This window comes from Bos taurus, chromosome 7, assembly GCF_002263795.3.
Source record: "Bos taurus isolate L1 Dominette 01449 registration number 42190680 breed Hereford chromosome 7, ARS-UCD2.0, whole genome shotgun sequence".
Classification (NCBI taxonomy): domain Eukaryota; kingdom Metazoa; phylum Chordata; class Mammalia; order Artiodactyla; family Bovidae; genus Bos; species Bos taurus.
In genome coordinates, this window is record NC_037334.1 from 12987124 (window position 1) to 13059212 (window position 72089).

Below are 72089 nucleotides of genomic sequence, written 5' to 3' on the forward strand. Positions count from 1 at the left end.
GAAGGAACCTCAAAAGTACATCAGTAAATGAAAGACGCCAATCTGACAAGGCAACATAAGATTCCAAGTAGATGATATTTTGGAAAAGACATTATTATGAGCCATAAAAATATCTTTGGTTCTGAAGGATTTGGGGTTTGGAGGAAGAGATGAATGAAAAGGTGAAGCATAAGGGATTTTGAGGGTAAAGAAATGATGGATACGTGTCATTAAACATTTACCAAAACCTATAGATCTTATAACCCCAAAAGATATCAATAATGAAAACTGTGGACTTTAATACATTAATACTGGCTTAGTAATTGTTATAATGTAATGCAGCAATACAAAATTTAAAAAAATAGTGCAAATAGAAGGGTTATATAGGAACTACTAAGGAAAAAAATTACAGAACCACCATATTCAACAGATAAAGGAATCCAAAGGGAAGAAAAGAAAATATTTGAATCAGCTGAGATAAGCAGACTGCTCCCCTACAGTTGAAAAGGAAAACCCACATTCAGAAAGTTAAATACGTTCTTAAAATCTGGTCTACAAACTTCCCTGGTGGTCTAGTGGTTAAGATTCTGCCTGCCAATGTAGGGGACATGAGTTCAATGCCTGGTCCTGGAAGATTCCACATGCTTCAAGGCAACTGAGCCCATGTGCCACAACTCCTGAAGCTGCAACTAGAGAAAGCCCAAGTGCAGCCACGAAGACCTGGCACAGCCAAAATAAATACATAAAGTAATTTTAAAAATTGTGGTCCAGATACTCCCAACTGCCATAGAACCCTAAAAGTGAGTCAGTCTCTGGGGAAGAAGGGTATGGACCCCAAAAAGGCCACCCCCTCTTCCATTCTCACAAGTGAGGAATTTCTCAGCAGGTTTCAACCCCAAAGAACTCCCAAATTCCCAAACCCTTTGTCAAGGAAACAGAACACCAATCTCCACAGACTTCCCTGTGCACATATTACACGGAATGCACCACCATTATAAATGCAACACTTAGGCAAACCATGATTACAACTTCAGAAAGAGAATCATGAAATCTCCTCCATCTCCCTGTTCAGTCACTAAGTCATGTCCAACTATTTGCAACCCCATGGACTGCAGCATGGCTTCCCCGGCTTCCCTGTCCTTCACCATCTCCCAGAGTTTGCTCAAACTTATGTCTTTTGAGTCGGTGATGATATCTAACCATCTCATTCTCTGTCCCTGCCCTTCTCCTTTTGCCTTCAATCTTTCCCAGCATCAGGGTCTTTTCCAATGAATCGGTTCCTAGGAGGAATCAATGGGCCTTCACTTCTAACTCTCTTTATAGGCTCACAGTGGGGCTTAGTTTGGCTCACCCACCACAGGCCATACTCCCCACTGGAGTCACTTGGTACCATTATTATTACATTTTAATTATACAAACACACTGAACAATCCAGCAAATTCAATCGGTGTTCATGTGAAGAGGAAGAAGGAAAACTGAAATGCACTTGTATAATCAGAAAATCCTCAATGTATATTTCTTTCAGCAAAGAAGATGTTAGTTAATTATTATTTCCATGATAAGACTTGTTTTGTAATTAACTCTATTCGAACACTTCTGGTCTGCAAGTCTAAACTCTGGAATTTCTTTGGAAATCACCCAAAAGTAATGAACAGCCCTCTGAAACTTAACTACAGCCAGGTTAAGGGATGAAACCAGATCTTAAATGAAATGTAATGATGAAATTCTTTTTTTCCCCTGAAATTAACCTTCTTCTTGCCTCTTTGTAAATGTTTTATACTGTCTTTCAAGCCTATTGAATAAATAAAAAATGTATTTACCCTTACTGAAAAATGGACACTTATAGCAATAAATCTTCTCAAGTCAACAAAACCAGGGAGGGGCAAGGCAAGGACAGATCACCCAGGAAAGCTTCAAGAAAGGAATCTCCATCCAAAGGATTTCCATAGGATGACGGTGCCCAGGAAAGATCCTGAGAGTAGAGGCTCAAAGATTTCATGCAACATAGTTTCAGGTGGTCATTCTCAGTTTTCCTCCCATGTAATACATATATATACAAACAAAAAAACGAGGTTTTAGTAAATACCCATCTGGGAACTTCCCTGGCGGTCCAAGGGCTAAGACTCTGCTCCAGAAGCAGGAGTCCCAGGGTTCGATCCCCGTTAACGGAACTAGATCCCACACACCACAAAGACTTGGGTGCAGCCAAAGAATTAAATGAGTACATATTTTAAAAATAAGTAATATAATGTATTATTATTAAAAAATAGACATCTGTGGCTCTACTGACAAAAGAATACATTAAAATACTGAGAAAATATGAAATGCACCACAGCAGGCAAACAGTAGAAAATGCTGTGAATCAGAGAGATCAGAAGATGGTGTTTGGAAATGCGAAGTGAAGTGAAAGTCGCTCAGTTCTGTTCGACTCTTTGCAACCCCATGGAATTCTCTAGGCCAGAAAACTGGAGTGGGTAGCCTTTCTCTTCTCCAGGCGAACTTCACAATCCAGGAATCGAACCCACGTATCCCGCATTGCAGGCGATTCTTTACCAGCTGAGCCACATTGGAAACCCTTGGAAATGCAGAAGGATTTGGAAATTTAGGGATGTATTGGCAGCCCCAGGAAGTGCTACGCCGGTGAAACCGGGTTGTAGATTTAAGACCCTACTCCCTCAAATTTGAAAAACTCAAGAGAAATCGTATCCCGTTGGGGAGGGATTGGGGATCCCACACACCACAGCTCCTCCCTCGCATAAAGCCCAGACACCGAACCTAAAAAATTTCCTCGTGGTCATCGCACATTCTGGGGGAGACGCCGAGCTGCGGGTGAAGAGCTGCCCAGAGAGGCGGCGGGGTCGGGGCCGAGGTGGCCGCGTGAGAGGACAGGACGCCCGGGGTCCCGACTGCCGCTCCCTGCCCTCAACGCTGCGAGCCGGACCGGACAGGTCCGAGAGATGCCCCAGGGGTACTCGGGCCAGCAGATTCCGAAGTTGACTGCAGGGAAGCCCGGTCTCCGCCATGGCCAGGCCAGTTCCAGCCAGTCCCTCCTCTCCGTCTTCGCACTCGGAGACTCACACTCTTCATTTCTACGTTTCTTCAGTCTCCCTAACCCCTTCCTATGACTCCCACGACCACTGCACTTCACAGAACAACAGAGCCCGTGGCCGACGAGAATTACCACTAAGCACCCTCGTTTCCGGAGCAAAGCCAGAGCGATTGGCTACGTCTCGCCGTAGTCCGTCGCCCCATCTACCGTCCCCAGTTACCTCCCTGATTGGACAACTTCCAAGGCCGCGCCCCCTCGTGCCTGAGTGACAGCGGGGCGGGAGGACGCTTGGCTTGTGCAAACCGGTTTCGGCCTTTGCCGGTAACTTGTCCCCGCGAATGTTTGAATTTAAATAGAACATTTTCCTTTTCTAAGGCTGACTGTAATCTCCCCTCAGCTTGGTCAGAATGCGAGGTCACAGGTGGCATAGGGAATTCCTGATTCAGTTTCAAGATGAAGCAAGTATAGACAAGAGGGTGCCCAGACCAGGACTGGAACCAGAGGGCTTTGTGTCAGCTCTGTGTGCAACTGAAACCAAGGGGCTTTGTGTGCAACTGTGACCCTTGTTTAGAAATGTAGCCGCTTCAGTGTGACATCACCATCTGAAATAAAGAGACGAGCTCCGTTTTAATCTTTGAAATTTGACAAGTTTGAGCTTTCTTCCCATCTCTTCCCCACTCCCATTCATTTGGTACTTTGAGTCCTAGAGCCCTTCCTTGGCCCGGATGGGAAGTTTGAGCCAGGCAGGCATAGCTGGGGGTACTCTTCTCTAAGCAGAGGGTGTGAGACGTGTCATTAAAATATTAGGTTTCATTAAATTCAGTTTACATAGGAAGGTAATTTATTTTAGATCAATGTTAGCTTGTGTCCCTAGAGAACATTGAAATTTAAACAGCTATAAGATCCCTAAGGCAACTGAATTCCTATTTTCACTAATTATAACAACAACAAAACAAACCATAATGTAAATGTGAGATGCCCCTGGAAACGCAGGAGAGACAATGCTCTCCTGAGGTATAAATTACTAACAAAGTGGCCTATAGTTGAGTATGGCAATATGATTTGAGATACTGTATTGTATAAGTGAAATTTGCTGAGATGGGGATCTTAAGAATTCTCACCACACACACACACACACACACACACAAGAACAATTTGAGGTAATGGATGTTTTAAATAACCTGGAAATTCTTAGATGTCTAAGAGCAAGAATTGCTGAACTCTGCATTGCAAAACTCTTAATGCATTTATCCACTTACCTGGACACTTTTGAGATCCAGCACACATACTATATAATGGACCCTTTAATGTCTATAACTCACTGGTTTTCACTGAAACTGAGTTTCCTCTGAAATGAAGTTCCCTCACTGAGCTTATGATTAACCTCTCTATTAAAAACTTTATTCCTTTTATCATCCCTTTTGATCTCAATCTTCTGACCTCAATGCTGACTGAACACTAATCAACTGGAGTCAGATGACTACAATTGCTGTTGTAGATAACATTGTTGTTCTTGTTTAGTTGTTAAGTCCTGTCCAACTCTTTGCAACCCCATGGACTGTAGCCCGTCAGACTCCTCTGTCCATGGGATTCTCCAGGCAAGAATACTGGAGTGGGTTATCATTTCCTCTTCTGGGGGATCTTCTTGACCCGGGGAATAAAACTGCGTCTCCTGGATTGGCAGGTGGATTCTTTACCACTGAGTCCCCAGGGAAGCCCAGATAACATTCTTAATGTACTACAATTGTTATTATAGATATCATCATTAATGTACATACTCAGGTTGTCTCTCCAGGTCAAGATAAGCTAACAGACCTCCAGGCCATGGCCCATCTGGGCTGAGACTCATAAACCAGGGACATCCTGACTCCCGAAACTATGACTAAGAAATGTCACAGGAGTGTCACAAGATGATGATCAATCCCAGCCTCTTTGTTTTTCCCCCTTTAAAAAAACCCCTTAACTCACAGACTAAGTTGGAGTGGATCTGAGATTTGTCTCCCACTCCCTTCCTTGGCTCCCTGCCAACAAACCCGTACTTTGCTGCAGATACCTGGTGTCAGAGCTTAGCTTTCTGTGCTGTGGGCACACGAGCCCTTGCTCATAGCATCAGTATATTCACAGGCAGATGTAACTGCTACTAGAGTCAATTTCAGAATATTTTCCTGTCCTCAAAAAGAAACTCCTTTCAAGACTTCCCTGGTGGTCTAGTGGCTAAGACTCCTCGCTCCCAATGCAGGGAGCCTGGGATAGATTCCTGGTTGAGGAACTAGATCCCAAATGCTGCAACTAAGGATTCCAAGTGCCGCAACTAAGACCCAGTGCAGCAAAATAAACACGCACACACAAACTCCTCTGCTCTTTAGCTATCACTCCCAATCTTCCCAATTTCTTCTTCTAGTCCCTGTGCCTAGACTACCACTAATCTTTCTACCTATATAGATTTACCTATTCAAGGCTTTCAAAGGAATGGAATTGTATAATATATGGTCTTTGCAACTGACTCCAGTCACTTAGCCTACTTTTTTCAAGGTACTTCAACGTTGAATGTATCAACACTTCATTCATTTTTATGGACAAAGATTGAGGGCAGGAGAAGGGGGCGATGGAGGATGAGATGATTGGATAGCATCACTAACTCAATGGACATGAACTTGAGCAAACTCTGGGAGATAGTGAAGGACAGGGAGGCCTGGCATGCTGCCATCCATGGGGTCCCAAAGAGTTTGACACAACTTAATGACTGAATAACAATATTCTGCTGGGTGGACAAAACCCATTGCATTTATCTGTTCATCTATTGTTGTTCAGTTGCCAAGTTGTGTCTGACTCTTTGTGACCCCATGGACTGCAGCATGCCAAGCTTCTCTGTCCTTCACTATCTCCTGGAGTTTGCCCAACTTCATGTCTGTTGAATTGGTGATGCCACCTAAACATCTTATCCTCTGTCACCCTCTTCTCCTTCTGCCTTCAATCTTTCCCAGCATCAGGGTCTTTTCCAATGAGTTGGCTGTTCTGAAGGAGATCAGCCCTGGGATTTCTTTGGAAGGAATGATGCTGAAGCTGAAACTCCAGTACTTTGGCCACCTCATGCAAAGAGTTGACTCATTGGAAAAGACTCTGATGCTGGGAGGGATTGGGGGCAGGAGGAGAAGGGGACGACAGAGGATGAGATGGCTGGATGGCATCACTGACTCGATGGGTATGAGTCTGAGTGAACTCCAAGAGTTGGTGATGGACAGGGAGGCCTGGCATGCTGCGATTCATGGGGTCTCGAAGAGTTGGACACGACTGAGCAACTGAACTGAACTGAACTGAACAGGTGGCCAAAGTATTGGAGCTTCAGCTTCAGCACCAATCCCTCCAGTGAATATTCTGGGTTGATCTCCTTTAGGGTTGACTGATTTGATCTCCTTGCTGTCCAAGGGACCCTCAAGAGTCTTCTCCAGCACCAGTTTGAAAGCATCAATTCTTCAGCACTCTGCCTTCTTTTTGGTCCAACTCTCATATCTGTACATGACTACTAGAAAGACGATAGCCTTGACTGCACAGATCTCTGTTGGTAAAGTGATGTTTTTGCTTTTAATACACTGTCTAGGTTTGTCATAGCTTTCCTTCCCAGAAGCAGTCATCTTCTAATTTCATGGCTGCAGTCACCATCTGCCGTGATTTTAGAGCCCAAGAAGAAATCTGTCACTGCTTCCACCTGTTCCTCTTCTATTCTATTTTACCCTTCTGTCTGTTCATCTGTTAATATACATTTGGAATGTTTTTACTTTTGGCTATTATGTTTTCATGTACAAGTTTTTGTTTGAACATATGCTTGTATTTTACTTGGGTGTATAGGTAGGAGAGAAATTGATGGATCATATGATATTTCTGGGTTTAATTTTTGAGGAACTGACTAGACTGTTTTCCTAAGTGACTGAACCATTTTTTTTTTTTAAATTTGCACCACCCCTGTGCAAGGGTTCCAGTTTCTCGATATATCCTCAGCTATGTTTGTTAGAGTTACAAGGGGACAACACCCATGGCATTCTTGTGGCACAGGTGAGGGATTAATTCACATCTGACTTAAGTTTGGGCTCCTTAAACCCTGTAATGCAACCAGTTGTCCTGGGGAAGACTCCTTGATTGGCACTGTTTTGAGGCTCTCAAGAGGAAAAAAATGATAAAAACCAGGGTAGAGAGGTACCCTTTCCCCAAAGTATATCCAGTGAAGAAGAAAACAAAACAAGGTAGATAGATAAAATACTAAAAAAAGGTCCACATTTTTAGCCAAGTGGAAATCCAAAATATACTAGAATAATTTACACAACAAGGACTTCCCTGGTGGTCCAGTGGCTAAGACTCTACTCTCCCAATGCAGGGGCCTACTAGATCCCACATATCACAAATAAAAGAATCTGCATGCTTCATCTAAGACCTGGTATAGACAAATAGATTTTTTTTTCAAATACCAAAATACAAACATTTTTTTTTACACACAAAAAAATGAAAGTACACTGCCTGGCTCAGAATTACAACAGGCTCAGAATTAATTTTGCCGTCTGATGTAGGGTACTAAGTCACCTTTAAGCAGTTAATCAATGTTGCTGTTTAGTTGCTCAGTTGTGTCCAACTTTGCAACACCATGCACTGTAGCCCACCAGGCTCTTCTGTCCATGGGATTTCTCAGGCAAGAATGAGGAAGTGGGTTGCCATTTCCTTCTCCAGGGGATCTTCCCAACCCATGGCTCGAACCCATGTCTCCTGCACTGCAGGCAGATTCATTACTGAGCCACCTAATTTAACCTGAGATCCCAACAAATTTAAGCAAGATACCTCTGATAATCTTAGAGGCACTAATGAACATAGCATAGAAGACAAATAGGACAGTGTTTCTCTTTTACTATCAAAACCATGGTTGTGCCTAGATTCTCCATGGTCATAAAACCCACTGTCCTAAAATATCCCATATTGAGCTGGGAAGCTCTGAACCAATGACTCATAGATCAAAATTATGGTTTCTGTTACTTAAAATTTGGTTTGGACCTTACAGACCTTATTCCCCAAATAACTTAGCTAATATCAGTTCAGTTCAGTTGCTCAGTTGTGTCTGACTTTGCGATCCCATGGACTGCAGCACGCCAGGCTTCCCTGTCCATCACCAACTCCCGGAGCTTACTCAAACTCATGTCCATTGTGTTGGTGATGTCATCCAACCAACTCATCCTATGAAGTCCCCTTCTCCTCCCCACTTCAATCTTTCCCAGCATCAGTGTCTTTTCCAATGAGTCAGTTCTTTGCATCAGGTGGCCAAAGTATTGGAGTTTCAGCTTCAGCATCAGTCCTTCCAATGAACATTCAGGACTGATTTCCTTTAGAATGGACTGGTTGGATCTCCTTACAGTCAAAGGAACTCTTAAGAGTCTTCTCCAACACCACAGTTCAAAAGCATCAATTCTTCGGTGCTCAGCTTTCTTTATAGTTCAACTCTCATATCCATACATGACTATTGGAAAAACCATAGCCTTGACAAGATGGACCTTTGTTGGCAAAGTAATATCTCTGCTTTTTAATATGCTGTCTAGGTTGGTCATAACTTTTCCTCCAAGGAACAAGCATCTTTTAATTTCATGACTGCAGTCACCATCTGCAGTGATTTTGGAGCCCCCCAAAATAAAGTCTGTCACTGTTTCTATTGTTTCCCCATCTATTTGCCATTAAAGTGATGGGACTGGATGCCATGATCTTAGTTTTCTGAATGTTGAGTTTTGAGCCAACTTTTTCTTTTTTAAAAAATTAATTAATTGGAGGCTAATTACTTTACAATATTGTAGTGGTTTTTGCTATACATTGACATGAATTAGCCTTGGGTGTACATGTGTTCCCCATCCTGAACTCCCTTCCCACCTCCCTCCCCATCCCATCCCTCAGGGTCATCCCAGTGCACCAGCCCTGAGCACCCTGTCTCGTGTATTGAACCTGGACTGGCAATCTGTTTCACATATGATAATATACATGTTTCAATGCTACTCTTTCAAATCATCCCACCTTCGCCTTCTTCCACAGAGTCCAAAAGACTTCTTTACATCTATGTCTCTTTTGCTATCTCACATATAGGATCATCGTTACCATCTTTCTAAATTCCATATATATGCATTAGTATACTGTATTGGTGTTTTCCTTTCTGACTTACTTCACTCTGTATAATAGGCTCCAGTTTCAGCCACCTCATTAGAACTGATTCAAATGCATTCTTTTTAATGGCTGAGTAATATTCCATTGTGTATACGTACCACTGCTTTCTTATCCATTCATCTCCCAATGGACATCTAGGTTGCTTCCATGTCCTTAAGCCAACTTTTTCACTCTCCTCTTTAACTTTCATCAAGAGGCTCTTTAGTTCTTCTTCACTTTCTGCCATAAGGGTGGTGTCATCTGCATATATGAGGTTATTGATATTTCTCCCGGCAATCTTGATTCCAGCTTGTGCTTCATCCAGCCCAGCGTTTTTCATGATGTACTCTGCATAGAAGTTAAATAAGCAGGGTGACAATATACAGCCTTGACGTACTCCTTTTCCTATTTGGAACCAGTCTGTTGTTTCATATCCAGTTCTAATTGTTGCTTCCTGACCTGCATACAGATTTCTCAAGAGGCAGGTCAGGTAGTCTGGTATTCCCATCTCTTTCAGAATTTTCCACAGTTTATTGCAATCCACACAAAGTTTTTGGTGTAGTCAATAAAGCAGAAATAGATGTTTTTCTGGAATTCTCTTGCTTTTTCGATGATCCAACAGATGTTGGCAATTTGATCTCTGGTTCCTCTGCCTTTTCTAAAATCAGCTTGAAAATCTGGAAGTTCACGGTTCACGTACTGGTGGTGCCTGGCTTGGAGAATTTTGAGCATTACTTTGCTAGTGTGTGAGATGAGTGTAATTGTGCAGTAGTTTGAATATTTTTTGGCATCGCCTTTCTTTGGGATTGGAATGACCTTTTCCAGTCCTGTGGCCACTGCTGAGTTTTCCAAATTTGCTGGCATATTGAGTGCAGCACTTTCACAGCATCATCTTTTAGGGTTCAGAATAGCTCAACTGGAATTCCATCACCTCTACTAGCTTTGTTCATAGTGATGCTTCCTAAGATCCACTTGACTTCACATTCCAGGATGTCTGGCTTTAGGTGAGTGTTAATGGCCCAACATAAATTACACAGGGCCTTGATGGACTGAAAACTATGTACAAAAACTAGTTAGTAAAGGGTTAGTTATTCCCAGTCCTCCTTCTAACAGCCCAACTTATCCTATTAAACCAAGAAAGGATGACACCTCACAGTGAATTAAGGCAACCTTGAGGTTGTGGTCCCACCAAACAGAACCCTATATCCAGTCCCCAATATTATATAAATCACTGACTCTGTCTAATAAGCTGGTAAGTGATAAGTATTTTGATAGATTTGATAAGTCTGTCATAGATTTGATAAGTCTGCTCTGTTCAGTGCCTATTTCAACGGCCTCTTGGCTGCACTTGGCCATCACCTCTGAAGGGTCATGATATACCTTCACTGAGTTATCCTCATGGATCCTCTTGATACTGATGTTGCTGAGGCAGCATCTTTACCTATGGCTGCTTTGACCTGACAGGTGAAATTACATGCTCTTTCATGGACCTGTACATTAGCCAAGGACCAAACTGCTGGTGTTTGTACTGCTGAGATATACTTTTGCGGTAACTCATGATTTTGGAATGTTGTGGACAACATGCCTCCCTTACTTCTAGTGGAAAGGAAGTTAAAAATGGCCTCCACATTCAGGAATTACTAATGCAATACTACCCCCTGCCACATTAGCTATTGCTAAGGTTCTGAGGCTTTTTTTTTTTTTGGCCCCACTGTACTTCTTGCCAAGTATCAGTTCCTCAACTAGGGATTGAACCTGTGCCCCCAGCAGTGGAAACTCGGGAGTCTTAACCACTGGACTGCCAGGGAATTCCCCAGTGAAGCCTGTTTGTACTGTTCCTGAATATTGAAAACTGCCTAATGAGGCTAGGCAAATGGATTTCATGCAGCTTCCTCTAATGGATATAAATAGTCACGGTCTGTGTGTTTTCACACTGGACTGAAGCCTTCCCTTGCAGATGCAGGAACTCTAACCCTAATTTCTACTGTGGCTAAAATCCTTCTTGAAAATAGTATACATACCAGAGGAACTCCTCTTGAATTTCATATTGATCAAAAAACTCATTTTACTGGTTAGGTGCTTTGACAAGTCTCTTCCGTATGACTGGTTTTACATTATCACTGTGATTACTACCCTCAATCCTCTGGTTTAGTCAGACACACTAATGGCATAATTATGACTCGGCGGAATTTGTTGAGGCCCTATAAATACCCTGACCAAATGTATTGCCATTAGTTCTAAATCTCAGAGCCAGACCTTTTGGAACTCATAAACTCTCACCCTTTGTGACAGTCACAAGATGCCCAATGCAGGACTACTGCTTCTTTTGACCTACAACTGATAAAAGAGGAGATGCTTCAATATTGCAAAGGCCTAACTACTTCTATGAAAAGTAACCATGTTTTGGTAGAACAGTCTTTTCACAGTACCCTTGGGAAACAAAGACCTTATGGATCACATCTTGCAACTTAGAGATTTTGTTGATTCAAGAATGCACTTCTAGGGACTTCCCTGGTCCAGTAGCTAAGACTCCAGACTTTCAATGCAGGGGCCAGGGTTTGATTTCTGGTTGGGGAACTAGCTCCTACTGCAGTAACTAAAAGTTCACATGCTGCAACTGAAGATTCCACATGCCACAATGAAGATCAAAGATCCTTTGTGTTGCAACTAAGACCTGGTATGACCAAATATATAAATTAATTAATGTAAAAAAAAAAGACCTCCAAAAGAATTCTCTTCAGCCTCTCTATATCTGGACCAGGTCTGCTGGAAGTTTGTTACCAAACCCTTGATGATAACATAACTCTTCAGATGATACCCAATGGCTATGATCTTAATAACATACAGGCTAAAGTGCCTGAAGGTTCTTCCTCTTAGCCCTTCTTGTTACTCAAATGTGACCTTAGTAGGTTTCTTATCTGGGTACTTTCCCTTTGTCATGAGACAATAAACCCCAGGAAAGGTTCTTCCTAACATTGAGGGGAAAAAAGCTGCTAAAACTGGAAAACCTGACTCTTGCTAAGTGATGTTTTCAGAAAAAGATCTTATACAGAACAGGAAAATGTAAAAAATTTAATAAACAGAAACCACAAAGAGGATGGGCAGACCGGAAGGGGGAGCTCTCACATCCTGTAATGATAACAGAGCCCATCAGGAAGAAGCAAGATACTTCTTTCCTGGCAAGGACTCAGCCAATGAAAAGTCATGGTTTCTTTATTAGAGCCCTCCCAACTTCTTTTTCTACTCTATAAAAGTGTTCAAATTCCTGTGCTGTGTGAGAACTTGAAATGTGCCCTGCCATATTACAGACTATGAGTTGCAATTTTCTGCTGATTCTGAATAAATCCTTCTTGCTGGAGAAATACACAGTGGTCTATTTGTTTCAGATCAAGAAGGTATAAGGTTAGATTATTGATTTGAGATCTCTCTTTTGTTACTGTAGGCATTAACTGCTATAAAAACATTTTTATTTACTGTTTTAGATGCAAACTATAAACTTTGACTCTTTGCGCATGATAATTATATCTTAAACAAAGCAAGGTGTTTACTACACAAATTAGACCTTAGACTAATAATATCTAGAGAACAAGGCGCTCAGTGCTTCAGAAAATATTCTCAATCATGACAGTCAAAATTTCTTGCCAGGTGGACACATGAGGGTTTTCAGGAAAATCCAAACTGTGCTGGATCTTCAATGTTGAATTTGAGGACAAGTGTAGAAGCCTACAGTTCAGATCAAGTGGAAGTCAAGCAGTCTGTGGAGGTTTTAAGGATATACTTGATTGACAGGGAAAAGAATGTGGAAAATGGGCTGGACCCAAGTGTCCGTAAAGGCCTGTGCTTCTGACTGCTTCTATACAGTTGATTTCAAAACCTGACTAAATCATATTTCTGCTTTCCAAGTTTCATATAAGTTATGCTTTAGTGACTTCTAACATAGGACCATAAGGCAACACATTCTAGAAAATACAGTTCATACTACTCACATTAATATAATAGGATCAAGAAGAGTTATTGCCAAATCTAAATTTTATTGTCCGCTCATAAGTCTCTCTTCCTAATGGAAACCCCACAGTCCAAATATCAACCAGAAGAAATGACAAAGTGTACAGGACAAAAGATTAAGATAATAATACATAAGAGACTGAACTGTGATAAATTTTGTATACTTATAAATAAATATATGGCTATTGTACATTCCAAGGAAAATAGAATAAGGTTCTTCAGGCAATGAAAAGGTAGTTTCTGCTGAGTAAGGTAGAAGATATGACATGTAAAATGAATAAGGCATATCTGGTACTTGCCACAGGAAGCCAGTGAGGAAAAAAAAAACAAAGCCTCATTTTTCAATGTCCTTTTCCTTACACATAACTTACAAAATTAGGTAAAAATTAAACCTACTTGCATATTAGAAATAAACTTCAATTCGCAGTTTCAATAGACTTCAAAATAGACTCACAAAAAATTGCCAGACAACTAAAGGAAAAATTACCTATTAGTTTTTTAGGAAGTATTGCTAAAGAGCCTCTTGATGAAAGTGAAAGAGGAGAGTGAAAAAGTTGGCTTAAAACTCAACACTAAGATCATGGCATCTGGTCCCATCACTTTAATGGCAAATAGATCGGGAAACAATGGAAACAGTGACAGACTTTATTTTGGGGGGCTCCAAAATCACTGAAGATGGTGACTGCAGCCATAAAATTAAAAGACATTTGCTCCTTGGAAGAAAAGAATGTGGAACCAACATTCTATGACCAACCTAGACAGCATATTAAAAAGCAGAGACATTACTTTACCAACAAAGGTCTGTCTAGTCAAAGCTATGGTTTTTCCAATAGTCATGTATGGATGTGAGAGTTGGACTATAAATAAAGCTGAGTGCTGAAGAATTGATGCTTTTGAACTGTGGTGTTGGAGAAGACTCTTGAGAGTTTCTTGGACTGCAAGGAGATACAACCAGTCCATTCTAAAGGAAATCAGTCTTTAATGTGCACTGGAAGGACTGATGCTGAAGATGAAACTCCAATACTTTGGCCACCTGATGCAAAGAACTGACTCATTGGAAAAGACCCTGATGCTTGGAAAGATTGAAGGCAGGAGAAGGGGACGACAGAGGATGAGATGGTTGGATGGCATCATTGACGCAATGGATATGAGTTTGAGTAAGCTCCGGGAGTTGGTGATGGACTGAAAAGCCTAGTGTGCTGCAGTCCACGGGGTTGTGAAGAGTCAGACACAACTGAGCGACTGAACTGATTGCTTAATAAGTACCTACAAACTTATCTCACCTCAATGAATACTTGTAAAACTAATTACAAATCCATACAATAGAAAATCACTTTGAGAATGAGTCAAATTATAAAGAAAATATATGCACAAAATTTATTTCATGTTGTGAATTTTCTGACAGCTTACCCATAATAGTACTTACATGGATGATTTCTTTCCAGTAGAATTTTCACATGACTTTGAAAATATTTGTTAAAATTGGAAGTTTCCCTTGTTTTTCAGTTATAAGGTTTCTATCCCATGTACATTTTTATATGGTTTTTTGTAGGGAAAGGTTTTCCTACATAGTTTACATTCAATACAATTCTCTCTAGTCCTTCTGTGGCTTCCCAAAGAAATGGGACTAAAGGCTTTCCCACATTCCTTACATACGTAACATTTCTCTCCAGTGTGTACTCTCATGTGTCCTGGGAGGGATGCGTGATATATGAGGGCTTTTCCACATTCTTTTCATTCATTTTCTCCCTGGTATGAGTTCTTCCATGTATCTGAACACAACTGGGAGTGGTTTGCCATATTGAAACTGAAGGCTTTGCCATATTGTTTACAAAATTGGGTTCCTCTCTAGTGTGAGCTCTTTTATCTATTTGGAATGAACTGGGACAAATAAAGCCTTTCATACTTTTTTTACATTTATGGCACTATTTTCCATTATGGATTTTTTTCATGGTTTCAACAAGAATTGGGAAGGCTTTACTACAAGTTCTACATCAACAGGGTTTCTCTCTAGTGTGAGTGATTTTATGTGTTCTTAATGAACTAGGACAATCAAGGCCTTTCCCACAGTCCTTACATTTGCAAGGTCCATCACCAGTATGCACGATCATGTGTCTTTGAACATCTGAAGAATAAATAAAGGCCTTTCCACATTCCTTACATTCACAGGATTTCTCTCCAGTATGAGTTCTTTCATGTTTTCAAATAGAACTGAGGTAAGTGAAGGCTTTACCACACTGCTTACATTCATAGGGGCTCTCCCCAGTATGACTTCTTTCATATATTTGATGACAACAAGGAAAACTGAAGGCCTTATCACATTCCTTACATTTATATGGCTTTTCTCCACTGTGAGTCCTTTCATGACAATGAAAGTAATTGGGACAATCAAAGACTTTCCCACAGTCTTTACATTTATAAGGTCCATAGCCCATGTGCTTCATCATGTGTCTTTGAAATTTTGTAAGAGAACTGAAGACTTTCTCATATTCCTTACATACATAGGGTTTCTGTCCAGAATGAGTCCTCTCATGTTTTTGACAGGAATTTGGACAAGCGAAAGCTTTATCACAATTTTTACCTGTATAGGGCTTTTCTCCACTGTGTCTCCTTTCATGACTTTGAAAGGATCTAGAATTACTGAAGGCTTTACCACATTGCTTACATTCATAGAGTTTCTCTCCAGTATGAGTTCTCTCATGTTTTCGAAAGGAACTTGAACAACTGAAGGCCTTACCACATTTTTTACATTCATAGGGCTTTTCTCCAGTATGTGTCCTTTCATGTCTTCGAATGTAACTGGCACAACTGAAGGCTTTACCACATTGCTTGTATTCATATGGTTTCAATCCACTATGAATTCTCTCATGTTTTATAAAGTAACTGGGACAACTGAAAGCTTTACCACATTGCTTACATTTATAAGGTTTCTCTCCAGTGTGTGTTATTTCATGAATTCGACAGTATCTGAGAGAACTGAGGGCTTTATCACAGTGCTTACATCTATAGGGTTTCTCTCCAGTATGAGTTCGTTCATGTTTTTGAAAGTTGTGGTAATATCTGAAGGCTTTTCCACATCTTTTACATTCATAGGGTTTCTCTCCAGTGTGAATTCTTTCATGTCTTTGAATGGATTGGCGAAGCTTGAAGGCCTTCCCACATTTCTTACAATCATAGGGTTTCTCTCCACTGTGAATCTTCTCATGCGTATGTCTAGATTGACGATGCTTAAAAGCCTTCCCACATTCTTTGCATTTATATGGCTTCTCTTCATATTCCTGATACTCACAGGATTTTGGTGTAGTATGAGATGTCATGTGCCTATTAAAGGATGAATGATGCATGAGGACCTGTCCATATATACTGAACTTATATAGTTTTATTCCAGTAGTTTCCTTTTTTTTGATTATGATTTGAAATCTGGCTAAATGTTTCCCCATACTGATTACCTTCTTTATTTTTACAGCGTCTCTACCATATGACAGCTGTAAAAAATAAGAAGCATATTATTCATTAATGGCTTATTAATTATATTTATTAATAGTTATGACAATGAAAATTTTACCATTTACAAAGAAAGTGTAGGTTTTCTGCACATTCTAATTGAAAGTGAATATAATAAAGCTCTGAAAGATAATCAGCAATTATTAAAACAGTAACACTCATAAGCGGTGATTCTGAATATAATTCCAAGTGTACTATTTTTCATACACTCAACATTTAGGATAAATTTGAGGGAAAAAATGATGCAACAATTCTAAGATTCATTAATTCTAAGGCTGAGCTGATTTATTTTCTTTGTTTTAAAATGTCATGGCATAGACCATCTTGAGAAAGAAGAATAAGCTGGAAGAATCAAGCTCCCTGACTACAGACTATATACCTCAAGAGCACAGTAATCAAAACAGCAGGGTCATGGCACAAAAACAGACACATAGATGAATGGGATAGGATAGAAAGCCCAGAAAAAAACTCATGCATTTATGGTCAATTAATCTATGACAAAAAAGGAAAAAATATACAGTGGAGAAAAGACAGCCTCTTCAGTAAATGGTGTTGGGAAAACTGGACAACCACATGTAAGAGTGAAATTAGAACATTCTCTTAAGACCATATATAAAATAAACTCAAAATGGATTAAAGCTGTAAATGTAAGACTGGACACTATAAAACTCCTGGAGGAAGACATAGGCAGAACACTCTTTGATATAAATCACAGCAATATTTTTTTGGATCTGTCTCCCAGAGTAATGGAAACAAAAGCAAAAATAAACAAATGGAACTTAACTAAACTTAAAAGTTTTTGCACAGCAAAGGAAACCACAAACAAAATGAATAAACAATCTACTGAATGGGAGAGAATATCTGAAAATGATGTGGCTGACAAGGGATTCATTTCCAGAATATACAAATAGCTCATACAGCTCAATATCAAAAAAGCAAAGAACACAATCAGAAAATGGGCAGAAGACTGAAATAGAAATTTCTCCAAAGAAGACATACAGATGGCCAACAGGTATGTGAAAAGATGTTCCACGTTACTAATTGTTAGAGAAATGCAAATCAAAACTACAATAAGGTGTCATTTCACATTGGTCAGAATAGCCATCATCAAAAAACCTACAAGTAATAAATGCTGGAGAGGGTGCAGAGAAAAGGGAACATTCCTACACTGTTGGTAGGAATGTAAATTGGTATAGTCACTATGGAGAACAGTATGGAGATTCCACAAAAAAGTATAAATAGAATTACCATATAATCTAGCAATCCCATTCCTGGGCATGTATCCAGAAAAGACAAAAACTCTAATTTGAAAAGAAACATGTCCCCCAATATTCACAGAAGCACTATTTACAATAGCCAAGACATAGAAGTAACCTAACTCTCCACTGACAGATGAATGGATAAATAAGATGTGGTATCACTTTCATGTGGAATCCAAAATGATACAAATGAACTTAACTACAAAACAGAAACAGACTCACAGGCATAGGAAAAAAACTTATGGTTACAACAGCGGAAAGGACTGGGGACAGAAAACCGATAAACAACAAAGACACACTGTATAGCACAGGGAATTATATTCAATATCTCGAAATAACCTATAATGGAAAAGAACTAGGAAAAAAATGGATATAATATATATATATATGTGTGTGTGTGTGTGTGTGTGTGTAACTGAATTACTTTGCTGACTACCTAAAACTAACACAACATTGTATATCAACTATACTTTAATAAAAAATAAATTTTAAAAGATGCCATTGCATACTAACATTCTGTCATGGGACACTGCTTTCTCCTGTCAGTGTAACTCACCTCAGATTTGTCCCATGATTTTCTTACTGATTTCCAATATTAAAGTCTTCCTGTCTTTCTCCAATAATGCAGACCAACAAAAAAATCATTATAAATTATAAAATATTAGAGAAAAGTTTTACATGACAGACCACCATGCCTGCTTTATTTACCAACGCAGTCTCTTTCCACATTTTACCTCTTGAACATGTTGATAAGCAAACAACATAGGCTATCTAAAGGATTAAGTAATTAAGAATGTCATCATCCCTTACCTACTGAGGTCAAGTTTTTGAAGGTTTCCCGCATCACATCTCTGTAGAGTTTCTTCTGGGTTAGATCCAACAGACCCCACTCCTCTGTGGTGAACTTCACACTCACATCCTCAAAGGTCACGGAATCCTAAAACATCCCAAGTTTGTGTGTGAGAGTATGGGTAGGATGAAGAGCACCAGCAATCTATACTCAGTTCACAGGAAGTTCACATATGACACTGTGGTCTCCAGATGTTTGTTCTATAAGTTTGTCATTAGAACTCTCACTCTATGGTGATACTCCCTCATGAATTCAAGAGCATCATTAACACAAGGAATTTATTGTTACATTGGTCTTTGACCAATTCCAAGTCTTTATTGCTCTCTTTGTCAAGACAGAACACCTTGTACTTCCCTGATGGTACAGTCAATAAGAACCCATTTGCCAATGCAGGGGACATGGGTTCGATTCCTGGTCTGGGAAGATTCCACATGCTGTGGAGTAACTAAGCCTACGCATCGTAACTAATGAGTCAGTGCTCTAGGGCCCACAGGCTGTAACTACTGAAGCCCACGTGCCTAGAGCCTGTGCTCCACAACAAGAGAAGTCACCACAGTGAGAAACCCATGCACTGCAACGAAGAATAGTCCCTGCTTGCTGCCACTAGAGAAAGCCCGCACACAGGAATGAAGACCCAGTGCAACCAAAAATAAATAGTTAAATAAATAGAGCACTGCTGGGAGCCAGCGTGAGGAACTCCGCCCGTGGCAAAGGTCATGAGGAAGGAGGCTCGGCATATGCAAAAGGCGGGATAGAGCCTCAGGAGTCCCCCTGGAACTAACCCCCCAAACCAGAGTCTGCCTACTTTACTGCTTTGTGCTCTCACCTACACCTCTGACTTTACGGGGGGCTGTCCCTCACCACCATCTCTCTCTCTGAAAAAGAGTTAACTTACAGCTCCAGTTAATAAAGTTCCTGGGTGTGACAAGAGTGTTTCAACCTACAAACTCCTTTGGAAGTCCTCTAGGCTGCCTGAATAGGTCCTTCCCGCCACATGTGATTGTTCAGAGCCTCCCAACTGTGAGAGGCGTGAGATATTCTAAACTGTCTAAATACAGATTCCTTTGAGCAGTTAAAAGATTGATTAGAAATTGTATTGCTGAAGGGTTTTTCACTCTTTGGGCCAATGTTTGCTGCTAAGTTTCCATATCCCTTACCTACTGTGTCCCTGGCAGTGTATTGATTAATATAATTGGTGTATAGGAATGTAAGTAGTAGCTTTAATGTTTGTAACCTTGGACCCTTGAGTTAATTCTTTTTCTTGTTATAGCCCACCACACCTTTGCCCTATAGGAATGCAACTTTATCTAATGCTTTCGGAGGGTGGCGCCTGACTTTAGAATAATCACCTTTAGAGAAAAGTTTTCTGAAAAAAGGATCTTAAAATGTTGACAGGCCTCCGGGCCAGAAGATGATGTAAATCATCTAAACTTTTGCATATGATAAGTTTGCAGGAAGAAAGCCTGGCTTACTGCTGACCCTACCCCTTCCCCCATTATCCTCTATGCACAACTTAAGGTATAAAAACTACTTTGGAAAATAAAGTGTGGGCCTTGTTCACCGAAGTTTGGTCTCCCCATGTCGTTCTTTCTCTCACCTGGCTGAATTTCCATCTGGAGAGTGGAGGCTCGTCAAGCCTACTAATTATGCCTGGGCTTCTAAGATCTGACCGGGGAGGCCTTAGTGTCTCCTCTCCTTGGGGAGAATGGGAGGACGCCTGTGGCCTACGTAGGTGACGTAAATTCCTTGTATTGGAATTTTATTAGCTTTCCACGTAAACCAAGTTATTCAGCCTCTTTTCTCCACTGAATTTTCTTGCTGAGCTATCCTTATTCTATTATTCTTTATATCTCTAATTAATATTTAATTAAAGCTATTGTATCCAGTTTGCCGACACCATCCCCGCTTCGAATTCCCTGGATCCACGGGGGCTGGACCCCAGCAGAGCACCTTGGAGAAATAAGTGAAATGCTCTACAAATGAAAGAAATAACTCCATTTTAAGTACACCAGTTCCTTCTGATAAAAACTTTTCCACTCCCTCTTTAATAATCACCATATTGTGCAGCACTGTACAATCACAGGTTCACATCTGCATGAGGTTTTAACAAATAACAAGTGAACTGGAAGGTTTTTCTTCTATTCCCATCACCAAATGTGAGGCCAAAAGTCCTGTGGAAATCCAACTTGTAACAAGATCCAACTACACATACTGTCCTGAAGTATTCCATGCTAATGGAAGTACTCCAATCCAGGTGGCTGAATGAAAATATTCTTGTGGAGGAGTACAAATTAAAATTTGTATAATATTTATCACATGCTGGATTTTGCCTTCCTTTCTCTATCTCACTTTATGGGGCTAGGAAATTATTCAGTGTGAGAGTCCAGGCGTGAGGAGGAAAACAGGACAATCTGCACCTCCACAAAAATCCCTATATTCATGTGCTTCGGAATGGCTTCCAAATAATTTTAGGACGCAGAGTTGCCCATACTGAGATGGTGTGATCACAGAAGACCTCTTTCTGGCAGAACCATAAAACTGTAATTTGGGCCTTGATGACCTTGAGGATCAGGTTTAGACTTGAAGCTTGCAAGGGCTTCATTAAAAATCTACACTAGTTTCAGAGTGAAGTTGCACAAATTATAAAAAACATAAAAAGTTCAACAGTGCTTTCCTCAAAAAATAAAATATCCTTTCCCTAATTTCAGCAGCAAGTGATTCCACTCTCAAGGCTGTCCTTCCACCTTCTCTTATTTCTGAGCTCCCCCATGGGACACAGCAGCTTGATGGCCCATCCTATGTATAGGAATCCCCAGTGGCAAAAGTTTCCTAAATGCTGGTCTCTAAGAGAGACCAATTATCCATTGATGTCCATGAGGAGGATACAGAAAAAAGGCTCCCATTTATCATGACAATGCTTGAAGTAGAGTAACATGAATGAAGTAACATCTCTCTTGTTGTGTGTCCAGGGAGTAAGAGAAGCTGCCTAAAGGTAGCCCTGATTACTCTTTATTCACTGGAACAACAGTGCTTGCTCATAACAAATCCAACTACATTGTGTGCAAAAGACACAGTGAACATTAGCAGGCCCAAGACTGCTTATCCTTAGAAATGCTTGCTCACAAATTTCGTCTTTCAGTAGGATCTGTGGTTTTGGGAGTAAGCTCAACAACCTTATAGATAAACATGCCTCTGTAAGTCTAATGTGTTTATGTGAAAAACAGGGTATATGGTAAACTGATCAGAAGATGCCTACCTGATCAACCCCACATCTCCTCAAACAACTCTGGAAACTGGATAAACCACAATACACATGTATACTCACAATTTATTTGGAACTGAGCCCATTCTATGTGATTACAGCAAGAGACAACATTTGAGAGCTTACTTCTGGTTTTCTCCACACCAGATTTAATTCAATACTAAACAAGACTACTACAAAATATGTAGTGATTTTCATTAAAATTTTTTAAAAAATTATTGGGTGATGTCAAGTAGACTGAAATAAGTACAGTGACAGCACGTGTTCATAGAAAGAATTCAGCATTGCTCAGATGTCACCTCTCCCAGATGATATATTAAATTATTAAATAGCTAAATATATTAATATGTTAAATACCTAAGACAGTTATTTTTTCAACTTTATTTATTTATGGCTGCACAGGGTCTTTGTGCTTTTCTCTAGCTGTGGCAAGTGGGGGGCTACTCATCATTGTGGTGCGGGGGCTACTCTTCATTGTGGTGCAGGGGCTTCTCATTGTGGTGGCTTCTGTTGTTGCAGAGCACAAGCTCCAGGTGCCCAGGCTCAGTAGTTATCCTGTGGCATGTGGGATCTTTCTGGATCAGGGACTGAACCTGTGTCCCCTGCCTTAGCAGGCATATTCTTAACCACTGAACCACCAGGGAAGTCTCCCTGAGACAGTTTTTAGGGACTTAATAAAGACTACTCCTCCAAACTGAACAGGAAGAAGCAATATCCAAAACTGGACAGTCCCCTATGGAAAAATGTGATGGTCTACCTCTATGGTAATTCAAATGATACAAGTATTAACAGAAAGAAAAACAAACAGAACGAAGGAAAGGAAAAGTGTCTTCCATAGGCCAGATATGTGGAGAGCTGATTAAGGAGAGAGCAGGAGAGCAGTGACAAATATCATGAACGTTTGCCTACATAAGAGACAAACTGTTATCCAACTGGAAAAAATGCAGCATATTTCCCTCCATTCCATAGACAATAGGCTGCTCACTGTAAGATTTAAATGTGAAGACAAAACGAAGCCACTGTTAGAAGTTACAGGTAAATATTTTATTGATAATAGAAAGAGTATTGTCATATAAGCAAAAGAATGAGCTACAAAGCCAGAGACAAATTCAAATATATTAAAATTAAGATAATTAAAAGATACACAAAAAAAGGGAAGAAAAATATCCTTTTGAGGATAAGCCTAATTGGAAGATCAAGAATGTGTAATTATTTAAAAGAGCAAGAACCAGAAACTATTCAAAATATATTGGGGACTCCTCTGGTGGTTCAGGGGTTAAGAATCTGCCTGCCAATGCAGGTGGCATGAGTTTGATCCTTGCTTGAGGAAGATTCCACAAGCTGCAGAGCAACTAAGCCCATATAGGACAACTACTGAGTGTATGCCCTAGAGTCTGTGTTTCCCAACAAGAGAAGCCTGTGCACTAAAACTAGAGAGTAGCCCCAACACTCCACAAGTAGAGAAAGCCCATACACAGCAACACAGACTCAGTGAAGCCGAAAATTAAATAAATACGATATTTTTCCTAAAAAAATTAGGAATCCATTTATCTTAGAAATAGTTCAGTTCAGTTCAGTCGCTCAGTCATGTCTGACTCTTTGTGACCCCACGAACCCCAGCACACCAGGCTTCCCTGTCCATCACCAATTCCCAGAGTCCACCTAAACCCATGTCCATTGAGTTGGTGATGCCATCCAACCATCTCATTCTCTGTTGTCCCCTTCTCCTCCTGCCCTCAATCTTTCCCAGCATCAGGGTCTTTTCCAATGAGTCAGCTCTTTGCATCAGGTGGCCAAAGTACTGGAGTTTCAGCTTCAACATCAGTCCTTCCAATGAACACCCAGGACTGATCTCCTTTAGGATGGACTGGTTGGATCTCCTTGCAGTTCAAGAGACTCTTAAGAGTCTCTAACACCACAGTTCAAAAGCATCAATTCTTTGGTGCTCAGCTTTCTTTATAGTCCAACTCTCACATCCATACATGACTACTGGAAAAACCATAGCCTTGACTAGATGGACCTTTGTTGGCAAAGTAATGTCTCTGCTTTTTAATATGCTATCTAGGTTGGTCATAACTTTCCTCCCAAGGAGTAAGCATCTTTTAATTTCATGGGTGCAATCACCATCTGAAGTGATTTTGGAGTGCCCCAAAACAAAGTCTGTCATTGTTTCCACTGTTTCCCCATCTATTTGCCATGAAGTGATGGGACCGGATGCCATGATCTTAGTTTTCTGAATGTTGAGCTTTAAGCTAACTTTTTCACTCTCCTCTTTAACTTTCATCGAGAGGCTCTTTAGTTCTTCTTTACTTTCTGCCATAAGGGTGGTGTCATCTGCATATCTGAGGTGATTGATATTTCTCCCGGCAATCTTGATTCCAGCTTATGCTTCCTCCAGCCCAGCATTTCTCATGATGTACTCTGCATAGAAGTTAAATAAGCAGGGTGACAATATACAGCCTTGACAGACTCCTTTTCCTATTTGGAACCCGTCTGGGGTTCCGTCTGGCCTGGGTTCAATCCCTGGTCAGGGAACTAGATCCCACATGCTACAAGTAAAGATCCTGCCTGCTGGAACGGAGATCAAAGATCTGCCTACAGCAACTAAGACCCGGAGCAGCCAAATAAATAAGTAAAAAAAAAAAAGTCTAGGCTTATGGAACCAAAACAACCTCAAAAAAGTCATCATCCCCACTCTTACATAAAGGTGCACCCTCAGGTTTCCAAAGCTCTACATCTCTTACTATAAAGCCTCCTTCTGTGATGCGTGTGAGTATGTAGGACACCTATAAGAGGAGGCTTCCCAGGAAGAAGTAACTGGGTCTTGGAGTACTTCCCCTTGCAGCCTCATGGGGGCCTTAGAGAGGCTCACTGACTGCAGACCTCTACTCTCCCTGGACTTCCTTTGGATCACTGAGATTTTAAATGACACGAGCTAGCTTTTGAGCAAAGGCAAACCATTCAATATCATGGTAATCCAAGTCTATGCCCCAACCAGTAATGCTGCAGAAGCTGAAGTTGAACAGGTCTATGAAGACCTACAAGACCTTCTAGAACTAACACCCAAAAAAGATGTCCTTTTCATTATAGGGGACTGGAATGCAAAAGTAGGAGGTCAAGAAACACCTGGAATAACAGGCAAATTTGGCCTTGGAGTACAGAATGAAGCAGGGCAAAGGCTAATAGAGTTCTGCCAAGAGAACACACTGGTCATAGCAAACACCCTCTTCCAACCACACAAGAGAAGACTCTACACATGGATATCACCAGATGGTCAACACCAAAATCAGATTGATTATATTCTTTGCAGCCAAAGATGGAGAAGCTCTATACAGCAGCAAAAACAAGATCGGGAGCTGACTGTGGCTAGGATCATGAACTCCTTATTGCCAAATTCAGACTGAAATTGCAGAAAGTGGAGAAAACCACTAGACCATTCAGGTATGACCTAAATCAAATCCCTTATGACTATACATGGAAGTGAGAAATAGATTTAAGGGCCTAGATCTGATAGACAGAGTGCCTGATGAACTATGGATGTAGGTTAGTGACATTGTATAGGAGACGGAAATCAAGACCATCCCGAAGAAAAAGAAATGCAAAAAAGCAAAATGGCTGTCTGTGAAAACAAGGGAAGCAAAAAGCAAAGGAGAAAAGGAAAGATATAAGCATCTGAATGCAGAGTTCCAAAGAATAGTAAGGAGAGATAAGAAAGCCTTCCTCAGTGATCAGTGCAAAGAAACAGAGGAAAACAACAGAATGGGAAAGACTAGAGATCTCTTCAAGAAAATTAGAGATACCAAGGGAACATTTCATGCAAAGATGGGCACAATAAAGGACTGAAATGGTAGGGACCTAACAGAAGCAGAAGATATTAAGAAGAGGTGGCAAGAATATACAGAACTATACAAAAAAGATCTTCCAGACCAAGATAATCATGATGGTGTGATCACTCACCTAGAGCCAGACATCCTAGAATGTGAAGTCAAGTGGGCCTTAGAAAGCATCACTATGAACAAAGCTAGTGGAGGTGATGGAATTCCAGTTGAGCTATTTCAAATCCTGAAAGATGATGCTGTGAAAGTGCTGCACTTAGTATGCCAGCAAATTTGGAAAACTCAGCAGTGGCCACAGGACTGGAAAAGGTCAGTTTTCATTCCAATCCCAAAGAAAAGCAATGCCAAAGAATGCTCAAACTACCACACAATTGCACTCATCTCACATGCTAGTAAAGTAATGCTCAAAATTCTCCAAGCCAGGCTTCAGCAATATGTGAACCGTGAACTTCCAGATATTCAAGCTGGTTTTAGAAAAGGCAGAGGAACCAGAGATCAAATTGCCAACATCCGCTGGATCATCGAAAAAGAGAGTTGCAGAAAAACATCTCTTTCTGCTTTATTGACTATGCCAAAGCCTTTGACTGTGGATCACAAGAAACTGTGGGAAATTCTGAAAGAGATGGGAATACCAGATCACCTGACTTGTCTCTTGAGAAATCTGTATGCAGGTCAGGAAGCAACAGTTAGAACTGGACATGGAACAACACACTGGTTCCAAATAGGAAAAGGAGTATGTCAAGGCTGTATATTGTCACCCTGCTTATTTAACTTCTATGCAGAGTACATCATGAGAAACGCTGGGCTGGATGAAGCACAAGCTGGAATCAAGATTGCTGGGAGAAATATCAATAACCTCATATATGCAGATGATACCACCCTTATGGCAGAAAGTAAAGAACTAAAGAGCCTCTTGATGAAAGTTAAAGAGAGTGAAAAAGTTGGCTTAAAGCTCAACATTCAGAAAACTAAGATCATGGCATCCAGCCCCATCACTTCATGGCAGATAGATGGGGAAACAGTGGAAACAGTGGCTGACTTTATTTTTCTGGGCTCCAAAATCACTGCAGATGCTGATTGCAGCCATGAAATTAAAAGACGCCTACCACTTGGGAGGAAAGTTATGACCAACATAGACAGTATATTAAAATGCAGAGACATTACTTTACCAATAAAGGTCCATCTAGTCAAGGCTATGGTTTTTCCAATGGTCATGTATGAATGTGAGAGTTGGACTATAAAGAAAGCTGAGCACCAAAGAATTGATGCTTTTGAACTGTGGTGTTGGAGAAGACTCTTGAGAGTCCCTTGGACTGCAAGGAAATCCAACCAGTCCATCCTAAAGGAGATCAGTCCTGGGTGTTCATTGGAAGGACTGATGTTGAAGCTGAAACTCCAATACTTTGGCCACCTGATGCAAAGAGCTGACTCATTGGAAAAGACCCTGATGCTGGGAAAGATTGAGGGCAGGAGGAGAAGGGGATGACAGAGGATGAGATGGTTGGATGGCATAACCAACTAAATGGACTTGGGTTTGGGTGGACTCTGGGAGTTGGTGATGGACAGGGAGGCCTGGTGTGCTGTGGTTCATGGGGTTGCAAAGAGTCAGACACGACTGAGCAACTGAACTGAACTGAACTAAACCCAGTGTTTATGTGTGAAGGAGGAAGGAAAATAGTAAGGCACACAAGTAGTTCAAGCAGAAACCCCCAAATATCTATTCCATCCAGAATAAAACATGTCAGTTAATTACTATTTCTGTGGCAAGAAATTCATCTGTAAATAATTATACTTGAACACTTTTGGTCTAAGCCCTGCAGTTTCATTTGAAAGCATCCAGAAGTAAGCACAGGCCTCAGAAACTTACTATACACGTTCAGGGAAAGAAAGAGTGAAAGCAAAATTCTTAACAAATGGAATTAATACAAAAATATTCTATTTTGTCTCAAAGTCACCTCTTTCTTGCCTGTTTAAACTATTTTATACTGTCTTTACGGCTGTATTGATTAAATATGTTTTTCCTTTCTTGGAAAACAGACTTAAATCAATAAATCTGTTCAAGGTGACAAACCTCGGGAGAGACAGTGTTGACAGATGAGAATGTCGTGGAAGTTTCCAAGGAATAAACTCCACCCTAAAGACTTCCCACAGGATGCATGTGTCCTTTTGCAGGGAGAGGCAAAAGGTTTTCATACAATGTACGTGATTCCATGTGGTTCCTCGGCTTTCTACTCATATAAAATATCCACAGATGAAAAAAAAAAAGTCTTTAAGAGCCATCCATGGCTCTGTGGGAAAAGGATAAACGTTGTTAAAATACTGGGTCTCTTTGAAATGCACCGCAGAGTTATAATGATGCTGTGAATCCGAAAGGTGAAGCTGGCTCTGGGAATGAAAGGAAGGACCTGGAAATTCAGGGTTTATTGCCAGAGCTAGGCTGGGGACGGAAGTTGGGGTGATGCAGAGCTGTGGATTTGAGACCCCGCTCTAAAAACAAAACCACTTGTAAAACTCCGAAGAAAACGAGTCCCTCGCCCTCGGAGGGGAAGCCAGAGACGATGAACTCCACAGAGCACTGTTCCTCCCGCGTACAATCCCTGCAGACGCAGTCACGACTGTTCCCTGATGACCCTCCCTTGTGGAAACCTCACAATCTGAGGAAGACGCCGGGCTGCGGGCGCTGAGCTGCTCAGAGGGACTGCGGGCTCAAGGGCCAAGTCCCCGTGCGTCCTGTGAGAGGACTCGACGCCCGGGGGCCCAGTTGTCGGCCCCGCATCCACGCTGATTGATAAAGGGGACAGAAGTCCGAGCGGCGACATCCACGCATGGCATCCGCAGACCCGAGTTCCGCCACGACCGGTTCCGACCAGACTCTCCACCCCGACTCCACATCTCGGGGCAGCCCACTCACCATTGCTAGGTTTCCTCGAGTCCCTCCTATGACTCCCACGACCGCTGCAAATCACAGCGCGAGAAACAGTGAGACAAAGCAGATGTCATCAGCGACTCAAGATCTGGAGTGAGGGGGGCACTTCTGCGCCGCTCTGGCACGTCTCCCCAACCCACCTTACCCAGCGGGGCTCTTGATTGGACTGTTTGAGAGGCCACGCCCCACGCTTGAGTGACAACAGGGCAGGAGGTTGGGTGTCTGCTGAACCAGCCTCCGTTGGCGGGCGGCGTCCTGACCCGGCAACGGATATTTGCATTAAAGCGGAACTTCCTAGCTGGGAGCCGCCTGAGTACACGTCTTCGTCTAGTTCTTTCTGAACTCCGAGGCACAGGGAAACACAGGTTGAATTCCCAAATGAATCAAGTAAGGACAGCACACGAGGACGGCCTATATCGGGCGACCCTGAAATAATAGGGTTTTATGTCCTTATAGGCGTCAGGGTCTTAAATCTGTCAGATCAGTCCAAATTGGGACCCTTGTTTAGAAACACAGACACTAAAGGTGACTCCACCACCTGTAATAGTCTGGCTCCATTTTAATAGTTGGCGTTTGCTGGCTTTGAGCCTTTAATCCCCCCGTGGCATTTCCCCACTCATATAAAACTATGAATCAGCTTGCCACTTGCCAATTTCTTACAAAGATGTTAGCTGGCATTATGATAGGTATTACATTGAATCTTCATATCCTTTTGTGGAATAGTGCCAGTGCAACTATATTAACTTCCCTAAATCATGAAATTGGGATGTTTTCCCGTTTATTTACACTTGTTTTAATTTCTTTTCACCATGCTTTGTAATTTTAAAGACACTCTCATTTTATACTTCTTGTTCTTTTTCTAGTTCTTTGAGGTGTAAATTTAGGCTGTTAATTTGCTCGCTTTCCTAATATAGGTGTTTATAAGTTCCCGTTTTACTAGTCTTTATGTTGTCTCCAACTGTCCTTGTGTATCTGCTGTGTTTGGGTATATCTAGAAACTCAATCTTTAGTAGTCTGTGTCTTTTTTTTTTTTTTTTTTTTCAGTCTGTGTCTTAAAACTCTGCTTTAATCCACTCTTTTTATACTGAGCTCTGTTTATATGATAGGATGGTACTGGTGTAGAAAAATGTTCTCTTATGATTACACCTGTAATATTTTGGCAGGACAGAATCCCTGGACTATGAGCCTCCTAACGGGTTCTTTGTATTCATTCCTTCCCGTTTGTCACAGGGGACAGGGAGTGTCTGACTGCTCTGTTCCATTTCAAATAAAGTTTTGGAAAATTAGTTCCAAGAGAAAGCCTGAATTAAAGGGAACAGAACAGACTTCCCTGATGGTCCAGTGGTTAAGACTTTGACTTCCAATGCTGGGGTGCAGGTTCTATTCCAGATTGGGGAACTAAGATCCCATATCTCTCACAGCCAAAACCAGAACATAAAAAAATAACAGAAGCAATATTGCAAATATTTAATAAAGACTTAAAAAAAATGGTCCACATAGAAAACAAAAACCAGGAAATAAAATGCTTTGAGTGCATATCAAAATGGTTTCCCTTGATGCCTACGTGAACAAAGAGACATGTTTTTCCATCATTCAGCCCTGGTTGGGCTCCTGAATGAAAAATTCATAAATTTGAGGGGTTCCCTGAGACTGAATTCTCAAAAGGTTTTAAATCTCAAGCTGGTCCAATCTGTATCTCCAACAAATTCAAGTTACCAATTTAAATGTTCCCTGAGGTTTACTGGCCCTAGCTGTTTCACCTCCAGGTAATTGACAATTCTATGTCTGTCTCTGGTTTGGGAAGCATTGTTGGCCATGTACTCAAATCTCTCATGAATCTAAGAACAGGTCTTGCTTTTCAGGTTTTTCAACTTTTTTTTTTATTGTTGTGAAGATAACAAATGATCACCCAGAGCTCTTTACATATTGGAGCAGAAACTATCCACTCAGTTGTTGTTGTGTTCTTTTTTTTTTTTTTTTTTCCTTCTTTTTAAGACTGTTTATCATTTTCACTATTCATTCCTCTGCTTGTGATCATGTTGGTGGTTTCTGAGTTTTTCTTCTCTCATCATACTTGGATATCTTTCCTCATGTTCTAAAATATCCTATGCTGAATACCTGTTTGTCACAGAAGATAATGTCACATTATCTGTGCATTACCTTCTGTTTTATTATTACCCAGTGGGATCAGATGTCAACACTGATGTCAGGTGCATCAACAGAAAAAGGTTTATTACTCAAAGGTACTTTCTAAGGAGAATATGGCAAGCTAGTTCAGGTGCCTTGGCTTGGCTCTTTAATGTCTGTAGAAGTAAACCAAACATGGGCACCCAGGAGGCCTGTAGAAATCAAATTTTTACCAAAGCCCACCTGGCCACACAGTCCCAAAGTCCTCCAGGCCTTCAGAAGTAATCTAATGTTCCTGACTAAATGTAAATCTTCTTGTGGGGAAGCCTTGCTTTTAAGTTGTCTAATAAAGATCACAGACTGTGTTCTTCCCTTTCCTCTCTCTCCATAATTTCATGCAGCTGGGAAGTTATTCTAAACTTAGAGCTCAGACCTGAAGAAAAAGGAATAACAACTGAGACCACAAAAGCCCTCTATTTGTGTGTCTCAGAGCTTCTTCCAGCCAAACTATAGAGCCCACACTGAGATAATAGCCAGAATAGCTCTTTCTGGTCAAACCCTGTCCCCTTGAGGAAAGGATAATAAGAGCTACAGATAGCAAGCGTGTTCACTTAAGTCCATATGCACTGATGGTGAATTTGTCCATTTAAAGGTTTCATCAGTGGATGCCTCCAAAACAACATAAAGTCTCCATTCTGCAATTGCAGGACCTAGTATTTCTTGAGTAGACACCCTAGCTGCTGCCTGGCCAACTTCCAGCCTGGAGTTTATGACGTTAGAAGTGGTGATTCCCAATCTCCTGAGAAGAGAATGAAAAAATTTGAAGTAAAGTCTTCCTAGAACCATGAGACTGGTGACTTCAAAGGGCAAACTAGTATCTCCAAAACCAGGAAAGAGAAAATAGAGATGCTTCTCAAATATGCCACAAATATTCTGTTAAGGTCTGTGCTGGGGGGGAAAAAAAAGTTACACCAGCGAATGCAAAAACAGAAGAAAAATATCCAGAAACCTTAGCATATCCTTTTTAAACACGAGATTTAAAATACATATAATGAAAGTAACTGAAGCAAAAGAAACAGAGGTATAACCAACAATCACTGAGATTTTCCTAAAATGAGCCAGAGACAACAATGGTAGACCCATGAAGCTCAGTGAACACTAAACATGAAAACACCTTTAATGGAGACCAAAGTATATGATATACAAACTAGTGAAAAATCAAAGGCAAAGAGTATATTTTAAGAATCTAGAGGGGAGGGGACGTCCCTGGTGGTCCAATGGTTAAGAATCTGCCTGCCAATGCAGGGGACACAGTTTGATCCCTGGTCCAGAAGATCCCACATGCCTCAGGGCAACTAAGCCCTTGTGCCCTAGAGCCTGTGCTTTGCCATAAGAGAAGCCACCTCAATGAGAAGCCTGAGCACTGCAACTAGAGAGTAGTCCCCGCTCGACTCAACTAGAAAAAGCCAGCACACAGCAACAAAGACCCAAGGCAGCCAGAAATAAGTAAATTAAAAAAAATTGTATAAGATTCTACATCAAGCACTATTACTTTTAAAAAATAAAGAAGTAAAAACTTTCTGAGACAAAAATTCAGGGTATTTGTCATTAGTCAACCTGCTTTGTAAGCAATGTTCAAAATTCATAAGAAAGAATACAAATGATGAAAGTGGATTAGAAGAGAAAGAGACAATTTTTATATTGTCATATATAATAGATGACAATATGTAAAATAGTATTAGCAACATTGACATTGTTAATGAAAACCTTGTGGATGTGAAATATGATGGGAGAATTGAGAATAGTTTGGTATGAGGTACCTGTACAACCACTGAAGAAGTCAGGTGTTACTTGACAGAGGATGTGGGTGAGTTCTAAATGGAGAGCCCAAGGTCAACCACTAAAAAAGTTTTTAAAAAATGTAATTAAAAAAAGAAAAATATGTAATCGATAGCCTAAAAGAGGATAAAATGAAGAACCAGGTAAAATGGTCAATAAAGCCAGAGAAGGTAGAAAAAGGTGGCGGGGCTTGGGGGGGTTGGGGGGCGGGGTGGGTGGGGAAGCAGATGAAAGAAAGAGCCAGGACAACAAACAGAAACAGTAGAAGGTGTGGTAGATATTAACCCAACTGTATTAATCAGCACTTCTATCATCAATGGTCTCAAAACAAATGAAAGACAAACATAGTAATATCAGGTGTTAAAAATTGTAACTGTATGTTGTATAAAAAGAAAAATTTTAAATAGGAACACACAGGTAGATGAAAGCTAAAGGGACAGAGAAAAATGCACCATGCCAAAACTAATGAAAAGAAAGGTGGAACTAGTTAAGAATTTCAGACAATGTAGATTTCAGACCAAGGAATCCTCAGAGATAAAAAGCAGCTTTACAAAATGACAATAAGCTCCATTCTCCAAGAAGGCAAATGAATCCTTCATGTTTGCACTCAGAACAACAAAGGGGCAAAGTAAATAAAGCAAGGTCTGCAAGAATGCAAGGAGAAATACACAAATCCATTATTACAGTCATACATCACCACCCTTTTATCAAAAGCTATAAATTTCATCAGGCAGAAAATCAGGAAGGGCAGAGCTGAACTGAAGAAACACTATAAAACAATTTGATTTAATTGTAATTTATGGAATGCTTTATGCAACAAGGGCAGAATACACATTCCTAAGTTTACATGGAACATTCACCAAAACAGAATACATTCTGGGACATAAAACATACCTTAACAAATCTGAAAACACAAAAATCATGCAAGCTATGCTCTTAAGACCACAAAGACATTTATCTAGATATAAACAATATAACGATAAAAAAGTAATAGATATCAACAGCAGCAAGAGAATTGGTAAACCCCTCAACACATGGAGATTCAACAACACGCTTTGAAATAATATATAAGATTCAAAGAAGTCTCAAGAAAAATTAAATTTATTTTGAAATAAATGAGACCACAATGTTTCAAAGAATGTGAGATGCAGCAAAAACAGCGCCTAGAGGGAAATTTATGCCATGAAACAAATATACTGTGAAAACGCTAAGATGTATAAACAATAATATAAAGGCATGTACCTTAAGAAATGATTAAAAAAAAAAAAAGAGCATATAAAATGCAAAGTAAGCAGACTATAAAAAACAAAAATTAGGAAAAAAAATTAACTTGGGCTCTTTGACAAGATTAATAATATTGATAAAGATCTAGTCAAGATAACTAAGAAGTAAGACAAAAAGTATAAATATCAGAAAGGAACAGAGGGGAAAATGAAAAGGATTTGCTAAAATTCAACATCCATTTATGAATACAAACTACTAACAGAGGGAACTTTCATTTCTTGAGAATGAACATCTTAATGACACTTGTAGCCAAATCTGTAACATTTGTTTGTATAACACGATTGATTATCCTTGTGAAACATCTGAAAAAAATCACAACGACAGAGATAGCTACTGGAATTAATAGGAGAGAGATTGAGGGTTAATCAACTGCATTCCATGACTGAGCCCCAGGTTCAATCCTTGGTTAGGGAATTAAGATCCTGTAAGCTGTGTGGTGCAGCTGCAAAAAAAAAAAAAAAGGAGATGAAGACAGATCCGTACAACTCATCCTGATGATGCCTGATGTTTAGTTAGATGTGGTGACCCCTTGGGTTTGGTTCTGCATGAAGGCTGTTCCCATTAAAGGATGAAGGCCGGCAAGTCTCCACTGAGCTCCACCAGGCACCAGGGTGCAGTCATCCTTAGTCTAGGCACTTCCCTGAGCTGTGCAATCAGTTCATCCCAAGCAACTACAAGGGAACCAAGGTGTTGGAGGAGGGTGGCTCCTCTAGCACCACAGCATTCTTTAAAGGATCGAAGAAAGAAATGTCTTCTCTCCAAGGGAGGTATAAGCCAGAGGGCCAAGTTTTGGGTTCATCATACCACAAATCAGTGTGAGTAGGGGAGCAGAGTTGCTGGGGTGCTATTTCCAGGACCAGGACTATAATAGGCACCTCAGTGGAGGGCCATACAACCAGTGCTTATGGGAGGCCTCTATTTTTTAGAGAACCCAGAATATGAGTAACCAAGCAAGACCCTATTGGGCCTTTTGGGAACAGACACCCACATCTACCTGCTCTTGTCTATAGAAAAACTTTAGCCTCCTGGTCCCTTTGTGTCTTGGAGTAAATTTAATCAGAGATGTGAGCAAATGCAGAAAGAAAGGAAAACAGTTAAGTAAGACAAAGTAATATGGAATAATAAATCATAATGGAAGGAGTTAACTCTAGAGGCTTTCTGGTGGCTCAGTGGTAAAGAATTCGCCAATGGCACCCCACTCCAGTACTTTTGCCTAGAAAATCCCGTGGACGGAGGAGCCTGGTAGGCTGCGGTCCAAGGGGTCGCTAGAGTTGGACACGACTTAGCCACTTCACTTTCACTTTTCACTTTCATGCATTGGAGAAGGAAATGGCAACCCACTCCAGTGTTCTTGCCTGGAGAATCCCAGGGATGGGGAAGCCTGGTGGGCTGCCATCTATGGGGTCGCAAAGAGTCGGACACGACTGAAGCGACTTAGCAGTAGCAGCAAATGCAGAAGATTCAGGTTCAGTTCCTGATCCTGGAATATCCTACATGACTGAGAGCAACTAAGCCTGTGGGCCACAACTACTGAGCCTATGCTCTAGAGCTCAGGAATTGCAACTACTGAGCCCATGTGTTACAACTTCTGACTCCTTCGTGACCTAGAGCCCCTCCTACACAAGAGAAGCCACAGCAATGAGAAACCCACAAACCACAACTAGAGAGCAGCCCCCTGCTTGCTACAAGTAGAGAAAATTCTATGCAGGAACTAAGACTGAGAAGAGCCCCCCTTCCCCTTACCCCCCAAAAAGTTAACTCTATACTGGCCACAAACAGGTAGACCCCAGACTGGTTGGAAACAGAAGTTTGATGATGTTAATTCAAGATTACATCACCACCAACCAATCAGAAGAATGTCTACGAACTGATCACATATCCCACAACCCCTTCCCTCACCTTGTCTTTAAAAACCTTTCTCAGAATCTTTCAGAGCATCTGGGCCCAGGAAGCACCAGCTACATGGATGCCTGGCTTGGTGCCCTGCAATACACGCTGCACTTCCCTTCACCACATCAGTGTCAGTAGACTGGCTTTACTGCCCACTGGGCAAGTGGACCCAAGTTTGGTTGCATTAACACATAGAGATAATTACAGTTTTGTTGTTCAATGCTAAGTTGTGTCCAGCTCTGCAACCCCATGGACTGCAGCATGCCAGGTTTCTCTGTTCTTCTCTATCTCCCAGAGACAGTGCTCAAACTCATCCACTGAGTTGATGATGCCATCCAACCAACTCATCCTCTGCCACCTCCTTCTGTTTTAGCTTTCAATCTTTCCAAGCATCAGGGTCTTTTCCAGTGGGTCAGCTCTTCGTATCTGGGCAAAGTATTGAAGTTGCAGCTTCAGAATCAGTCCTTCAATGAATATTCAGGGTTGATTTCCTTTAGGATTGACTAGTTTGATCTCCTTGCAATCCAAGGGACTCTCAAGAGTCTTCTACAGCACCACAATTTAAAAGCATCACTTCTTTGGCACTCAGCCTTCTTTATGGTCCAACTCGCACATCTGTACCTAACTACTGGAAAAACCATAGCTTTGACTATATGGAGTTTTGTAGGCAAAGTGATGTCTCTGCTGTGGCTGTTGGTCCACCATTAGCCAGGGGGCAAGGATCTTTGTTGCAATAGATGCAGGGCCAACAACCCAGAATTACTTAGAACTTTTGGTGAGTCTTCTGGAATCTCACCACCTACTGGCTACCTTTTCCTGTCTCTTCTCCTTTCTGTCAGAAATAACTGCTCTCTATGCAGTATTCTTACCTGGGAAATCCCATGGACAAAGCAGCCTGGCAGGCCACAGTCCATTGGGTCACAAAAGAGTCAGACACAACTTGGCCTCTAACCAAAAACAGGGTGTGTGCGTGCTTGCTTCTTCAGTCGCTTCAGTCATGTCCGACTCTTTGAGACCTCATGGAATGCAGCCCACCAGGCTCCTCTGTCCATGGGATTCTCCAGGCAAGATAATAGAGTGGGTTGCCATGACCTTCTCCGGGGGATCGTCCTGACCCAGGGATTGAACCCGTTGCTCCTGTGTCTGCTGCATTGCAGGCATATTCTTTACTCCCTGAACCACCATTGAAAGCTCCAAGGTAGTAACTACCTTTTGGGCTCACCTCATTCACAGGGTACACTCATCCTCCTAGCCCCCGGTCTTCCCTCCAGCTCTAATGTCTGGGTAAAACCAACCTCAGTCACACCTTCACCCTAAACACAGATAGGTTCCAGCTCAGACATCAACCCAGGACCGCTGGAAGGAGAGCTCCGTTCTCATACTCCTGCTCCCAACTCAGAAACAGCCAACTCGGATCCTCCGAATAGAGAACCGACGTTTGACACCACCACACATGGCACAGGAAAATCTTCCAGCAAACAGTAGTTCAAAAAGCTGGAACCTTCAGGCTTTCTTATTAGAGTCAACTACACAGACTTCCGAGTTGTCCACCAGGAGGCCGGTCCCGCCAATCCGGGCCGAACAGAGCCTTCGGCGGGTCTCCGCAACCCCTGGGAGCTCTCTCACCATTGTGACGTGTTCTGGACCTTTCTGCGTCCTTCCTTCATCTCCAACGACCAGTGCTGGTCCGTGCAACGGACACCGAAGGGCTACCGTGAACACAGAAGGGTAGGGAACACACTACCGGGGAGCCCAGGTAAGGATGAAGGAAGTCTTAGCTCTTGAGGCGCGTCGCCCCGCCCACCAGCCTCAGAGGCCTCCTGGTTGGACAGATCCCAATACCCACGCCTTAGGCCTAAGTGATGAGCTACGGAAGGTGGGATGGGACCTGCAACCTTCTGGCACTTTTGATCTGTGACAAAACTATTTCCTGGCCTTGGATCGCCTCTGCTGTCTTCTGGGGTTCCTCCTGCAATGGGATTCTTGATTCTGTTTCAAGGTGGAGCAAGTACAGATGAGACAGTGGCCCACACCAGAGCAGACTGGAGCAAGGAAGCCTTATGTCCTCCAGGGGTCAAGGCTTGATGTAAGCCTGTGTGGCAACTCATGGAACTGTGCTTCTTCTTAAAAAAGCAGAGGCAGTCCCTCGTGGTCCAGTGGTTAAGAGTCGTCTTGCCAATGCAGGTAACACAAGTTTGATCCCAAGCTCGGGAAGATCCCACAGGCCTCTGGGCCACTGAGCCGGAGGGTCACAACTACTGAGCCCCCTGAGCAACAAAAGAAGCCACTGCAATGAGGAGCCCAGACAACACAATTAGAGAAAGCCCGCATGCAGCAATGAAGACCAAGCAGGGTAAGAAAGAAAAGAAAAGCAGACCCTTAAATATGAACTCATCAGTTAAAATAATACATACCTACTGTATAGAAATATTGTATAGGAACCTGGAATGTCAGGTCCATGAATCAAGGCAAATTGGAAGTGGTCAAACAAGAGATGGCAAGAGTGAATGTCGACATTCTAGGAATCAGCGAACTAAAATGGACTGGAATAGGTGAATTTAACTCAGATGACCATTATATCTACTACTGCGGGCAGGAATCCCTCAGAATAAATGGAGTGGCCATCATGGTCAACAAATTACTCTGAAATGCAGTACTTGGATGCAATCTCAAAAACGACAGAATGATCTCTGTTCGTTTCCAAGGCAAACGATTCAATATCACAGTAATCCAAGCCTATGCCCCAACCAGTAACGCTGAAGAAGCTGACGTTGAATGGTTCTATGAAGACCTACAAGACCTTTTAGAACTAACACCCAAAAAAGATGTCCTTTTCATTATAGGGGACTGGGATGCAAAAGTAGGAAGTCAAGAAACACCTGGAGTAACAGGCAAATTTGGTCTTGGAATATGGAATGAAGCAGGGCAAAGACTAATAGAGTTTTGCCAAGAAAATGCATTGGTCATAACAAACACTCTCTTCCAACAACACAAGAGAAGACTCTACACATGGACATCATCAGATGGTCAACACTGAAATCAGATTGATTATATTCTTTGCAGCCAAAGATGGAGAAGCTCTACACAGTCAACAAAAACAAGACCAGGAGCTGACTGTGGCTCAGACCATGAACTCCTTATTGCCAAATTCAGACTTAAATTGAAGAAAGTAGGGAAAACCAGTAGACCATTCAGATATGACCTAAATCAAATCCCTTATGATTATACAGTGGAAGTGAGAAATAGATTTAAGGGCCTAGATCTGATAGATAAGAGTGCCTGATGAACTATGGAATGAGGTTCGTGACATTGTACAGGAGACAGGGATCAAGACCATCCCTATGGAAAAGAAATGCAAAAAAGTAAAATGGCTGTCTGAGGAGGCCTTATAAATAGCTGCAAAAAGAAGAGAAGCAAAAAGCAAAGGAGAAAAGGAAAGATATAAGCATCGGAATGCAGAGTTCCAAAGAATAGCAAGAAGAGATAAGAAAGCCTTCTTCAGTGATCAATGCAAAGAAATAGAGGAAAACAACAGGATGGGAAAGAATAGAGATCTCTTCAAGAAAATTAGAGATACCAAGGGAACATTTCATGCAAAGATGGGCTCGATAAAGGACAGAAATGGTATGGACCTAACAGAAGCAGAAGATATTAAGAAGAGATGGCAAGAATACACAGAAGAACTGTACAAAAAAGATCTTCACGACCCAGATAATCACGATGGTGTGATCACTGACCTAGAGCCACATATCCTGGAATGTGAAGTCAAGTGGGCCTTAGAAAGCATCACTACGAACAAAGCTAGTGCAGGTGATGGAATTCCAGTGGAGCTATTTCAAATCCTGAAAGATGATGCTGTGAAAGTGCTGCACTTAATATGCCAGCAAATTTGGAAAACTCAGCAGTGGCCACACGACTGGAAAAGGTCAGTTTTCATTCTAATCCCAAAGAAAGGCAATGCCAAAGAATGCTCAAACTACCACACAATTGCACTCATCTCACATGCTAGCAAAGTAATGCTCAAAATTCTCCAAGCCAGGCTTCAGCAATACGTGAACCGTGAACTTCCTGATGTTCAAGCTGGTTTTAGAAAAGGCAGAGGAACCAGAGATCAAATTGCCAACATCCGCTGGATCATGGAAAAAGCAAGAGTTGCAGAAAAACATCTCTTTCTGCTTTATTGACTATGCCAAAGCCTTTGACTGTGTGGATCAGAATAAACTGTGGAAAATTCTGAAAGAGATGGGAATACCAGAACCTGATCTGCCTCTTGAGAAATCTGTATGCAGGTCAGGAAGCAACAGTTAGAACTGGACATGGAACAACAGACTGGTTCCAAATAGGAAAAGGAGTATGTCAAGGCTGTATATTATCACCCTGCTTATTTAACTTCTATGCAGAGTACATCATGAGAAATGCTGGACTGGAAGAAACACAAGCTGGAATCAAGATTGCTGGGAGAAATATCAATAACCTCAGATATGCAGATGACACCACCCTTATGGCAGAAAGTGAAGAGGAACTAAAGAGCCTCTTGATGAAAGTGAAAGAGGAGAGTGAAAAAGTTGGTTTAAAGCTCAACATTCAGAAAACGAGGATAGATCATGGCATCTGGTCCCACCACTTCATGGCAGATAGATGGGGAAACAGTGGAAACAGTGTCAGACTTTATTTTGGGGGGCTCCAAAATCACTGCAGATGGTGACTGCAGCCATGGAATTAAAAGACGCTTACTCCTTGGAAAGAAAGTTATGACTAACCTAGATAGCATATTCAAAAGCAGAGACATTACTTTGCCAACAAAGGTTTGTCTAGTCAAGGCTATGGTTTTTCCAGTGGTCATGTATGGATGTGAGAGTTGGACTGTGAAGAAGGCTGAGCACTGAAGAATTGATGCTTTTGAACTGTGGTGTTGGAGAAGACTCTTGAGAGTCCCTTGGACTGCAAGGAGATCCAACCAGTCCACTCTGAAGGAGATCAGCCCTGGGATTTCTTTGGAGGGAATGATGCTAAAGCTGAAACTCCAGTACTTTGGCCCCCTCATGCAAAGAGTTGACTCATTGGAAAAGAGTCTGATGCTGGGAGGGATTGGGGGCAGGAGGAGAAGGGGACAACAGAGGATGAGATGGCTGGATGGCATCACTGACTCGATGGATGTGAGTCTGAGTGAACTCCGGGAGTTAATGATGGACAGGGAGGCCTGGCGTGTTGCGATTCATGGGGTCGGAAAGAGTCGGACACGACTGAGCGACTGAACTGAACTGAACTGACCGTATAGAACTTGGAAGGAAAGTTATGACCAACCTAGACAGCATATTTAAAAGCAGAGACATTACTTGGCCAACAAAGTTCAGTCTAGTCAAGGCTATGGTTTTTCCAGTAGTCATGTATGGATGTGAGAGTTGGACTAAAGAAAGCTGAACGCAGAAGAATTAATGCTTTTGAACTCTGGTGTTGGAGAAGACTCTTGAGAGTCCCTTGGACTGCAAGGAGATCCAACCAGTCCATCCTAAAGATCAGTCCTGGGTGTTCATTGGAAGGACTGATGTTGAAGCTGAAACTCCAATACTTTGGCCATCTGATGGGAAGAGCTGACTCATTGGAAAAGACCCTGATTCTGGGAAAGACTGAGGGCAAGAGAAGAAGGGGATGACAGAGGATGAGATGGTTGGATGGCATCACCTACTCAATGGACATGAGTTTGGGTAAACGCCGGGAATTGGTGATGAACAGGGAGGACTGGTGTGTTGCAGTCCATGGGGTCGTAAAGAGTCGGACATGGCTGAGTGACCGAACTGAACTGTATAGAACAGGGAACTCTACTCAATACTCTGAAGTGACCTATATGCAAAAAGAATCTAAAACAGAGTGGATATAAATTTATGTATAACTGATTCATATACAAGTTTATATATGAATATTCATTGGAGAAGGAAATGGCAACCCACTCCAGTATTCTTGCCTAGAGAATCCCATGGACAGAGGAGCCTGGTGGGCTGCTGTCCATGGGGTTGCACAGAGTTGGACACAACTGAAGTGACCTAGCATGCATGCATGTATTGGAGAAGGAAATAGCAACCCACTCCAGCATTCTTGCCTGGAGAACCCAGGGACAGAGGAGCCTGGTGGGCTGCCGTCTATGGGGTCGCACAGTGTCAGACAGGACTGAAGTGACTTAGCAGCAGCAGCAGCAGCATGAATATTCAAACATATTCATGTATAAGTTTATGTATAGCTGAAATCAACACAACATTGTAAATCAAGTATACAATAAAAATTTTTTAAAAAGATTGTTCATTGTAAGTGTATTGAAATTCAATTATCTTTTATATTTTTATCTTGTATACTATCACTTTGCTGAACTCAATAATGAGTTCTAATATGTTTTGTTGTGTGTGTATTTTCAATAGGATTTTTAAGATTTTTCTAAATAGAATATATCTCACCTGCATGTAGAAATACTTTTACATCAGGACTTCCCTGGCCGTCTAGTGTTTACGATCCTCTGCTACCACAACATGGTTTGATCCCTAATTGGGGAACCCAGGTCCCAAATGCCATGACATGGACAAGAACAAAAAAAAATTTTTTTTTTACATCTTGCTAACCAATCTATAAGCATTTTGTCGTCTTTTCTTGTGTAATGGTTTTAATCTTCAGTACATTCTGCATATCTGAGGTTGTTGCTATTTCTCCCAGCAATCCTGATTTCAGCTTGTGATTCATCCAGTACAGCATTTCACCCAGCTTTGGTTTTTCCAGTAGTCATGTATGGCTGTGAGAGTTGGACCATAAAGAAGGCCGAGGGCCAATATATAGTCCTGTCGTACTCCTTTCCCAATTTTGAACCAGTCTGTTATTCGATGTCCGATTCTAACGGTTGCTGCTTGACCTGCATAACTTTTAATAATTATAAAATTGCACATGAACTGTAGATATCCGTGTTTTATCACCAGGGGGAATCTTTACTGTTAATCAAAGAAAGCAGGACTTTTTATATTGCTGCCTTCCATCTTCTTACATAAGAATGCAGATCCTGAAGAAGTGTTTAATATGTATTATGTGGTAGAAACATAAGTGATCAATAACGACATCTTCACGGATTGAGGCACTTATCAAATAAAAGATATACACACACCCCAGCCTCGTATTATGTCACATAACATTTTATACTTTCCTTCAATACCCTTATTTGCATTTCATAAACCAAAGCTTACCGTTTATTAACCACCTCTCTTTTCCTACTAAATACAAGCATCAGAACTACAAGAACTTATCTCCTGCCAAAATACACAAATCCTACAGTGCCTTGGTTACTTATGTTGAATGGACTATGTTGACCCTAAAGTGCGTGCCAATGAGGGTTGTGAAACCTTAGAATCAAAAGTATAGTCTCCAGCTTCCCTGCAGACTATAATATACATATATATATAGTGAATATATATTCCCTTTGTTGCAGGAGAGAAACCAAAACAATACTGTAAAGCAATTATCCTCCAATTAAAAAATAATAATAAAATTTGAGAAAAAGGAATCTCATTGCAGGAAGAGCTGCAGAACAGCGTAGAGGTAAACCCAGGCTAGGAAACGTGTCTTTCACCAAACAAAAATGCCAGACAGGGACTGGTCCCAGCCCATCTCCAACAGATTGTCCCTCAAGCATGAGAGGCGGGGCATTGGAATCTGTCCAACCAAGAGGCCGCTGAGTCCGGTGGGCGGGGAAATACCCGCCCTCCACTCCCAAGGAATGCAGTCGTTTTCTTTCTTGCACAGTGCGGAGTCGCCAGCATCCTGTTCTTTCCTCGCTGGTTTACCGGCCTAGTTACTCTTACTCATCTTCAGTCGTCCTGTCATCTGATCTGGTCGTTAGAGTCCTTGGGAGGGACTCAGATAATCCCAGGAAACCTGGAAAATGGTGAGTGTGCTGACCCGGGCTAGGGACGCCGGGCAGGGATTGATCCGAACCCGCCATCTTTTGACCCGGCACCGCGTCGTCACCCCCGGAGTCAGCGGATACGCGGGGTGTGGATTCCGCTCGGACCTCAGTCCCCTCTGGCTCACAGCGGGGTGGTTGGCCCGGCACCCGGACGGCTGGCATTTGTGTTTGTTCCATCACTTCGCGCAGGAACTTCGGTTCCGGAGCCTCTCGGCGCGGCTCTGCCTCCGCACCCCGTCTTCTCCCCGAGATTGTGCGGTGACCACGTGCATGGTTTTTGTGACTCCACGTTTGGGTCGTGGGATTACCTGTCGTGTCAAAGGTCCCAGCCCCTCTTTTCTGCGCAGGGGCACCCGGGTTCCTCTGAGTTTTCCAATTGTTCGGGAAGCCGCGTCTCAAATCGAAGACCTTAGCCCTCGTTTGTTGCTCCTTGTAGGGCTAGCAATAAATCGTTAAATTTCCAAATCGCTCCCCTCCAGTTTCACCTCTCCAATTCAAATAATCTGTCAACTCTTCGTCTCTGCCCTGCATTTCAAATAAACTGAGTATTTTATTAATTGTTTATTCTATTTGCACAGAGTCGTGAATGTCATTTTTCCTTGGGCCGGGGGGTGGTCTGTGGATATTTCACCTGATGGGAAAGCCGACAATAACCACTTGGAAGTGGGTGTATGAAATCCGTTCTCTTCCGGATTTTGTTTTCTGGGAAGAGACGTCCTGTCGGAAATTGTTTTGTGAAGGGTATTTATTTTGGGGGCGAGGGGGGTACTTTTCCAGACGATCAATCCTGCCCGTTTCTGGGTTAGTCCCTTTCAAAAAATTTCCTCACTTAAGTTTCTTTTCTCAATAGCGTAAGATGTACTCAATTAACAGAGCTTGAAAGAGCATATACAGTAGTTGCTAAAAGGTAAGAGGGGTGAATTTCAGGGGAAAAGTTTCCAGTGTTCCATTTGAGTTGTGAGGAATTTTTGTTTCACTTTTTTTTCATTCCCTAAGTGATTATGGTGAGTTCTTTTGGACTCTTAGTTCTTTCTGGTTGATTTCAAATGACATTCTAGGATTTAGAGTTGCAGACAAAATATTCAAGTATGACTACCGTGGATGCATGCTCTCTTGAGTTGGAGTCTTTGCGACCCCATGGACTGTAGTCTGCCAGGGATGAGCCTGTCCTTGGGATATTCCAGGCAAGAATACTGAAGTGAGTTGCCATTTCCTCCTCCAGGGGATCTTCCCTACCCAGGGATCAAACCCATGTCTCCTGAATCTCTTGCATTGGCAGACGGATTCTTTACTACTGAACCATCAGGGAAGTCACATTCAAATATGATTAATTGTGTAGTAAATAAATTTGCCTTAAAAATAATGATTGACATTTTTTCATTAAAAAATTTATTCATATTAATTTTTGGCTGTGCTAGATCTTCCTTGATGCACAAGTGCTTTCTCTAGTTGTGGAGATCAAGGGCTAGTCTTCATGTGTAGCACAGGCTTCTTGTTGCAGTGGCTTCTCTTGTTGTGGAACATGAGCTCTGGGGCGTGCAGGCTTCAGTAGTTGCAGATCTGGGGCTCCAGTAGCTGTGGCACAGGGGCTTAGCTGCTCCCATGCATGTGGGATTTCCTAGATCAAGAATCAAACAGGTATCATCTGCATTGGCAGGTGGATTCTCATCCGCTGTGCCACCAGGGAAGTCCAATATGTTTTTTCTGAAAGAAATAGATACATGGGGTTTTCTGGGTGAATGAGAGAAATGGCTTATAATTTTCCTCTCTCGTTTCTACAAAAAACACTGAATTTGAATGATTTTCTCTAGCTGGTCAAACAGGATTTGTGTATTTACAATTTTCAGTAGTGGTTGAGAGCCCATGAGGTGGGGAGCAGAGCCTGAGATCAGTGTCTTCAGGCTAAGGCCCCTTTTGAGCCTGTGAGGGGAAGTACTTGAAGGTCCTCATATACTTGGAATCTCACAGTTTATTGCTTTGTCAGATTGACTTCTTTCAGGTAGCAATATACTATTGAGCTTTCCTTTCTGTATTTTCGTAGCTTGCTACTTCATTTCTTTTTGTTAGTGAATAGTATTACATGGTATGCATATACCACTGGTTATTTGACTCAGGTTATGTAGCTTACCTGTTAACTCATGCCAGTTTTGATTTGTGTATGCGTTTTGTGTGAATAGGGCTTCCCTGGAGGCTCAGGGCTGCCCTGTAAAGCCTGTGCCTGCAATGCGGGAGACCCGGGTCTGATCCCTGGGTCAGGAAGATCCCCTGGAGAAGGAAATGGCAACCCACTGCAGTACTCTTGCCTGGAAAATTCCATGGGCTATAATCCATGGGGTCGAAAAGAGTCAGACATGACTGAGCAACTTCACTTTCACTTTTCACTTTTGTGTGAATATGAGTCAACCTCATTTAGACAAATAACAAAGAGTGTGATTGCTGGGTCTTAATAGACATACTAAGAGTATATTTTGTTTTGAAAGAAAGCTCTTATCTTCCTTTGTAGAGTGCCAAATTCTATTCCCTCCATCAGTGAATGAGGGTTATCTTCACATCTATTTGGTGTTCTGAGTGTTTTGCATTTTAATCATTAAATATATATAGTGCTATAGAACTATAGTGATAACTCATTAAAAAAATATTTATTTATTTGCACCAGGTCTTAGTTGTGGCATACTGGCAGGATCTTTTTAGTTGTGGCATGCAAACTCTTGGTTGCTACATATGGGATCTAGTTTCCCGACTAGAGATAGAACCCAGGCCCCCTGCATTTGGAGCGTGGAGTTTTAACCACTGCATCACCATGGAAGCCCTGTTAATATCCTTTCTGATTTTTAAAATTTTATTATCCTATTTTCTTCTCTTTAGTGTTTCATTGGGTAGATGCTTGCATTGTTTTTTACAGATCTTTGTTTTCTCCTAGTGCATTTGGTGATGGCATAAACTCTGTAGGCACTGCTTTTACTGCCTCCCACAATTTAGCATATAAGAAATTTTAATGTCTTGAGACTTCTTATTGATACCATCGTGTTATTTATAAATGTCTTTTAAAAAAAATCTTTATGTGTCTTAGGGTTTTCCAATTCTCTCGCATCTGTTGATTGCTACATGAATGCCTTTGAGTTCTAAGAGCATAGTTTGTATGATTTTTGTTCTTTCAAATTTGCTGAAGTATGCTGTATGTCCTAGAAAATGTTCTGTCTTGTTGAATAGTCCACGTCAATTTCAGGAGAATTCTGCTCTTGTTCCTTGAATTATTTTTTAGATTACAATTAAAATGAGTCATATCATAGTGCTGTTCAATTAAGCTCTGTCCTTCCTGATTTTTCTGCCTGCTGTAATATATAGCCTATAATAAGTGGGTGTTGATGAATGACTGTAATAATGGGTTCATGTATTCCTCCTCACTTTCTTTTTTTTTTTTTTTAAATATTTGAATATTTATTTGGCTGCATTGGGTCTTTGTTGAGGCAGGTGAGCTCAGTCACCCTGTGGTATGTGGGGTCTTTGTTCCCTGACCAGGGATTGAACCTACATCCACTGCATTGAAAGGTGGATTCTTAACCACTGAACTACCGGGGAGTCCCCCTCCCTGCTTTCTTCACATCTTGTCTTATGTATTTTGGTGCTTTGTTGTTATGTATGTACACATGAAAGATTTTTATGCCTTCTTGGAGAATGGATCTTGTTGTCATTAGGTAAAGTCCCTTTTTACCCCTGAGGTTTTCCTTGTTTGAAATCTACATTGTCTAAAATTTGTATGCCAGTGCCAGCTTTCATTTGGTTAGTTTTGGCTTGGTACATTTTCATCCATCCCTTTACTTCTCATCTACCTGTGTCTTCATATTTAGAATGACTTCTGTAGGCAGTGTATAATTGTAATTTAAAGAATAAATAATATGATACCATGAAGGGGGAGTATTGAAAATATATATCTTTTAAAATCACATAAAAATAAAATAATAATAAGCCTGACAAAGAGGTGAAAGGCATATGGTGAGAACTATAAAACATGATGATATTTGTTACAGCAGAAACTAAGAACACTGTAAAGCAATTATACCTCATAAAAAAGACTTGTTTCATTTGTAAAGGAATTCTGTCATTTTCCTACATTCTTTGGGCTCTGCCATGATTGTAATATAAGTGATATTGTGACCACAGAAATGATGTGTAAATAATTTTCATTTTTTCATGATGTTGTTACGTTATTGAAGTGTGGAGAGTAAGTTTCTCATGATCAAGTCATAGAATAACTCTTCGTAAACAACAGAATTATATGTACTTTTCCTGTAGGTGGAGTGTGAGTGTCTAGTTCTGTCAGTCTCCTGCATCTTACTGTGCATATATTTTGGGTGTTTTAGGACTCATTGGTCTTTAAGGATGTGGCTATGAACTTCACCCTGAGCAGTGGGGTTTACTGGATTCTTCACAGAGGAAACTCTACAGAGATGTGATGTTAGAAAACTTCAGGAATTTGGAATCAGTAGGTAAGAATGAAGAAATTCTTTCCCTTTGTGTATTAGAAAACAGGGGTTTCTTACCAGTCTGTAGATGTGGAAAGTGGAAAGGGAGAATATTGGTAAAGAAAGTAGGGATGGGGAGGCTGGCAGAATGGAATTCCCCAGTGGTCCAGTGGTTAAGATTCAGCACTTTCACTGTTGTGACCTGGGTTCAATCCCTGGTTGGGGAACTAAGATTGCAAGCTGTACAGAGTGGTTAAAAAAAAAGAAAGAAAAATAAACTGGACAGTATCAGAGCTCATAATGGACCTAAAAATCCAATAATTATTCCACAATTTCTAGTACTTCACAATCATGTTTCTGGATTTTCATTTCAGAAGCAAGATAGGAAGATCATGACATTGAAGATCAGTTCAAAAACCAGAGGAGAAAATTAAGGTGAGCCATGCTTCTCAGGTGGTGGTAGTGGTAAAGAATCATGCTGCCAGTGCAGGAGATTCAGAAGTGGGTTCAGTTCCTGGGTGTGGAAGATCCCCTGAAAAAGGAAATGGCAAACTACTCCAGTATTGTTGCCTGGAGAATCCAATGGGCAGGGGCGCTTGGCAGGCTACAGTCCATGGGATCACAGAGTTGGACATAACTGAGCGTGCAAGCGAAACTCCCAATGCAAAGCATGTCTCCTGTGGGAATCATGGTCTGAAATGAAAACTCTAAAAGAAGCAATCAAAACAGAATGCCCATCTTCAAATTTAGTTATTCTTAGAAAATGTCTCTGAAAAATATTTTCTTGAATTTGATATAAATGTTCAGTGTTTGCAATATAGTGCATGTACAGTCAGTTTTCACGAGCCCTATATTTCAGTATCACTTTTTAATAGCAAAGGGGGAAGTCCTATTGCCAAACATTCAGTATATTCAACTTCTAACAATTCACAAAAGATTTAAAACCTCACTCTTCCTACAAATGATAATAAATACCATAAATATAATTAAGAAGTAAATCATTAATAATGTGCTTCTCATTACTTACGGAAGTCCTATGATAGACTCTCTGAAAGGAAAGATATTCATTCTTGGGGAGAAAATGTGAAGCTTATTCCAACTCTCAGTGTGAAGAAGAAAACTGCTGGTTTTAAACCAAGGGAATGCAGTGCATGTGGAAAATTCTTCTTGAGTCATTCATCCCTTAATAGACACATGTTATGTCACATTGAATACAAACCAAGAGAGCATCAAAAGTGCCACGAGAAGGTATATAAATGTAAAGATTGTGGGGAGACATTCATTTCTCCCAGTGCTCTCAGAACACATAAAAGGAGTCATACTGGAGAAGCTCTATGAATGTAAACAATGTGGAAAAGTCTTTCAGTATGAAAAATCACTCTAGAGCCACAAAAATACTCACACAGGGGTGAAACCCTATGAATATAAAGAATGTGGGAATGCCTTGACATGGAGATCAACTTTTTGAATAGATGTGGTAACACGCACTGGAGATTTACCTTGTAAATATAAGAAATGTGAGAAAACATTCATTTATCCCCATTCTCTTACAATGCATCAAAGCAGTCACAATGGAGGGAAACCCTATCAATGTAAACAGTGTGGAAAAGCCTTTAAAAGTCCTAAAAGAATCCAAATACGTGAAATAATTCACACCAGAGAGCAACCCTATGATTGTAAGCAATGTGGTACAGCCTTCAAACATTTTGGTTCCTTATAGGCACACGTACGACTTCACAGAGGAAAGACACCACATGTATGTATAACATGTTCTAAAGAATTGACTACTGCCCAGAATCTTTGAGATCATGAAAGAATCCACACTGGAGAAAAGCCCTATGAGTGTAAGGAATGTGGGAAAGCCTTCATGTGGCAAGTAACTTTTCGAAAGCACATGGTAACACACAGTGGAGATTTACCTTATAAATGTCAGAAATGTGAAAAAGCATTCCTTTATCCCAGTTTTCTTCAAACACATGAAAGGAATCACTGGAGAGAAACCCTATGAATGTGAGCAGTGTGGAAAAGCCTTTCCATATAAAAAAATCATTGCAAATACACAAAAGAACTCACTGAAGGGAGAAATCCTATGAATGTAAAGAATGTGGGAAAACTTTCCTATGCAAAACAACTTTTCAAAAACACATGGCAATACGCACTGGAAGTTTACTTTATAAATGTCAGAAATGTGAGAAAACATTCATTTCTCCCAGTTGTCTTAGAATGCATGAAAACAGTCACAATGAAGAAAACCCTATCAATGTAAACAGTATGGAAAAACATTTAAAACTCCTAAACCTGTTGGAATACATGGAAGAATTCACAGAGGTGAGAAAACACTATGAATGTAACCTGTGTGGTAAAGCCTTCAATTATTTCAGTGCCTTCCAATCACACAAAAGATTTCACACAGGAGAGACACCATATGCATGTAAAAAATGTTCTCAAGTGTTGAGTAGTGTCTGCTTGCTTAAAAACCGTGAAAGAATCCACACTGGAGAAAAACCTTATAAGTGTAAGGAATGTGGGGAAGCCTGCACATTGAATATAACCCTTCAGAAACACATAATAATACACACTGGAGATGGACCTTATACATGCAAAGAATGTGAGAAAGTATTCATTAATCCCAGTTCTCTTAAAATACATGAAAGTAGTCATACTGGAGAGAGACCCTATCAGTGTCATGTGGTAAAACTTTTAGAACACAAAATGTTTTCAGAGTTCATGAAAAGTACTCACAGTAGAGGAAAACCCCTACAAGTGTAAAATATTTGTGAAAACGTTCACTTCCAGTTATGTTCAAGCACATAAATTAATTCACACTGGACAGAAACACTGTCAACGACAGGAATGTGGGAAATCCTTCATTTGTCTCTCAACATTCAAAGACAAATTAGACTACACACTGGACAGAAATCATACAAATGTGAAGAATGTGGGAAAGGCTTTTCTGATCTTAGTTGTGTATGAAAGTATTAAGGATTTACTAGTTAAAACCTTGATTTTAGGGCTTCCCTAGTGGCTTAGTGGTCAAAAATCTGCCTGCCAATTCAGGAGACACTGGTTTGATCACTGATGAGGGAAGATCCCACATGCCGCAGGGCAACTAAGCCTGTCAGCCACAACTATTGAGCCTGTTGTGCTCTAGAGCCGGTGCTCTGCAACAAGAGAACAAACTGCAACAAGAAGCCTGTGTACCCACAACTATAGAGTAGCCCCCACCTGCCACAACTAGAGAGAAGCTTGCACAAGAAGAAAGACCCAGTGAAAATACATAAATAAATATTAAAAAAATACTTCAATTGGTTGACATCATTACATGTAAAAACTCCCATGGAAAGGAAGTGTAAATGTAAGTAACAAGAGAAACTTGATGGAAATCTATGTGTACTGTTCCAGAAAACCTTCAATATAAAAGAGCTGTTATAAATATATTTTGGCTGTGCTATGTGGCATGTGAAATCTTAGTTCCCCAATCATGGATTGATGCTGTGACCCTCCAGTGGAAGCTTGGAGTCTTAACCACTGATCTGCCAGAAAAGTACCAAAAGAGTTGTCTTAAAAGGTTACAGGGACTAGGACTTGCCTGGTGGACGAGTGGTTAAGAATCTGCCCTCCAATATGGGGGATACAGGTTGGTGAACTAAGGTCCCACAGGTGCAACTAAGCCCCTGCGCTGAGCCAGTGTGCTCTAGAGTCAGTGGGCCACAACTAGAGAGAAGCCCAGGCACTGTAATGAAAGATCCCCTGTACGACTTGGAAGATCCCACATGCTGCAACTAACGCTTGACACAGCCAAATAAATTAAAAAAAAAAAGTTTACAAGAACTTCCCTGGTGGTCCAGTAGTTAAAACTCCACAATGCAGAGGGCCTGAATTTGATCCCTGGTCAGGGAAGTAGACACTACATGCCAAAACTAAAAAAAAAAAAAAAAAAAAAGGTCCTGCATGCTAAAATGAAGATTGTGAGCACCACAACTAAGACACAGCTCAGTGACAAAAAATTTTTAGTAATATATTGTTATTCTAAAGATCTTTCTTCAATCATATCTTTGAAATGTAGATTTTGACTAATTTCAAAAGTGGATGTTAATGTTAGTTAATTCTGTAAGTTGTCTTTCACCAATAGTACATAAGGTTTAAAGGAGGTAGTTTTTCCTTTAATCAGATAATGACTTTTTTTCTCTCATGTTTGAACCCTGTTGGAGTCATGGGTGAATTTAAGTGTATTTCTAGTATGCAGTGAGGCTTAAATTTTTATAATGTTCTATTAATTTTCTGTTAATGGGGCACTGAGAAATGGCAGTTTGGTATTTGTAGGGATTTTCCTAGTAGTTTATGTGGCAATTCCTGGATATTTATAAATACATATATTGTACCCTTTTAATTGAGGAAAAAAATCTCTTTTGGTGGTAGTGCATGTAGGAGCCTTATGTCATTTTCCATTCTATTAATCACTTGGAATAAATTTTATGTATGGCTAGGGTGTCAAAGAGTATACTGTTACATAAATTATTATTTTTCCTATTTACTTTTTGTATTTCCTTCTGACTGTATTTGTTGAAAATATTATGGGACTTGTGATAATACAAAAAATCTATAGTTCAAGATAATCTTCAGTTCAGTTCAGTTCAGACGCTCAGTCGTGTCCAACTCCTTGCGACCCCATGAATCGCAGCACGCCAGGCCTTCCTGTCCATCACCAACTCCCGGAGTTCACTCAGACTCACGTCCATCGAGTCAGTGATGCCATCCAGCCATCTCATCCTCTGTCGTCCCCTTCTCCTCCTGCCCTCAACCCTTCTCAGCATCAGAGTCTTTTCCAATGAGTCAACTCTTTGCATGAGGTGGCCAAAATATTGGAGTTTCAGCTTCAGCATCATTCCTTCCAAAGAAATCCCAGGGCTGGTGTCCTTCAGCATGGACTGGTTGGATCTCCTTGCAGTCCAAGGGACTCTCAAGAGTCTTCTCCAACACCACAGTTCAAAAGCATCAATTCTTTGGCGCTCAGCTTTGCTTGTGAGTAATATTAGGACCAAACTTTCCAGAATCCATTCCATTTGTAGTTCCATATCGGCAATCACCAATAGCTTGTGTGAGTGATTTAAAACCAAATGCATTGAAGACATTCTTCAGATATTGGAGCTCCCACACTGGGAGAGAGACAAATACATAAGAGCTTCAGGGACACCATCTTCCAGCTTATTTTCCAGAATCTGTGTCCCTGTAGTCAACAGTAGCCTCAACACCAGCAAGCAATATTTGATTTCCATTTATATAGAAGTGTGGTTTCCCCTCATGTCTTCAGACCTTCCACATCAAAGATCCAGCAGAGGTTGAATTTCTTCTGTAAGGGAACTTGTGTCTACTATGACAGTATTTCAGTGTTTTATGGTAGGGAATACTCTCTGATTCCACCCTTCTCTGGACTGTATTTTTGTTTCTCTCCTACATGTCAGTTTGCTTCTTCAGTGCGTTGTGCAGTGCCATTCTTGACCCATTGTTTCCCTGTGAGAAAAAGCACCTTCCTTCTGTCAGGAAGGCTGTGGGTGTTTCCTGTTACTTGTAGCTGAACATAATTCTTCAGTGTTTTTTTTTTTTTATTGTATTTTATTTTCTATGCCCAAAAGTATGAATTTTTTTGTGAAACAACTATTTTTGTACTCATTTCAAATATACCAACTCTTTGTGAAGCATTTTTAGCTAACATATGTTGTTTTTCATATCCTCGAAGAATGTATTAAAGTACCAATTTTATTCATAAACATTCTGAAAAACTGCATTTTTCTTCATTTAGTCATTATATAATATTAGTCAGTTTAATCCTGTAAATACAAAGTCAGCTACTTTATCCTCAAGCCATTTTGTTGTTTTTAGTCACAGTTTTCATTAACAAAAATGATTTCTTACTCATTCTTATCCTCAAATGTTACATCATGGGTATTTTCAGTGACATCTTGCCAGTGACCCATAAGATCAAGCCTCTGGTCAAATACTTGGATGAAATGAGTTCTATTAAGAATGATTACAGGTGAAAAAGGTACTACTGTATAGCATAGGAAAGTGAAAGTGTTAGACAGTTGTGTCTGACTCTTTGTGACCCCATGGGCTGTAGCCCACCAGGCTCCTCTGTCCATGGAATTATCCAGGCAAGAATACTGGAGTGGATAGTCTTTCCCTTCTCCAGTGTATCTTCCCAACCCAGGGATCACACCTGGGTCTTTTGCATTGCAGGCAGATTGTTTATCATATGAAGCACTAGGGAAACCCTTTGAGCCACCAGAACATGTTTTCAATATCCTGTAACAAATTATATTTCAATAAAATTATTTTTAAAAAAGAATGATTTCAAACCTTATAAGACTGTGGTGTGTAATAATAACAGGGTGCTGAAAAGGAATTCTTACAGGAATTTAACCTCTGTTAGAGGATGTGATTACTATTCAAGATAGCAAGATCGTATTCTTTATTGAATGCTTTTAAGCAGTTAACTTTATCATTGATGAGTATAATCATGTTGATATCAAAAACATTGTCATGGAGCTGAAGGTTATCAGTTAAGAAGTTTCACTGAATTCTGTTAGAAAGAAGAAGGCCCTATTGGTTATCTTTATGATTTTATATTTTAAAATTTTAATTAATTAGTATTTAAAATTTCTGGCTGTGTTGGGCTTTCATTACTGTGTGGGGCTTTCTGTGGTTGGGAAGAGTGAGGGCTACTCTCTGGTTGTGATGCGAGGCCCTCTCATTGTGGTGGCTTCTCTTGTTTGGAACACAGGTTTTAGGGGCTCAGGCTTCAGTAATTTCAGCACACAGGGTTAGTAGTCGTGGCTCACAGACTCTAGAGCCAGAGCTTAGTAGTTGTTGTGCAATGGTTTAGTTCCAGCATGGCATGTGGAATCTTCCCAGATGGAACCCGTCCCTTGCATTGCAAGTAGGATTCTTAATCAGAGATTCACCAGGGAAGTCCATGGTTTCATATTTTATCTTTTATCACTATTAGAGCCAGGATTATAAAATACATAGATTCACATCTTAGTATGCTAGGTATTATTTTTATAATCTCCTTTATAACATAACTGAGCAGCCGTGAAGAGATACCCCACACCCAAGGTAAGAGAAACCCAAGTAAGACAGTAGGTGTTGCAAGAGGGCATCAGAGGGCAGACACACTGAAACCATACTCACAGAAAACTAGTCAATCTAATCACACTAGGACCACAGCCTTGTCTAACTCAATGAAACTAAGCCATGCCCGTTGGGGAACCCAAGATGGGCGGGTCATGGTGGAGAGATCTGACAAAATGTGGTCCACTGGAGAAAGGAATGGCAAACCACTTCAGTATTCTTGCCTTAAGAACCCCATGAACAGTATGAAAAGGCAAAATGATAGGATACTGAAAGAGAAACTCCCCAGGTCAATAGGTGCCCAATATGCTACTGGAGATCAGTGGAGAAATAACTCCAGAAAGAATGAAGGGATGGAGCCAAAGCAAAAAGAATACCCAGCTGTGGATGTGACTGGTGAGAGAAGCAAGGTCCGATGCTGTAAAGAGCAATATAGCATAGGAACCTGGAATGTCAGGTCCATGAATCAAGGCAAATTGGAAGTGGTCAAACAAGAGGTGGCAAGAGTGAATGTCGACATTCTAGGAATCAGCAAACTAAGATGGACTGGAATGGGTGAATTTAACTCAGATGACCATTATATCTACTACTGCGGGCAGGAATCCCTCAGAAGAAATGGAGTGGCCATCATGGTCAACAAAAGAGTCCAAAATGCAGTACTTGGATGCAATCTCAAAAACGACAGAATGATTTCTGTTCGTTTCCAAGGCAAACCATTCAATATCACAGTAATCCAAGTCTATGCCCCAACCAGTAACGCTGAAGAAGCTGAAGTTGAATGGTTCTATGAAGACCTACAAGACCTTTTAGAACTAACACCCCAAAAAGATGTCCTTTTCATTATAGGTGACTGGAAGGCAAAAGTAGGAAGTCAAGAAACACCTGGAGTAACAGGCAAATTTAGCCTTGGAATACGGAATGAAGCAGGGCAAAGACTAATAGAGTTTTGCGAAGAAAATGCACCGGTCATAACAAACACCCTCTTCCAACAACACAAGAAAAGACTCTATACATGGACATCACCAGATGGTCAACACCAAAATCAGATTGATTATATTCTTTGCAGCCAAAGATGGAGAAGCTCTACACAGTCAGCAAAAACAAAACCGGGAGCTGACTGTGGCTCAGACCATGAACTCCTTATTGCCAAATTCAGACTTAAATTGAAGAAAGTAGGGAAAACCACTAGACCATTCAGCTATGACCTAAATCAAATCCCTTATGATTATACAGTGGAAGTGAGAAATAGATTTAAGGGCCTAGATCTGATAGATAGAGTGCCTGATGAACGATGGGATGAGGTTCGTGACATTGCACAGGAGACAGGGATCAAGACCATCCCCATGGAAAAGAAATGCAAAAAAGCAAAATGGCTGTCTGGGGAGGCCTTACAAATAGCTGTGAAAAGAAGAGAAGTGAAAAGCAAAGGAGAAAAGGAAAGATATAAGCATCTGAATGCAGAGTTCCAAAGAATAGCAAGAAGAGATAAGAAAGCCTTCCTCAGCGATCAATGCAAAGAAATAGAGGAAAACAACAGAATGGGAAAGACTAGAGATCTCTTCAAGAAAATCAGAGATACCATAGGAACACTTCATGCAAAGATGGGCTCGATAAAGGACAGAAATGGAATGGACCTAACAGAAGCAGAAGATATTAAGAAGAGATGGCAAGAATACACAAAAGAACTGTACAAAAAAGATCTTCATGACCCAGATAATCACGATGATGTGATCACTGACCTAGAGCCAGACATCCTGGAATGTGAAGTCAAGTGGGCCCTGGAAAGCATCACTATGAACAAAGCCAGTGGAGGTGATAGAATTCCAGTTGAGCTGTTCCAAATCCTGAAAGATGATGCTGTGAAAGTGCTGCACTCAATATGCCAGCAAATTTGGAAAACTCAGCAGTGGCCACAGGACTGCAAAAGGTCAGTTTTCATTCCAATCCCAAAGAAAGGCAATGCCAAAGAATGCTCAAACTACCACACAATTGCACTCATCTCACACGCTAGTAAAGTAATGCTCAAAATTCTCCAAACCAGGCTTCAGCAATATGTGAACCGTGAACTTCCTGATGCTCAAGCTGGTTTTAGAAAGGGCAGAGGAACCAGAGATCAAATTGCCAACATCTGCTGGATCATGGAAAAAGCAAGAGAGTTCCAGAAAAACATCTCTTTCTGCTTTATTGACTATGCCAAAGCCTTTGACTGTGTGAATCACAATAAACTGTGGAAAATTCTGAAAGAGATGGGCATACCAGACCACCTGATCTGCCTCTTGAGAAATTTGTGTGCAGGTCAGGAAGCAACAGTTAGAACTGGACATGGAACAACAGACTGGTTCCAAATAGGAAAAGGAGTCCGTCAAGGCTGTATATTGTCACCCTGTTTATTTAACTTCTATGCAGAATACATCATGAGAAACGCTGGACTGGAAGAAACACAAGCTGGAATCAAGATTGCCGGGAGAAATATCAATAACCTCAGATATGCAGATGACACCACCCTTAAGGCAGAAAGTGAAGAGGAACTCAAAAGCCTCTTGATGAAAGTGAAAGTGGAGAGTGAAAAAGTTGGCTTAAAGCTCAACATTCAGAAAACAAAGATCATGGCATCCGGTCCCATCACTTCATGGGAAATAGATGGGGAAACAGTGGAAACAGTGTCAGACTTTATTTTGGGGGGCTCCAAAATCACTGCAGGTGGTGACTGCAACCATGAAATTAAAAGACACTTACTCCTTGGAAGGAAAGTTATGACCAACCTAGACATCATATTCAAAAACTAAGACATTACTTTGCCAACAAAGGTCCGTCTAGTCAAGGCTATGGTTTTTCCTGTGGTCATGTATGGATGTGAGAGTTGGACTGTGAAGAAGGCTGAGCGCCGAAGAATTGATGCTTTTGAACTGTGGTGTTGGAGAAGACTCTTGAGAGGCCCTTGGACTGCAAGGATATCCAACCAGTCCATTCTGAAGGAGATCAGCCCTGGGGTTTCTTTGGAAGGAATGATTCTAAAGCTGAAACTCCAGTACTTTGGCCACCTCATGCGAAGAGTTGACTCATTGGAAAAGACTCTGATGCTGGGAGGGATTGGGGGCAGGAGGAGAAGGGGATGACAGCGGATGAGATGGCTGGATGGCATCACTGACTCGATGGACGTGAGTCTGAGTGAACTCTGGGAGTTGGTGATGGACAGGGAGGCCTGGCGTGCTGCGATTCATGGGGTCGCAAAGAGTCGGACATGACTGAGCGACTGATCTGATCTGATAAATCTAAGTAAATTGTGAGACAATAAAAAGCTAGCAAGAAAAAAAAAAAAAAGGACTTCTATGCCAGTGAACACTTTCTGAAAGACTACACTCCTTTTACAAAACATTAATTTTATAAAACTATAGTGATATATAGTGTTGTATTAATTTTTGGCTATATAGCAAAATGATTCAGTTATACATACATTGTTTTTATATTTTATTCAATATCAGAATCACAGGATATTTAATACAGTACCCTATGCTATACAGTAGGACCTTGTTGTCTATCTGTTCTATGTATAATAGTTTGCATCTTCCAATTTCAAACTCCCAATTCATCCCTCCCTCCATCCCTTCTCCCCTTGGCAACCACAAGTCTGTTTTCTAGATAAGATTATCTGTGACATAATTTAGATTCCACATATAAGCGATATCATCTGGTATTCGGCTTTGTCTTCTTAATGTACTTCACTTAGTTCATAATCTATAGGTTAATTCATGTTGTGCAAATGGGATTATTCTTTTTTATGAATGAGTAGTATCCCATGGCATATTATTGTTGTTGTTGTTCAGTCGCTCAGTTGTGTCTGACTCTTTGTGACCCCATGGACTGCAGCATGCCAGGCTTCCTTGATGCTGGTAATGATTGAAGGCAGGAGGAGAAGGTGATGACAGAGGATGAGATGGTTGAATGGCATCACCAATTCAATGGACATGAGTTTGAGCAAACTCTGGGATATAGTGAAGGATAGGGAAGCCTGGTTTGTTGTAGTCCATGGGGTCGCAAAGAGTTGGACACAATTGAGCAACTGAACAACAACAAACTTAGGACTCAGCAGGGCAAGATCATTGGGAAGTTTCAAAATCAACTTTCAGCAAAGAACTTCCTATGGGATAGCTGTTCCCAGTAGAAAATAGGGAGGAGAAAGGATTTCTTTGACCTACTTTGCAAGTAATTATTCTTGGCTTTCTGCTCATCTAACATATTCACATACTGCCTTCCCCCCAGCCCCCACCGGTCCTGCAAAATTTCCATCCACTACTTGGCAGTGCAAATAGGATAAACAATTAAAATATTGGGTGTGTATGAAATGCATGGTGGAGGCAAGTAATTTATAGGTCATTTGAATCGCAAAGTTTAATTTGGAAATGAGGGAAGCAATCTGGAAATTTTATGATTTCTAGCCCTGCAAAATGTGGGGGCTAAGGTCTTCAATTTCAGATTCTGCACCCCCAAAATTTTGGATGCTCAAGTTGAAAGCAGGTTTTCCCTGGGCAGAAAGGAGGGGCTGGGATTGATGAGAAAACAGCTAATCCTGCCATCTAACCATGGAAATGAGTCCGTATAGTCACCTTAAGACCGGGAGCTGACTGTAGCTCAGATCATGAACACCTTATGGCAAAATTCATACTTAAATTGAAGATAGTAGGGAAAACTAGACCATTCAGGTATGATCTAAATCAAATCCCTTATGATTATACAGTGGAAGTGACAAATAGTTTCAAGGGATTAAATCTGATAGACAGTGCCTGAAGAACTGTGGACAAAGGTTCATAATGTTGTAAAGGAGGCATTGACCAAAACCATCTCAAGGAAAAAGAAATGGAAGAAGGCAAAATGCTTGTCTGAAGAGGCTTTGCAAATAGCTGAGGAAAGAAGTGAAATGAAAAAAAAAAAAGGAGGGGAGAAAAGGAAAGATATACCCAACTGAATGCAGAGTTCCAGAGAAAAGCAAGGAGGGATAAGAACGCCTTCTTTAATGAACAATGCAAAGAAGTAGAGGAAAACAATAGAGTGGGAAAGACTAGAAACCTCTTAAAGAAAATTAGAAATACCGAGGGAACATTTCATGCAAAGATGGTCATGATAAAGGACAGAAGGAACTAACAGAAGCAGAAGAGATTAAGTAGAGGTGGCAAGAATATACAGAAGAACTATACAAAAAAGGTCTTAATGACATGAATAACCAGAATAGTGTGGTCACTCACCTAGAACCAGCCATCTTGGAGTGTGAAGTCAAATGAGCCTTAAAGAGCATTACTACAAACAAAGCTAGTGAAGGTGATGGAATTCCAGCTGAACTATTTAAAACTATAAAAGATGATGCCATTAAAGTGCTATACTTGATATGTTGGCAAATTTGGAAAACTCAGGAGTGGCCACAGGACTAGAAAAGGTCAGTTTTCATTCCAATTCCAAAGAAAGGCAATGCCAAAGAATGTTCAAACTACCTAACAATTGTCCTCATTGATCTCAGTATGTAAGAATGAAGAAATTTCCTCCTTTTTTTTCAATGAGAGAACAAGTTTTTTTACATCAGTATTGTTCAAAGATGTGGAATGTGGAAATGGAGGACATTGGTAAAGAAAGTAGAGGAAAAAAACAAAGAAATTCCCTGGCCGTTTTGTGATTAGGCCTTAACACTTTCAATTGTGTGGCCCAAGTTCAACCACTATCAGGGAACTATTAATAATATCCCTCAAGCTGCACAGTGTGGTGAAAAACAGAAAAAGAAAAAAAAGAAACTGAGTTGTGTCACACAGCTCATCATGGACCTAATATTTCATGATTTTCCTGTAATTTCTAATACTTTGAGAAATTTTTCTAGGTCTGCATTTCAGGATCAAGCCAGAAAGATCTTGACATTGAAGATCAGGAGAAAAACCAGGGGAGAAAATTTAGGTGAGCCATACTCAAAACACAAAACATGTCTCATGTGAAAAGTGTGGTCTGTGATGAAAATTTTAAAAGAAGCAGAGAAAGAAATAGCCCTGTCTTCAAATTTAGTTTTTTTATGAAAAATATTTTGATGTGATATAAATGGTCAGTGTTTCCAATACAGTTCATGTGCCATCAGAATTCATAAAGCCTGTATTTCAACATCACTTTTTAATAGAAAGGTTGAGGTTCCATTGTAGAAAATTCAGTATATTCAACTTGTAACAATTCATAGAACATAGAAAAACTCACTATTTTTGTAAATCATAATAAATACAATAAATGTAAAATAATAAATTAATAATGTTCTTCTTGTGATTTCCAGAAGTACTATGATAGAGAGTCTCTCTGAAAGAAAAGACATTAGTTCATGCAAAGAAGACTTCAACCTTATTTCAATATGCAATCTGAAGAAAAACATTGATTTGAAACCATTGGATTACACTGCATATGGAAAAACCTACAAGCATCATTCATCCCTTACTAGACACGAGAAATGTCACATTGATGATAAATGAAGAGAGCCTGAAAAGTGCCCTGAGAAGGTATATAAATGTGAAGAGTGTGGGAAGACATTCGTTTCTCCCAGTGACCTCAGAACACATGAAAGGAGTTACACTGGAGAGAAACCCTACGAATCTTATGAGTGTGGAAAAGTCTTTCCATATCAAAAATCCTTTGACAGCACAAAAGAAGTAACATAGGGTAAAAGCCCTATGAATGTAAATAAACAATGTGGGAAAGTCTTCATGTGTCAAATAACTTTTCAAAAACACATGGTACCACACACACTGGAGATTTACCTTATAAATATCAGAAATATGAGAAAGCATTAATTTATCCTAGTTTTCTTAGAATACATGAAAGGAGTCACAATGGACAGAAACCCTGTGAAGGTAAACAATGCGGAAAAACCTTTTAAAGCCCTGAAAGCATTCAAATACATGAAAGAGTTCACAAAGGCCTATGAATGTAAACAGTATGGTAAAACCTTCAGTTATTTCTGTTTCTTTCAAGCACACAAAAGACTGCACATAGGAGAGACACTGTATATAGGTAAAACATGTTCTAAAGAACTGAGTCATGCTTGGTCTCTTTGAGAACATGAAAGAATCCATTCTGGAAAAAAGCCCTGAGTGTAAAGAATGTGGGAAAGCCTTCAGAGTGAAGCCTACTCTTCAGAAACACGTGAAAACACACACTGGAGAGGGACCTTATAAATGTAAAGAATGTGAGAGCATTCATTAATTCCATTTCTCATAAAACACATGAAAGGAAACACACTGGAGAGAAACCCGTATCAATGTTATAAAAAGTTTTGTAAGTTCATTTAAGAACCCATACTAGATAAAATACCTATGAGTGTAAAATACATGGGGAAACCTTAACTTCCATTTAGGTTCAAGTGCATGAAAGAATTGACGCTGGACAGAAACCCTATCAATTTGACAGGAATGTTGGAAATCCTCCATTTGTCTCTCAACCATTCAAAGACACATGAGACTACACACTGGATGGAAATCATATAAAATGTAAAAATTGTAGGAATGGCTATTCTAATCTTAGTGTATGAAAACATAGGAGGATTCAGTAGTTAAAACCTTGGTTGTGAACAGCCTGGGAAGCACTTAAATTGGCATATATCATTACATATAAAAACAGAGAGGAAATATACATGTAAGTAACATGAGAAACTTGATGGAAAGCAATCCAGGTGTCATGTTCCAGAAAGTGTTCAATATGAAAGAGTTGTTTTATTGTTGTTTATTATTAATTGTTTTTGGCCATGCCATTGGCATGTAGGATCTTAGTTCCCTGACCAGGGATTGAACCTGTGCCCCCTGCAGTGGAAGCTCAAACTCTTCAATAGTCTGCCAAAAAAGTCCTGAAAGAGAGTTGTTTTAAAACTTTACAGGGACTTCTCTGGTAGTCTAGTGGTTAAGACTCCATGGCCCCAATGCTGGAGGCCAGAGTTTGATCCTTGTTCAGAAAACTAGACCCCAGATGCCACAAAAAGAGAGAGAGAGAGACCCTGCATACTGCAATGAAGATTCCTTGTGCCGCAACTAAGAGAACAACCAAAAAAATTTTTTATAAAAATGTTATGACTCTAAAGATGTTTCCTCAAGTGTATCTTTGAATGGTGAAGCCAGAGTCTTAACCACTGGATTGCCACAGAAGTTCCAAAAGAGTTGCATTAAAGTTTTAAAATATGCTGTCCTTATTGAAAATCTTTCTTCAGGTGTATCCTTAAATGATGGATTTTTACTAAGTTTAGAAATGAATATTAACATGATTTAATTCTATAAGTTGTCTTCCAACAATAGCAGTACATAAGGTTTAAAGGTAGTGCTTTCTCCTTTAATCAGATAAGTGATTTTTTTCCTTTTATATTTGCAAACTGTTGAAGTCATCGGTGAATTTAAGTATTTTTAGTATGCAGTGAGGCTTCAATTTTTAAAATGTTCTGTTTATTTTCTGTTAATGGGTCATTGAAAAATGACAGTTTGGTATTTTTAGGGATTTTCCTAGTAGTTTCATGTGGCAATTCTTGGACATTTGTAATTACAAATATTTTACTGGGAAAGATGCCTTTTGCTGGTTGTGCACTTAGGAGTCTTTTGTCATTTTCCATTCTATTAAAAACTTGAAATAAATAACTAGGATGTCAAAGAGTATACTGTTATGTAAATTATGACTTTTTTTTCCTATTTGCTTTTTGTGTTTCCTTCTGACTAGTATTTGTTGAATAGACTGTGGGACTTGTAATAATACACAAAATCTAGAGTTCGAGATATCTTGCTTGTGAGTAATATTAGGACCCAGACTTTTCAGAATCCATCCCATTTGTGGTTCATATCAGCATTCACCAATAGCCCACCTGTGTGTGATTTAAAAGCAGATGCAAATAAGACATTCCTCAGATACTGGAGTCTGACACTGGGAGAGAGGCAGAATATAGGAACTTCAAGAACACCATCTTCCAGCTTATTTTCTAGATTCTGTGTCCTTGTAGTCAGGATTAACCTCAATAGCAGCAACCAATGTTTGATTTCCATTTTTATAGATGTCTTATTCCCCTGATGTCATCACAGCTTCCACATCAAAGATCTCCAGCAGAGTTTGAATCTTTTCTGTGAGGCGTCTTGTGTCCACTACAAAAATATTTCAGAGTTTTATGGTTGGGAATATCTGATTCCACTCTTCTCTGGGTTATATCTTTGTTTCTCTAGTGCATTGTGAAATGCCATCCTTGACCCACTGTTTCCATGTGGGAAGAAGCACCTTCCTTTTGTCAGGAAGGCTGTGGGTGTTTCCTGTTACTTGTAACTGAACATAAGTCTTCAATGTGTTTTTATCATATTTTATTCTCAATGTCTAGAACTGATTTTTTGTGAAACAGTCATTTATGTACTCATTTCAAATACATACCAACCGTTTTTGAAGCATTTGTTAGCTAACACATGTTGTTTTCCATTTCCTCAAAGAATATATTAAAGTGCCCATCTTATTTATGAGTATCCTGAAAAATCTTGCAGTTTTCTTCCTTTAATCATTGTTCAGTATCAGTCAGTTTCATCCCATAAAAAGAAGGTCAGCTACATTATTCTTAGGTCATTTTCTTATTTTCAGTCACAATTTTTGTCAAAAAAGTAATTTGTTATTCATCATGGGTATTTTCAGTGCCATATTACCAGTGACCCATAAGATACACCTCTAGTCAAAGACTGTGATGAAATGAATTCCATTAAGAATGATTACAGGATTGTCTGTGTTGTTCTCACTCCATTCAGTCCTCACAGATCAGCAGCTGCACTCTTAAACAGCCTCAGATGCTTCCCCTCTGTCCCAAACAATTATTGCCCTGATGTGGGGAATCCGACCCTGCTTCAGTTCCCCCACCCTTACAGAATTAACTTATACAGTTTTCATTTCTAAAATTAGGAGAAGTTCACCGTTCCAAGATACACTTGAGGAAAGATCCTTAGTAAATACAACATAAACAACATAAAGTTTTAAAACTTTTTCATATTGAAGATCTAGAACATGAGGCATGGATTACTTTCTATCAACTTATCTCATTGTGGGATTTCCCTGGTGGTCAAGTGGCTAAGACTCCACATTCTCAATCCAGGGGGCCTGGTTTCCATCCCTGTTTAGGGAACTTCATCCCACATCCCTCAACTAAATGTTCCCATTTGGCAACTAAAACAAATAAAACTTCATCCAGCATGCCCCAACAAAGATCAAAAATGCCCTGTGCCACAACTAAGACTTGACTTAGCCAAACAAATATTTGTTAAACACTTTGCAATATTTATTCATTTATTTTATTTGGTTGGTCTTAGTGGCAGCACACTTCCTTGCAGCATGTAGGATCTTTCATTGTGACCTTTAGGCTTCTCTCAGATCGTGGTATGAGGGCTTAGTTCCCCCATGAGGAACTGTATCCTTGTCCCCTGCTTGTGGATTCTTAACCCATGAGGCACCTAAAGTAATTTTTTTAAGTTGACTATTGTGATGATTGCATCTACCTACAAATATTTGAAATCTATAAAATGTACACTTAATGGATGCCTTCTACAATATGTGTAATACATCTCAATAAAGCTGTTCAAATAAACCAATGCATGAAGTGTTTTTACAATGGAAAAGGGTTTTGCAGTGAAGTCTCTTGGGAACCAAAAGGAGTTTCCAGATTACTTAATACATACGTCACTTAGTTGCCTTCATTTTTTGTATGTGGTCCGAATGCTTAAGATCCACTCTTTTAGGACATTTCAATTGTACAATACAGTACATCAGATCATCATCATGCTGTAATCTTTAAATGCAGTTTTATTAGTCAGTGGTTGTTCTTCAGTTGCTAAGTCATGCCCGACTCTTTGTGACCCCATGGACTGCATCATGTCAGGCTTGCCACCTTCACTGTCTGTGGGAGTTTCCTCATATTCATGTCCATTGAATCGGTTATGCTATCTAACAATCTCATCCTCTGCTGCCCCCTTCTCCTTTTGCCTTCAATCCTTCTCAGCATCAGGGACTTTTCCAATGAATCAACTAGGTATACCTCAATAAAGCTATGCCCATGGAGTGGGACAAGTTTCCAGATGCATTCCTACCTCACATACAATTGTTTTTCATTTATCAGTGGAAATAGGAGTACAACTGTCATATATATATAGATATAGATATAGATATAGATATAGATATTGCAAGGTTTTCTAGCCACAGGGAACATTGATTTAAAATTTCCCACATGCCAGGCTCTCAAAGCCAGATGATCCTCTGCTCCCTCTGTAAAACCACCATGGCCACTATGCAGCAGCAGGTACACATGAAACAATGAAATTAGGACACTCCTTAACACCATACCCAAAAATAAACTCACAATGGATTATAGACTTTCAAGTTAGGCTGGACACTATAAAACTCTTTGAGGAAAACAGACAGGATACTCTTTGTCATAAATCACAGCAATCTATTCTTTGGTCCACCTCCTAAAGTAATGAAAATAAAACCAAAAAATGGGATCTAATTAATCTTAAAAGTTTTTGCACAGCAAAGGAGACCATAAACAAAACAACCATCCTCAGAATAGGAGAAAATATGTGCAAATGAAGCAACCACATGGAATTAATCTCCAAAATATACGAACAGCAAATGCAACTGTATATAAAAAAAAAAAATCAGAAAAAAAAAATCAAAATATGTGAAGATCTAAATAGAGATTTCTACAACAAAGACATACAGATGGCCAAAAACACAAGAAAAGATGCACAGTATTACTAGTTGTTAAAGAAATGAAAATCAAAAGTACAAGGTTCAAAAGCACCTCACACTGGTCAGAATGGCCATCATCAAAAGATTTACAAACAATATATGCTAGAGAGGGTGTGGAGAAAAGGGTACCTTCCTACACTGTTGTTTAGAATGTAAATTGGTACAGCCACTATGGAGAACACTATGGAAGGTCCTTAAAAAACTAAAAACAGAGTGCCTGAAGAACTATGGACAGAGGTTTGTGACATTGTACAGGAGGCAGTGATCAAGACCATCCCCAAGAAAAAGAAGTGCAAAAAGGCAAAATAGTTGTCTGAGGAGGCCTCACAAATAGCTGCGAAAAGTAGAGAAGCTGAAGGCAAAGGAGAAAAGGAAAGATATACCCATTTGAATTCAAAGTTCCAAAGAATAGCAAGGAGAGATAAGAAAGCCTTCCTCAGTGATCAATGCAAAGAACTAGAGGAAAACAACAGAATGGGAAAGACAAGAGATCGCTTCAATAAAATTAGAGATACCAAGGGAACATGTCATGCAAAGATGGCACAATAAAGGACAGAAATGGTATGGACCTAACAGAAGCAGAAGATATTAAGAGCTATCATAAGACCCAGAAAACCCACTCCTAGGCATATAGCTGGAGAAAATCATAATTTGAAAACACACCTGCATCCTGATGTTCACTGAAGCAGTATTTACAGTAGCCAGGACATGTAAACAACCCAAATGTTCATCAACAGGGGGATGGATAAAGAAAGTATGGTACACATACGTAATGGAATATCAGCCATTAAAAAAAAAAAGAAAATATTGCCATTTGCAGCCACATGGATGGGCCATGAGATTATGCTGAGTGGAGTGGGTCAGACAGAGAAGGATGGATGTTGTGTGATGTCACTTATATGTAGAGTATAAAAAGGGGGTGCAAGTGAACTCGTTTGCAGGACAGATGGGCTGTGGAGAGCAAATGTATGGTTAATAGTGGATAAAGACAGAGGGATAAATTAGGAGACTGGGATGACATGTACACACTACTAAATGTGGAATATATAACTGATGGGGACCTCTTATGTAGACAAGGGAATTCTACCCTGTACTCTGTAATGGCCTATATGGGAGGAGAATCTAAGAAAAGAGTGTGTGTGTATATTTGTGTGGCTGATTCACTTGCTGTACACTTGAAGCTAGCACAGCATTGTAGATCAGCTATGCTCCAATAATAATTATAAATAAATAAAATTGCCTTCCAGTGTAAAACATACATCTGAGAAATTAAAGCATACACCTCACAGCCTGTGGTTTGACTGAGGTTTGTCCTAGCACACACACATGGCTGAGTGATTCAGAGCTCCTACCGGAGCCAATTCAGTTCAGTTCAGTTCAGTCACTCAGTCATGTCTGACTCTTTGCAACCCCATGGACCATAGCACGCCAGGCCTCCCTGTCCATCACCAACACCCGGAGTCCACCCAAACCCATATCCATCAAGCTGGTGATGCCATCCAACCATCTGATCCTCTGTAATCCCCTTCTCCTTCTGCCTTCAATCATTCCCAGCATCAGGGTCTTTTCAAATGAGTCAGCTCTTCACATCAGGTGGCCAAAGTATTGGAGTTTCAGCTTCAACATCAGTCCTTCCAATGAACACCCAGGACTGATCTCCTTTAGGATGGACTGCTTGGGTCTCCTTGCAGTCCAAGGGACTCTCAAGAGTCTTCTCCAACACCACAGTTCAAAAGCATCAATTCTTCGGTGCTCAGCTTTCTTTATAGTCCAACTCTCACATCCATACATGACCACAGGAAAAACCACAGCCTTGACTAGACGGACCTTTGTTGGCAAAGTAATGTCTCTACTTTTGAGTATGCTATCTAGGTTGGTCATAACTTTCCTTACAAGGAATAAGCGTCTTTTAATTTCATGGCTGCAATCACCATCTGCAGTGATTTTGGAGCCCAGAAACATAAAGCCAGCCACTGTTTCCCCGTCTATGTGCCATGAAGTGATGGGATCAGATGCCGTGATCTTCATTTTCTGAATGTTGAGCTTTAAGCCAACTTTTCCACTCTCCTCTTTCACTTTCATCAAGAGGCTTTTGAGTTCCTCTTCACTTTCTGCCGTACGGGTGGTGTCATCTGCATATCTGAGGTTATTGATATTTCTCCCAGCAATCTTGATTCCAGCTTGTGTTTCTTCCAGTCCCGCGTTTCTCATGATGTACTCTGCATATAAGTTAAATAAGCAGGGTGACAATATACAGCCTTGACATACTCCTTTTCCTATACGGAACCAGTCTGTTATTCCATGTCCAGTTCTAACTGTTGCTTCCTGACCTGCATACAGATCTCTCAAGAGGCAGGTCAGGTGGTCTGGTATGCCCATCTCTTTCAGAATTTTCCACAGTTTCTTGTGGTCCACATAGTCAAAGGCTTTGGCATAGTCAATAAAGCAGAAATAGATGTTTTTCTGCAACTCTCTTTCTTTTTTGATGATCCAGTGGATGTTGGCAATTTGATCTCTGGTTCTTCTTCCTTTTCTAAAACCAGCTTGAACATCTGGAAGTTCACGGTTCATGTATTGCTGAAGCCTGGCTTGGAGAATTGAAAGGATTACTTTGCTAGCGTGTGAGACGAGTGCAACTGTATGGTAGTTTGAGCATTATTTGGCATTGCCTTTCTTTGGGATTGGAATGAAAACTGACCTTTTCCAGTCCTATGGCCACTGCTGAGTTTTCCAAATTTGCTGGCATATTGAGTGCAGCACTTTCACAGCATCATCTTCCAGGATTTGAAATAGCTCAACTGGAATTCCATCACTTCCACTAGCTTTGTTTGTAGTGATGCTTCTAAGGCCCACTTGACTTCACATTCCAGGATGTCTGGCTCTCAGTGAGTGATCACACCATCGTGATTATCTGGGTCATGAAGATATTTTTTGTACAGTTCTTCTGTGTATTCTTGCCACCCTTTCTTCATATCTTCTGCTTCTGTTAGGTCCCTACCATTTCAGTCCTTTATTGTGCCCATCTTTGCATGAAATGTTCCCTTGGTATCTCTAATTTTCTTGAAGAGATCGCTAGTCTTTCCCATTCTATTGTTTTCCTCTATTTCTTTACATTGATCACTGAGGAAGGCTTTCTTATCTCTCCTTGCTGTTCTTTGGAACTCTGCATTCAAATGGGTATATCTGTCCTTTTCTCCATTGCTTTTTGCTTCCCTTCTTTTCACATACAGCCATTTTGCTTTTTTGCATTTCTTTTTCTTCGGGATGGTCTTGATTCCTGTCTCCTGTACAATGTCACGAAACTTATCCCATAGTTCATCAGGCACTCTGTCTATCAGATCTAGTCCCTTAAATCTATTTCTCACTTCCACTGTATAGCCGTAAGGGATTTGATTTAGGTCATACCTAAATGGTCTAGTGGTTTTCTCCACTTTCTTCAATTTCAGTCTGAATTTGGCAATAAGGAGTTCACGATCCTAGCCACAGTCAGCTCCCAATCTTGTTTTTGCTGACTGTATAGAGCTTCTCCATCTTTGGCTGCAAAAAATATAATCAATCTGATTTCTGTGTTGACCATCTGGTGATGTCCATGTGTAGAGTCTTCTCTTGTATTGTTGGAAGAGGGTGTTTGCTATGACTAGTGCGTTCTCTTGGCAGAACTCTATTAGCCTTTGCCTTGCTTCATTCTGTACTCCAAGGCCAAATTTGCCTGTTACTCCAGGTGTTTCTTGACTTCCTACTTTTGTATTCCAGTCCCCTATAATGAAAAGAACATCTTTTCTGGATGTTCTAGAAGGTCTTATAGGTCTTCATAGAACTGTTCAACTTCAGCTTCTTCAGCATTAGTGGTTGGGGCATAGACTTGGATTTCCATGATATTGAATGGTTTGCCTTGGAAACGAACAGAGATCATTCTTTCGTTTTTGAGATTTCATCCAAGTAATGCATTTTGGACTACCGGAGCCAAGTGATCGGAAATTCTTTAGGATAAGTACCTCAGGAGTGGGGATGGTGATGGGATGGATAGAAGGCTGAAGGACCAAAGATGAAAATGTAATCAGTTGCTTTATTGTAGATGGTGAATTCATATTTAAGTGTCTGTTTCTCTTTTCTTTCTTTCTGGTCATGCTTGGTCTTCGTTGCTGTGCACCCAAGCTTGCTCTAGTCACTGTAAGTGGGCTTCTCATTGCAAGGGCTTCTTTTATTGCCAAGTGCGAGCTCAGTAGCTGTGGCCCACTGGCTCAACTGCCCAGTGGCATATGCGATCTTCCTGGACCAAGGATCAAATCTGTGTTACCTGGTTGGCAGACTGGTTCTTAACCACTGGACCACCAAGGACATCCTCTGCTTTTTTTGAGAAGAACCACAGTTCCATGAGTGGCCATAGAGCCTTCCACCAAACCCTTGACCCATGGAGGACCTCCATAAGACCCTCTTGTGCCAGTATGGCCTCTGGTGTGGGCCATACTCTAATCTGTACTTGCTCTGCCTTGAAACAGAATCAGGGATCCCAGGGCAGGAGAAACAGGTGAAGACAGCACAGGCAATTTCAGGAGAGGAAATACTTCTGTCACAATCCAAAGGTGCCTGGAGGTGGCAGGTCTCATCCCACCTTCCCTAGGTCATTTCTCATGCATGAGGGGCGGGGCACTGGGATCTGCCCAACCAGGAGGCTGCTGAAGCAGGTGGGCGGGACGATGTGCCTTCTGCGTGTGGTTGTCCTTTCGTTGTCCCTTAGATGCTCGGAAGGAGGCGTTTAGCCTACGCTTCGGGGTTCGTGGTAGCCCTTCATTATCTTCTTGTTGCCTTCGTATATGCACTGGTCGTTGGAAT

General features: G+C 40.7%; 1 protein-coding gene across 1 annotated transcript; it reads right to left on the reverse strand.

The window, feature by feature from the left end:
* Positions 1-12407: 12407 nt before the first annotated feature.
* Positions 12408-29691, reverse strand: LOC520104 (zinc finger protein 709-like). The gene is made up of 3 exons (XM_015471975.3): positions 27978-29691; positions 18769-18895; positions 12408-16516 (listed from the first exon to the last, which is right to left on the reverse strand). The coding sequence occupies exon 3, from the start codon at positions 16510-16512 to the stop codon at positions 15397-15399; it is 1116 nt and encodes a 371-aa protein (XP_015327461.1). The 5' UTR covers positions 16513-16516; positions 18769-18895; positions 27978-29691; the 3' UTR covers positions 12408-15396.
* Between the last annotated feature and the right edge of the window lie 42398 nt (positions 29692-72089).

Bases quoted from the DNA above. Each gene is read 5' to 3' on its own strand.
- LOC520104 (XM_015471975.3), bottom strand. From the start codon at position 16,512: ATGACATCTCATACTACACCAAAATCCTGTGAGTATCAGGAATATGAA.